The sequence below is a fragment of the Lactuca virosa genome, chromosome 7 (genome assembly GCF_052849685.1).
Source record: "Lactuca virosa cultivar CGN04683 chromosome 7, Lactuca_virosa_CGN04683_v6, whole genome shotgun sequence".
Taxonomy (NCBI): Eukaryota; Viridiplantae; Streptophyta; class Magnoliopsida; order Asterales; family Asteraceae; genus Lactuca; species Lactuca virosa.
The window spans coordinates 70,602,655-70,664,364 of NC_136432.1; the positions used below are offsets into that span (position 1 = coordinate 70,602,655).

Consider the following 61,710-nt stretch of genomic DNA (forward strand, 5'->3'; position numbering starts at 1 on the left):
ATTGGTGCCTTCGACCCTGTTAGTATAGTGAGGAAAACTCACCTCACAAGTAGTGCTGAATCAAGAAGATCAAACCCCAACTCTTAGCTCCAAACTCAACTGCCTGAAATTCCCATACGACTGATTCCATTAGAATCCCAAATTACCAAAATACCCCCAGAAGTCAAAATTGGTCAACCATGGTCAAAGTCAAAGTCAACGGTCAAGGTCAACAGTCCATGTTGACCCAACTCGTCGAGTGCAGCTTATTGACTCGTCGAGTTCCTTCAGAATTCAGAAACCATGAAAACTTGAGTCAACTCGCCAAGTTGCCATACAACTCGTCAAGTCCATGTGGTGTCTAGAAGATCGGGAAAACCTTAATCAACTCGTCGAGTTATCTCACCAACTCGCCGAGTTCACTCAAAATCCAGAAAGCGGGAAAACCCTTATCCAACTCGTCGAGTTGGCCAAGCAACTCGTCGAGTTGGCCAAGCAACTCGTCGAGTTTTCCTGTCTTAACGTGTTCAACCCTTTCCAGTCGACTCCAATGCCCCAAACTACAGATCTAGCCTCTTAGGACTAAGATACCACGTAAAGTTGCTAACTTTACGTGTATGCAAGGCATAAAAGGGATCAAAACACCATTACTAAGCTAAATAAGAGGTTTAGGGCATGGAAGTTGGCCAAAGCTTGAGTCTTTAAGCCTAAGGAGGCCTAAAAGGGTTTAGATCTAAAGCCATGTCCTCATGACAGCCCAAATCCGAGAATGACTCCAAGTAGCAAAAATGACCATTTTCTTTCATGAGAGGAGATCTAAGCAATGAAAGGTCAAGGTAGCAGCTTTATACCTCAAGATGGCTGCTAAAACAATGCAAAAGCCGGATCTACAACCCCTTCCTTCAGTTATGCACTCACAACTTCAAGCTTCTTGAAGAAATGCACCAAACACACACTCTTTTAGCATTACACACTCTCAAAATGGAAGGTTAGCTCGATTAGGGCTTTCTCTGGACTGTAAAGTTATAAGGGAGGCCAGAAAGGGGACTTAAGGTCATTTAAATAGGTGAAAACCCTAAAAATTAAGGTTTTCATGCGCAACCTCAAATCGTCGAGTTGGGTCCTCCAACTCGTCGAGTAGGTTCCATAAACCACACGAACTGATCAGTTTCTACACGACGAATTGGGGCCTCCGACTCGTCGAGTAGGTCTTAAATGATGTATAAATTTCTTGAAATTCATACCTGAGAGTTGGGATGTTACATGAGGTGTACCCGACGGCTACGAATGGAAAGTAATTGAAAATGACATTGCTGTCCTGAAACATGTCCCACTACACTGACCTGCTCTCCCATTATCTTGACTGGAAAATTGGAGCCTCCTGCTAAAAAAGGTCGATCAAGAATTCTAACAACTTCTTAATGAACAACAAATCATGATTCTTTATTTTCGGGTTTGTATGTATTTATAGAAAGATGATGTCTTTGTTATTTTCAAAGTTATTGTTCATGTTTTTTTTTCTGAATAACCATGTTTTTGAAAGCTATTAAACACAAATTTCATTGGCGGTGGCCACTATGTTTTATGTTGACTTAATTTAAATTAAGCTTCCACAAATTTCGCTATACTTATTTGAATCCGCGTCAATGGCACAAGGGGGGGGGGGGTACTAGTTCATTATTATTGTAAGGTTAGTAGTAATAATTATAATATTTTCTTAGGCTAGTGGGTGCGGCGTCACATTTGTCACAGTCCACGTAGGCGGCACATTACACTTGCCACATTCTTACCAAAATTTGTCATTTGGTAGGCCCGGGTTGCCACACTTGACATGTTATTTTTTTTAATATACAAAATAAATAATTTAAACATAGCATTTTAAAAAAAGAAACTTAAAATTCATTAAACTTAAAATAAAAATACAACACATCAAAAAAAACATAGAAACTCAAATTACAAACCTAGAAATTTAAAAAAACATAGAAATGTAAAAAAAACAAGACAATAAAATTAAAACACCTAAACTAGATGTTATATTTTTTTGCAAGCTCCTCTTTGGCTTTTAAAGCCATTTCTCGTTCGCGTCCGGATAGCTCGTTTGTGGGTCTCGGTAAAATGCACATGGCACGCGTTTTTTCTTTCTCTTGTGCAAAGTTCAAGTAGCGCTCCAAGGAAGACTTCAAACCGTCCATTTTTGTTGATAGTTTCTCGACGTCTTCGGAAGTAGTTGCCGCCATTTTTCCCTTTTGCTTGGCCTTGTCTCTTCCCATGGGACGAGTGACTCTTGGAACCTCAAAATGCTCCTCTTCATTGAGATCAATCCCGATATACGCATCAGACGATTGACTATGTGTCATTTCAGACATTTTGGTTCTTTTATACGAACCACCCGTAAAAGTTTCAGAAGATGCCACATCCAGCCATTTTTTTTAACAATTTTACAATGTTCCAAAAAATGTAAAAATTTGAATGGCGCCCCTTTTTGTTCTCGGTACATGTCAAGAGATTTTTGCAAAATGGTTTCGTCGTTTGCACAACTTTGTCATTGCCGTTTCACACTCGAAAACAACCCGTCGAACTTCGTCATCACGTTGTTAACATTTCGCCACTTAGAATAAATTTGGTCTTTTTTTCCGGTAATCACCAAGATTCATCTCGTTCAGAAACTGGCACGTGATTTTTCGGAAGAAAGTTGGACAATCTTGGTTGTTTCTGACCACCGGATCTTCAGAAACATCCACCCAAGCACGCACTTACGTCTTTTTTTCGGCGGATGTCCATTGCTTTGGAGGCGCCCTTCCACTTTTTTTTTGCTGTGATGGATTCTCTTTTGGCTCAAATTCTGTTTCCGGGACGACTTCGGGTTCCGCTTCAGCTTGAAATTCGGTTTGGTGGTTCATTGGGGAGTCGGGAAGATCATCAACTGGATTGAACTCATGCATCATTTGGGATGAGAAGTTCATTTGTGGTTGGTTTTGAAACTGGAGTTTTCTTTGAAATTGTGGTTGGTTTTGGAATTGAGGTTGATTTTGGTATTGTGCTTGATTTTGATATTGAGATTGATTTTGGGCTTGAAATGGGTAGTAAACACCACCAAAATGTAGATTTGGTGGAGAATAAATAGGCTGATCGTGTGGTTTGAATGAAACTTGGTGAAGAAGGTGAAACATTTGGGTTTTGAGTGTTTCGTTTGATATTTTGTTAGCTTTTTGGTTGGAAAGAGAAGTCATTTTTTTCAACAAAAAAACTGAATGGTTTGAGTGATAATTTGAAGGTGGTGAAGTGGGATAAAATATGAAAAAGAGTGACATTTACATAAAGGGGAGATTTTTTGATTTTTTTTTTTTTGAAAAAACGATAACAAAACCCCCCTAACATTCACCTTTCCGTAACCCAATGCACCCTCTCTCCTCGGTGAAATCTAGCCGAGTTACCAAGCCGAGCTCAGCAAGCCAAAGGATCGGCGCAGTGTTTGTCGAGTATGCCGAGGTGATTGCCGAGCTAGCCGAGTTCCATACCGTCCAGCCTTAGAAGGTAAAAAGGAACATTGCTATCATATTTTTTTTGTTAAATAAATCTTATTAAGGATTTATTTATTGGTCAGTATTTATTATGTTTGGTATAATATTTAAATGACTTTGAACGAATCAAAGCTTAAAACTGTTTATGAATTATTAAGCAATCTTACATTCTTCTTAACCATTAAGATGTTACATCTATTTTGTTTAAGATCCAACACGATTTACAATACAACCCCTAATATAAGTTTAAGTTAAGATCCAATGTACAATTCGATATACACAATCACCAAATAATATACCATAATGAATAATGATTGGTGAGCGATAAAAAATGAGTGTTTTTTGATTCAAACCGATAAATATTTGTATAGATTAACATTCAATTGATTTTGATTTGGTGCTTGATACATATCATGTAGATTTCATTGCAAAAATAAATAAATAAATAAATAAATAAATAAATAATAATAATAATAATAATAATAATAATAATAATAATAATAATAATAATAAATAAATAAATAAATAAATAAATAAATAAAAACTGTCATTTAAGCCATATAAACTAAATTGAAAATGAGATTGGGTCAACCACGTTATGCATTTTAAACGCTTCCCTCCTTGTTTTTCTCTGCACCTTTCTCTTCCTCGTTTTGATCCCATTTAAAACCCTCATTCTCTCTCTCATTTTTCTTCTCTTCCATAACATCTAACCAACATCAAATCGTGGTAAGTCTTCCAGTTCTTCATTTTTTACAATGCCGATTAATACCTATCCTTTTTGATTCATGATTTCATATCTATTCAACCAAAATGATTTCTTGTATGCATGTGTTATTCTTTTGTTTGTTTGATTGATTTGGCTTTTATTTTGCGTTCATGAGATTATCAATGCATTGATGATTATTTGTTCCTTCTCTTTTTAAGTGATAGATTCAGCATGACGATCGATCAAGCACATCACCCAAGTGTTCAACAGAAGCTAGCCGGGAGCCTTCTTCTTCGATCATGTGACGGTGGTTTCCGGCAGCCACATTATCCCTACTTGAGGCAATCTCAGTACAGAAAATTAACAAATGGGTCATTTCAGGCATCAACTGATCACCTGTCAATGGTTGTGCCGAAACTAGGGGCATCGCCGGCTATTTGTGTCCAAGCTCCGGCGGAGAAAGGTTTCTCGTCATTCGCGATTGATTTTCTTATGGGCGGAGTTTCTGCCGCCGTATCAAAAACCGCCGCTGCTCCAATTGAACGAGTGAAACTTTTGATCCAGAATCAAGATGAGATGCTTAAAGCTGGGAGGCTGTCTGAACCCTACAAAGGCATCGGCGACTGTTTTGGTCGAACCATTAAGGACGAAGGGTTTGGTTCCTTGTGGCGAGGAAACACTGCTAATGTCATCCGTTACTTTCCGACTCAGGTTCCTACTTTTTTTTTTCTCTTTAAATGCCAAAAAAATGCAATGCAGTTTCATTTCTTCATATATTATAGTATATTATTTTTATCACATTTTCTTTATAAAATTACACAAATGGTCCTTTGGTATGTAGAAAATACCATGCAAGTCTTTTTGAAGATTTTTAACATAATTGGTTTTTTAAGGTTTAAAAGGAACATGATCTGTCCATTTGATTAACATGGTTTCATTTTCATGTTTAAAACACAAAAGGTGGGTCCTTTTGTTTGTAGAAAATAACTCAGCATGTGTTTTAAACCATGTTAAAAAAATTTCAAAATGACTTGTAGTTCTATTTTCTACCAACGACAATGACCATTTGTATAACTTTGTCCATTTTTTAAAGGGATTTCAAGACATCATACCTTGAATAATATCTCTAGTTATTTTTTTATCCCGATGGTATTGATATATAGTTTGTAATTTTTTCAAAAATTATGTAATAGGAAGAAAGATCATCACGAATCAAAACATTATATTTATACTTTGTGCAAATGGTATATTATCTTCAACTCATAACATAATTAGTTTTAACACCAAAAAAGAATCTAGATGTATTTAATTAAGTGTACCCATTTTGTAACTTTTATAGATTTTGAAAAAAGTTGTTATATTTATTAACTTTTATAAATTCCATGCATGCAGGCACTGAACTTTGCATTCAAGGATTACTTTAAGAGGCTTTTCAACTTCAGAAAAGATAGAGATGGGTATTGGAAATGGTTCGCTGGCAACCTGGCATCTGGAGGTGCAGCCGGTGCTTCCTCCCTTTTCTTTGTTTATTCCCTTGACTACGCCAGAACCCGTTTGGCAAATGATGCTAAGGCGGCAAAGAAGGGTGGTGGAGGGCGGCAGTTTAACGGTTTGGTTGATGTCTATAAGAAGACAATGGCAACCGATGGTATTGCTGGACTCTACCGTGGATTCACCATTTCATGTGTTGGAATCATTGTGTATCGTGGTCTTTACTTTGGATTGTATGACTCTTTGAAGCCTGTCATCCTTACTGGAGACTTAGCGGTAAACCTACTTACTTTTAATCTTGGATGGGTTTTATATAAACGATAAAATATTGAAAAACACAACAGTACTTTGACCATTTTATCCATTTTTGCATATTATTATTATGATTATTATTAGGGTTAATGTCATAAAAGGGTAACAAAACACTATTGTTCTAAAAAAGTAACGGGTAACGAACTATTTGTTTTTATTCAGCAAAAATATCGTTGAAATAATGGTATTTCGTGTAACATAAAGTTCCAGTCGCTTACATGATGGCATTTTTTTAAACAATAGTGTAAGTGTTTTTTTTAAAGAAACAAATAGTTCATTACTCAAAAAGACATTAACCCTTATTATTATAATAATTGAGTTGATGTCATATGATGGCAACCAACTGTTCGCAAGTTGTTAAATCCCAATCATTTGATTGTATATAATACCAAAATAAACATCTAATGTGATTTCAATTATACTATTGGAGAAGATTCAAAAGTATGACATGGCATCCTACATGGTGCTTAGTTGGCAAAATTGTTCATATTGTCTCTGCATGGCACTAAATGGACGGCATCCTGTTTAGACTTTTTATTTAATTTTAACTTATTTAATAGATAAAAAAGAATAAATTAAAACGGTGAGAATACAATGTGTTTTTCTCTATTTGTTTTCATTGAGGTTGAGTTTCGGGTAAGTGAGAAAATTGATTTTTTTTTAATGGTAAAAAATGTAATAAGAGTTTAATCTTTTATATAAAATAGTTATGTTGCTAAAATGATGTGATGGTGAAACTACATTATTTTTTTTCTTCATTTTGCTCTTATCATTTTATGATAGATTTATGGAGTGAACTATTATATTTTTATGAATATTACGCTAATAGTTTAGGAGCTAAATCGATAAAATGGTGAAATTTACTTTGTAATCTTTTGATTTTACCCTTATACTAATGTGGATCGATTGAGACACATTTTTTTCAGGATAGTTTCTTTGCTAGCTTTGCACTTGGTTGGGTGATCACAAATGGAGCAGGACTTGCATCTTACCCAATTGACACTGTTCGTAGAAGAATGATGATGACATCAGGTGAGGCAGTGAAGTACAAGGGCTCCATGGATGCACTCTCTCAGATTCTAAAGAACGAAGGTGCCAAGTCTCTCTTCAAGGGTGCAGGTGCCAACATTCTTCGTGCCATTGCTGGTGCTGGTGTGCTTTCTGGTTATGACAAACTCCAGCTCATCATCTTTGGCAAGAAGTATGGATCTGGAGGTGCTTAATTATGATGTCATATCAGCTACATGAATGGTGATGAAAAGCTTTTATTTGCTGAAGTTTTGAATAAGAATTTAGTTTTGGAAAGGTGCTGGATGGTGTAATGATATACCAGGCATCCTTTGTAGATGGAAACCTTATTTGTAACACTCCTAAATTTTATTAGAACTTGAATACTAATTGCAATTTCAAATGCAATTACGATGCTTTAGGTGAATGATATGTTTTTGTCTCAAATATTTCTCATTCTTTGGCATTACTCCATGCACTAATCGTTGTTATCGGCTTCATCTTCTATCTCATCCTTTTCTTATAAGTCCATTTATTGTGGACCAAAACTCGTGTATTTATCGGTGATTTTAATGTCGTCGGAGATTTTATATGACTGGAAATTACACACAAGTGCTCAAGGGGATTTAGATTATGATCTCTTGCAAGTCATGTGGTGTTGCACTACAAGAATATCGGCCTTTAGCGGCGACACTATTACACACAAGTGCTCAAGGGGATTTAGATTATGATCTCTTGCATTACACACAAGTGCTCAAGGGGATTTAGATTATGATCTCTTGCAAGTCATGTGGTGTTGCACTACAAGAATATCGGCCTTTAGCGGCGACACTATTACACACAAGTGCTCAAGGGGATTTAGATTATGATCTCTTGCATTACACACAAGTGCTCAAGGGGATTTAGATTATGATCACTTGCAAGTCATGTGGTGTTGCACTACAAGAATATCGGCCTTTAGCAGCGACACTATTACCGCTACAGGGCCTTTTAGCGGCGACTCTAGCATTTGTAGCCGCTAAAGGCCTAAGTCGCCGATAATAGTGTCGCCGCTAAAGGCTTATCACCCGAATCCGTGTTTTCCCCCTCTGATAGATCTCATCCGTTCGATCAAGTATCTAATCCAACGGTTGGGGTCCCTTATCCGCACAAACCTAATACCGGCGACATTTGTGTCGCCGCTAAAAGTCTAAAAAGTCGCCGCTAATAGTTACCTAAAAAATGACGTGGTACCCTTCCCTCCAGATTGTCGCCGCTAGTGACTCGTGTCGCCGGTAAAGCCCTAACTGTCGCCGCTAATAGCGTCACCGCTAAAGGCTCACACAGCTAAAAAAACGCACGCAATTTGCTCATTTCTTCCCATTTTCACTTCTGTTTACTGCTGCTACGCTGCTGCTCTTCCAAGTTCCCCCGATTTTGTGTTCGATTCGTTGATTCCAACAACATATCTCCCCACATTGTGTGAGATTAGGGATCAAGGGTGGTTAGGGCTTTATGTGACCGATTTCTAGCTCCATCTATTGAAGAAATGTAAGTTGAAGTTCTTGTATCTCTTTGTCTTTGTATGTTAACTTCGATTTCTAGCTGCATTTGATGATTAAATTGCAAGAAATTGTTCAATTTTAGTGTTTTTGGTGGTGTTGTCTTTGGGTTTACGGGTGAGGGTATTTTCGGGTGAAGACCAATTTTTTCGGCGACATATCCGTTGATTTCCGCCACTACAGGTTCTATTATTTCAATTTTTTGTGAATTTGGTATTTGTATGTGAAAATTATATGAAAATTGTCATATGTGAAAATTGTGTGTATATTTGATATTTGTATGAATATATGTAAATTTGGTGTATATATGACAATGTATGTGTGTTTGATGTATATGTGGTATATGAGTAGTTTGTAGAAGTATATATATGATGTTATTATCTATATATATGTGAAATTATATGTGTTTGTTATAAGTATGATGTTCTTGTGTGTGTATGTGAATGTATGTATGTTTGTTGTAAATGTGGTATATGAATGTGAAATTTGTGTATTTGGTATAAATAGGATGTTATTATCTATATATGTGAAAGTATGTGTATTTGGTTTAAGTAGGATGTTATTATGTGTGTATGTGAATGTATTTGTATTTGGTGTATATGTGGTATATCTATGTGAAAGTATGTGAATTTCATGCTCTTATGTATTATGTAAAAGTATGTGGTTTTGGTATAAGTAGGATGTTATAATTGAAAAAAAAAATTAAAATAAATTATTGTTATAATTGGAAAAAAAACACAAAAAAAATGTTATAAAATTGTTTAAAAACTTATATACAAATACTAGAAAGTTTCTAGTTTCTTCCCAAGCTAACCCCAAATTAACCAACAAGTTCTATAGTTAACTTATAATCTTCAAATTAACTTATAATGTTATATTTCTATAGTTTCATATTTATATTTTCATGTCTTTTTTAGTTTTTAATTTTTTTTATTTGCAACATATTTATACTATGTTATAAATAAAAAATATATATTTTTTAATCTCGGCGATAAAAAAGACCAACACAACAACATAATATAATTGTTTAAAGTACAATGGTATAACTGAAAAAAAAAAACAAAAAATGTTATAAATAAAAAAAATATAAAAATGTACAATAGTAAGAAATGTTTTTTTATGGATATATCAAATTATTAATTTTTTCTTTAGTTAATATTTTATTCATTAAAAACTAATTGCTAAACATATTAAAAGAAACAAACAATTTTTTTTTTCAAAAATCATGACTATATTTGTACATCTAGTATAAATAAAACAAACGTGTGGAAAAAATTGATTTGTTGGATCTTTGACCCTTTTATTTAATACTTACAACTTTTGCCTATATAAATTACAAGTAATTGTAACTAAATTAAAAAAACGCATAAATAAAAAATTTTAATTTAATTTTTTTATTTTTTTAATTGTAAAAAAAATGTGGATTGAAAAAAAAAACAATGCTAATTCTGTATACTAAACTCTAAACCCAAAATTATGTTTCAGCAACATCATGTCTATTGATAAAAGCTGGACTACTAATCCATATCGAAACCATCCTGAGTGTCACAACTAGCATTTTAGCTAGGAAATTCTATTCTCGTGTAACGATTCAACTATTGTAAGACATATACTCTATGTAAATATCATCAAGTGCTCATTTGATTTCATCTCTCATGTTCAACAAAGAGTCTGAAAACCCTAAGAATCCCGGTTTAAGTCCATACTGGACTAGGATTTCCTTATTGGGCCTAATGGACCAATAAGCATTCAATTCAACTATTTTGGGCTTGGAAACCCTATTTGGATTCTAAATGGACCCAATTCACAAAATCTATAACATTTTGGTACATTTGGGCCTAGAATGATTCATTCTAACCCTAAAAGGCCTTATTGGGCCATAGCTAACCCAATTAACCTTAGTGAGCCATAAACCCATTCTTTTATCCTATTAGGGCCGTGAACTATCTAATGAGCCCATTGGGCCGAAAGGTAATCATTGGGCCTCATAATTTTGAGTAAAGGCAAGTCAAGGCCCAAACTACTCCACCCTTTCTCCTAGCCCAAAACTCTCGGCCCAACACATTAACAAAAAAAAATGAAAAATGAAATGGAGGGGGGGTTGACTTTGGAGGTGCCACCTCCATATTGTTCACCATGTAACAATGCATGGCCTCCCATATTTCCATGAAAAGTCACCTCACCTTTCTCTCCCCTCTCTTCTTGATATCTCGTCCGAGAGCAAAGACACACACACACATACTTCATTTTCAAGATACTCTCCAAACACTCTCAAAGATTATCCTCCTTCCTTCAAGATCTCGAAAATTGCTAGAGTTCTAAGGATCTTCATCAAGTCATTCCAATCTTTGGTAAGTTTTTGTCAAACACAAGTATCTTCTTCCATCTTAACATGAAAAACTCCTTCTTACATAGTTTTATTCCATGATCACACCTTAGAAGCTTCACAATCTCGAGATCCACTTCAAGGTGTTGCTAGGACCAAAAATCATTTCCATTCTTTCTTCAAAAACCGAAACATCAAAGCAAAGGTGAGTTCATACCCCCTTGTTTTCAGTTTTACATGATTTTTGGGGGAGAATGCAAGTAAAATGTGTAGATCTATGTGTTATATACATGTCTTGTGTGATTTCTTAGTTTATTTTGTAAAAATATGTTAGATCTTAGCAAATCACGACATCTTGAGTAATATTGAGTCAAGATCCATGAACTAAGACACCTTAAATATCATATTATCAAGTTAAAAGTGTTATATGCTCAAGATATAAAAATCTAAGGCAAAAACTTTGTTAAAGGCCAAAAATTGTCAAGAGAACAAAAGATAAGGGTAAAAAGCGACATTTAAGTTTTTATAAGGATCAAACAGGTTCTACTTGTACAAAAATGGATTTTTATGATAAACATGCTTTTCAAAGGGGCAAAAATGTAAATTTTAGCTTAATGGGCCAAACTTTTGGGCCTCACGGTTTTGGGCCCAAATTTGCGAAAAAGGGAAAGTTTTAGGATTAAAAATGTTATTTGAGCAAAATTTGAGTTATAAATGTAAATAAACCAAATTTAGGGGTGAAAATAACATTTATTTCCAAATTGGACCAAAAATGTAACTTTTAATAAAATTGGGCCGAAAGTGTAAATTTTTACAAACAATGGGCTGAAAATGCACTTTTCTGCAAAACTGGACCTTAAATGTCAAAATATATATTTTTGGACTAAAACCGTGAATTTCTAGACATTTGGGACAAAATTACAAAATTTTTATAAATTATGGACTAAAGTGTCATTTTACAAAACTTTAGGTCTTAATTGAAAATTTGAGGCTTATTGGCCAAGATCGTCGTTTTTACAAAAGAGAACTTTTATATTCAATTCGATAAGCCTCGAACTAAAACAATCAACGAAATACATCGATAACAATTTTATTGGGCCTAATATTCACGTTAGATAGCTAATGAGCCTTAAGGGCCCATCCAAGTGTATATTGAGCCCAATATTTTCCATGACATGTTTATTGGGCCTTGCGACCCATTTACATGTTAATTTGGGCCTGAGTTATGGGTCACATGTTTGTTGGGCCTTTGTGGTCCATTTACATGCCTATTGGGCCCAAATTATCCACTTACATGCTATTGGGCCTTTGTGATCCACTTACATGCTAGTTGGGTTTGGACTGAAATTCACATGCTTGCTAGATTGTAACTATACCTTTACATAACTATTGAACTTCATATACTTATACATGTACCTTTGGATTGATAACATACAACATGCATGTAAACATTAAACATAGTACGAAAGGTTGAGAATCTAGTGAGACGTGTCGGTTGGCACATTTGAGTGTACAATCGTAGCTTGTAGTTATAATCAGAGTCTCCTGGAGGGAGAGCGAGAGTTTGTGTATAGATCTATACGGGGTGACCCCCCACGCCTTAGTTGTTCGCTACAGCTAGACTAGGCCAGTCTAGGGCGACAAAACCTTGAGCAAATACCGGTATTTGGAAAAATGCCAAGACAGGCAACCTAGTCATTATCATGCATGGTTATAACGGCTCATATAGAGATTCTAATACCAATTTAACATTTCGAAGATTAACCCTTCGATTGTGTCAATACAAAACAACTTAGTTAACGATACAAGAACCTCGACATTATAACAAATCAGAAAATATCGGATTTTCTGGGGAAATACTAATATTCAATTATCACTTACTTACAATACAAAGAAATCTAAACTACATTAATATATGTTACTACTACGAAATTCACACATGCATTTATACTTGATTTTCACATCATTTTCAGACACTTTACAGAAAATATCGGATTTTCTAGGTTTTTACAAAGGATACAAAGACTTTTATTCAAACATACTTATGAACTCACCAACATTATATATGTTGACCGTTTTCAAAATAACTTGTATTCTCAGGTAATCGTTAAGCAGGAAGATTTTCAAGTATGCATGGTTTTATTTTATGTAACATCGCTCCTCGTACTATTAATACTTTGAACTTATGTAATTTATAACAATGTACTTGATGTGAACAATGTTGGTTGTAATATGAAATGTTGGTGATGAATGTGTTATGTTTCATGTGTATTCATTGTGATGATAATTCAATTGTTAGTCACACGAGCCCCCGGACGTTTCCGCCGTCTGGTTCGGGGGTGTGACACCGAGTTCCAAGCAGGACTCAAAGCTTTTATCGAGAAGTCCAAGACACACCTTGATAGTAATGGTAAAATCAGATGTGCGTGTGAAAATGTGATAACCGTTACTTCAAGTACCCGACTGCAGTTGAACGCCTTATATTTATAAATGGTTTCAGTAAGTCGTACAAAATTTGGATCTATCATGGTGAATCTTTTATTTCACCAGTCGTATTGCCAAGTAACGAAATGGCAGATTTAATCGACGATGTGATGTGGGAGTCGAGAGAAAATGATACCAACCTTGATGAAGGAACCTCGAATACAAGGGGTAGCGGTGTGGATGATGATTTTGCACAGTTGTTGGAAGAAGTGGAAACTAAATTATATCCTGGTTGCATCTTTTCTTCCCTTGAGTTTCTAGCAAAGTTAATGCATATCAAGGTGAACAACAAATGGACTGATAGTTCATTTGATCAACTCCTTGAGTTGTTGCAATTAGCATTTCCTAAAGGCAACAAGGTTCCCCTTTCACATTATCTAGCCAAAAAGAAACTGAAGTCTATTGGTCTGGGGTATGATTCGATACATGTGTGCAAAAACGATTGTTGTCTCTTTTGGAAAGAACACAATTCATTGCAAGTTTGTCCCATTTGTAAAGAGAGTTGATGGATCGATAAAAACACCAAGGGTAAGAAAGTACCTCATAAGGTGTTACGGTACTTTCCTGTGACCCCTAGACTACGACGTTTATATTGTTCGAGGCACACTGCTAAAAACATGATTTGGCATAGTACCGGACGTTCAGAAGATGGTATGATGCTTCATCCTGTTGATGGGGAACATTGGCAAGATTTTGATAAAAAATACCCCGACTTCTCGAGTGAACCCCGTAACGTATGCCTAGGTCTTTCAGCTAACGGTTTCAATCCATTTGGAAACATGTGTAATCCACATAGCACATGGTCGGTCATACTCACCACATACAATCAGCCACCCTGGCTTTGTATGAAAGAGTCATCATTCATGTTGACTTTGTTGATTCTCGGCCCGAAAGCTCCTGGTAAGGATATGGATGTTTTCCTTAGGCCGTTGGTAGAAGAGCTTACACATTTGTGGAACTCAGGCATACGTATTAAAGATGCGGCGACAAACACATTCTTCACGATGAGAGCTATGTTGTTGTGGACAATAAATGACTGGCCAGCTCGTAGTAGTCTATCAGGTTGGAGTGGGCAAGGGTATAGAGCATGTGCTACTTGCAATGAAGACACTCCTTCGTACCGTGCAACAAACAAAGTTGTATATATAGGTCATCGTCGTTTCCTAGATGCTAATGATCCGTTAAGAAAGAGGTTGGACTTTAACGGGATGGAAGAGACAAGACCCACTCCGAGACACTTTAGTAATGACGACATGATTATTCAACTGTACTATTTCGTTGCAAGTGGTTTGATACTCGAACAGGAGTTATTTCTAATGATAATTTCACCAGTATCGACACACGACGCGAAGCATACAAAGATGATCAACTCATATATGCTTCACAAGCCAAACAAGTGTTCTACATCAGAGAGCCAAACAATAACCATCGGTGTGTTGTCGAGCATGTTAATCATCGAAGTATTTGGGATCTACCATCGAACGATGATCGTGTCCAAAATGTTGACAATGGCTCACACGAAAATGTAGACAATGTCGATGTAATTCAAATTATCTCTTCATCCGATGCTCCACTTTTTATCGATTTCAGCATGTACTTTCAAAACATTCCTAGAGTCATTGTTGATGTAGAAAGTGCAACTGAAGTTCCTCCGCCAACTGGTAGAGTTAATGATGTTTCTGATTGCGAGACTGATTACGATGAGACCGATTCTGATTATGATACTGAAGAAGACACTGAAGGATATGAGGAAGATTCTGATTAGAATAGTTCTTATGTAATACGTGTTTGTAATATGAACTTTATTTGGATTTCTAGTTTAAATAGAAATGTTTATTCCTATGTAAATGTTTATTTCTATGTAATGTGTATTTGTAATAACAATTGTATTTGTATATCTTATAGTTTTTCAGGAAATGATGACAATATGGCTTTTCTTTATGTATACCATGGCTGCTGTTTTGGGTCGTGGACACGGGGGTGATGGAGCTGAGGACCCACCTCTCCCAGGTGGTAGAGGTGATGGTCATCACGAGCAGGACGGTAAGTCTTATTATGAATTTTTATTTACTATTTTTATTCAATTATTATAAATTAAATATTGTTTCTAATAATTTTTAATTACATTTGTAGTTGAGCAACGTGCACGTAGGAAAGTTCGAGGCAAAGCCAAAAATATAAAGCTTGAAAAAGCGATCTTACGGAATCAGGGAAAACCGATTAGCATGGAATATGATAGGGATATCACATTTGATCCCGTAGGAGAGCCGAAAGACATGTTTTCACGAGAAATTGGGAAAACAATGTGGCAAATGGTCCCTTTTGATAAATGGACTTGGAAAAAAAATTTCCCCTGCAATAAAGGACAGTATATTACAACATTTAGTGGTAATTATCTATTTAAAAATATTTTATATGGTTAACTATAACTGGTTTTTACTTGGTTAACTTTTTTTTTTGTAGACAAAGTTTGATTTGGATCAGATGTATCAAGATGAACAAGCTAATATGTTGACAGAGAGTTTTCAAGCAGTTTTGTTAAAAGGTTATGGAGAACGTAAAGCTGACGCAAAAGAATATTTTAAGTTAGTAGGAGGGTATGAAGATATCCCGGGAGCATTAGCCAACCCTCCAAAGGGTATGGAAATTGATAACTGGAAAAAAGCAGTTGAGTATTTCCAAACGGACGAACACATAATTGCTTAGAAAGGAACAAAAAAGTCCGTGAAATGCAAACAAATATGAATCGTGGGGGGTCGAGCTCGTATAGCAGTACTTGCTATAAGAAGGTAACGTACGATACATGTAATTATTTATTTAAAATATAATCTAATTTTCAAAGTTAAACAAAACCTTAAGAGAGTGGAAACGTTTCACAAAGCTCATACCGATAAGAATGGTGTGTTTGTTACTGCTGAGGCGGAACAACAATATGTAAGTATTTAATTATAATTTTAACATATAATTCAATGTTTATTTATACTTAATTGTTACTCACTTTTGGGAGTTACAGAATCAGTTAGTTGAAGAGCTGTTAGAACAAACTCAAGGTGAAAGTGAGTTAACACCCGCTCAAGAAAGAGCTGTGTTTGAGAAAGTATTAGGAGAGCGACGTGGCCATATTAGAGGCATTGGCCGTAAACCTTCTGCTCTCCCACCGATTCCACAGCCTTGGCAACCATCACCACAACCATCACAACCATCACAGGTAAAACAATCTACCTTGGTTTTTTGTGGTGATTATTTGCTAAAAACTTTGGTAATTAGGTTTTTGTCCCAAGTGCAAGAAATAGCAACGTACTTTGGTTTTTGTCTTAGTTTAAAAATAGCAATCTACTTTAGAATCATAAAATGCATGTTGATTTGGTAATTTTTGTTTGTGGTGATTATTTGCTAAAAACTTTGGTAATTGGGTTTTTGTCACAAGTGCAAGAAATAGCAACGTACTTTGGTTTTTTGTCTTACTTTAAAAATAGCAATCTACTTTAGCATCAAAAAATGCATATTGATTTGGTAATTTTGGTTTGTGGTGATTATTTGCTAAAAATTTTGGTAATTGGGTTTTTGTCCCAAGTGCAAGAAATAGCAATGTACTTTGGCTTTTTGTCTTAATTTAAAAATAGTAATGTACTTTAGCATCATAAAATGCATGTTGTTTTGGTAATTTTGGTTTGTGGTGATTATTTGCTAAAAACTTTGGTAATTGGGTTTTTGTCCCATGTGCAAGAAATAGCAATGTACTTTGGCTTTTTGTCTTAATTTAAAAATATCAATGTACTTTGGTAGTTTTTGTTTATGTTTGATAATTTAACTTATAAGTTTATATATGTTGTTATTAATTATGTAGTTGAAAAATCTTCGTGCAATGCTCAACGACCCGACATGTAGGGATGAGCGTTATTCGTTTTTTCAATCCCAAAATAATCGAGGAAACGATGGGAATGAAGATGATGATATGTAGGGATGAGTTTTATTTGCATATTACACTTGTTGTCAAGCTTTGCTACAATTGTTAGATTGTAAAATTTTTGGTTGTTTTCTGTAATTACCGGCGACACTATTACCGGCGACATTATTACATTTTATATGTAATCGGATGTTATGTAATTACCGGACGATATTATTACCGGCGACATTATTACTTTTTATATTTAATCGGATGTTTGTTTTGTAATTAGCGTCGACACTATTATTTTTTATATTTAATTGAATGTTGTTATGTAATTACCGACGACATTATTACCGACAACCAAAATCGTTGATTAAAACAAAATTAAAAGTAAAAAATAAAAATTGTAATTACCGGCGACATCATCATTACCGGCGACATGGTCATTAGCGGCGACGGGACCTTTTAGCTGCGACGTACTCATTAGCGGCGACAATTCTCATTACCGGCGACATATTGATTAATAGCGACGAAGCAGTAGCGACGACTTATTACCGGCGACACATCATCGCTATTACTATTACCGGCGACAACTTGACCTTTTAGCGGCGGCTTTTGTCACCGCTAATGATCTTTTTCCTTGTAGTGTTGGAAATTTAAGGGAAAGGTGGAAGGTTGGAAACTTTTCCTTGTCTCACACAAGTGGGTGTAAAAAACTTTTACGGGTTTATAAGCTTCTTTCCCACCGTCATATTAGACAAAATTATGTGTTTGCTTGTCGTGCGTTGTGCGGAAGCAATGTATTTGGTGAATGACAAGTTACATGTGTGAAACATATACAAAGTATTTAGCGAACATATATCAACTTGAAGGAAAGTTACATAGAACAAATCTATAAAAGAATTGAAGTTCTATGTGGCTAAGCTACACAAGACAAACATATAACAAACACACTTACCTTACTTATTTACATGAGCTCTTCTGTTGTTTTGTTTACATAATTTTTTTGCAAAAGCTAACTTCTTCTTCAACATCCAATATGGTTCCCATATAGCTATCATTTCTTTCCTTGTTTTTCTTCATCTCCGGTGTATAGGGTAAAGGAATTGTAAGTGTTTACTGCATGCACCATCTATAATATTGATTATTTGGTAGACCAACATACCATACTTCAATATATGGAAAAAAATGGGTGGGACGGACCTAAAGTAATTAAGAATATTTTTTGTTAAAAACTAATTTGGTAACAATAAATTTTTTTAAAAAGTTGAGTGATTTTTTGGATTTCATGAAAAACTATTAAAACATGGGTTAAAATTTTGTGAAAATGAAAAGTTCGATGTGTAAAGTTTGAAGAAATTATGAAAAATATTTTTGGACCTGTAGGATACCTGTGGGCTAGATCCGGTTGAGTTGACATTTTATATGGCAAATTGGACTCGGTTTACACCATATGAATGCACGTGGCATCAACATGTATTAATATTCAATTTTAGTTTTATTATTCTTTAAAACTAATTTATATATATTTACTAGGTGTAAAACTCATATATGACATGGGTTGATTCAAAAGAAAAATTAAATATGAAATTCTAAAGATTTAAAAAGTTTGAATTTATAATAAAGAAAATTAATAAAGTTTAGATAAATAAACAAAGGAAATTAATAAAGTTTTAATTTAGAAATTATAAAATTAGAAGGAAAGTCATTTAATGAAATTGATATTTATTTATTATTACATTTAAATATTATGTGAAATTTGATAAAATGAAAAAAACCACAAACTGCCATGTGAAAAAGATTTAATTGAAAATAACCACAAAATAACATGTAGTGAAATCAATGAAAATGTGACACGTGGTAAAAAGAATTTCATTTATTAGAATAGATGTTTTATATTAGTATTAATCTCACATTTTCCAAAAAAAGAATTCAAGTTTTAATCATTTAACTTTTTTTTTTATATGGTTGTATATTGCAAACCGTGTAAAACAAAAAGAACCACACACAAATGTGTTTTGTGTCTGCCTTGGAGGAACTAGCCGAAAGAATCATTGACCAATAAGATCATCGCAAAAGAAAAAAAAAATAGTGCAGATGTAAACCAGATGGGAAAGACAGGAACCGTTGGCGATGATTGATTTTGATTTTGTTTAATTTGTGATTTTATAGATTTGTAGTGGTTTTGATTTTCCTTTCCCAATCAGTGGTGGTTTCAATTTTTTTCTCAATCTGTGGTCGTTTTGATACTTTTCATCTTGTTGCTTATTTTGCGATTGACCTGGAACGATTGTGTGACTTTTTGTGTGTTTAAATGCGAGGGATCAAGAATAGATCTGAGATCGATTCACCACACATCTAGTTCATTTTATGAAGGCTTAATATATTCTTGTTTGAATATTCATCGTTTTTTAATGTTTTTGATCCATCCCAGCTACGTATCTACATATCTGGGTTCATTTCGTAAGGTTCTTCTGTTTTGTTGTCCATCTTTTTGAAGATGGAAGGATCATACAAGTTTATGAAGATTTGAGACCTGCAAAATCGATTTTTAATTTTTGTTTTATTTTGATCAGAGTTTCCAAATACTGCACTCGTTTTAATTGTTTGTTCTTGCCTAAGATTTCTGGTTCACCAGAAGGGTCGATGTTAGTGGTGAATGGTGGTAGGTGTTGATTGAACATAGAGAAGTATTTTTAAAATTAAAGAAAAATTTTAATTAAAAAATAATAGAAAAATTCACATAAATGTCATGTCAGCGTTATGTGGACAACTTTATTTGACTAAAATGCAGTGGACTCTAGCTCGCCTAGGCGACAAGATGATCCATTTATTTTAGGGATTTAACTTATAATTTTAAAGTTGAAGGATCTACTCTACATAAATAAAATATAAGTGACAAATTAAAATAAATGAGAAAAAGTTTGTGGTATTAGATTTTTATTTTCTCGAAAATATTTGGAATAAGTTATCAATAAGCTTTGATTGTTTTTGCACACATGTTTTCAAAACAAAATACATTTATATGCTAATTTTTCAACTATATATCTAAACATTTTCTTTATTTTTATATTTTTTTAATGTAAAATGCTATTAGTTTATCAATTTATCAATACCAACATACATCTAAGCCAGCATTTCTAATGTGGGCTTTTTTTTATAACTTATTACTATTAATTTTTTTATAAATGATCATTTATTTCCATTGGAGCACATCACTTTTTTTGCTTATTTTTATTGACCACTCAATATATATTGAGTGGTCAATATATTTTAACCTTTTGTATATTTTATCCCCTCATCTTCTAATTATATTCTAATTTACCCCTTTATTATATTTTAGTTTTCAATTTATTTATTTAGTAGTTAATTTGATTTGTCACTTTATTTAATTTATCTATCAAATATTTTGTGACATCTTACGAACTTTTAGAGGTATTATAAAAATTTGTATAATACAATGTGTGTTTAAAAATGACTAACTAAATGGAGGGAGTTATATTGAACATTTTAAATAGATAAGGATAAATTAGTTAAATTTAAAGAAAAAGCTAGTGGAAGATGTTAACGATTGGAGAGACCATTTATTTAGAGGTTAAAGTTAATGGAATGATGAGGTAGCAATAATTTCAAGTTATAGCATAGTTCAACCATTGGAGATGCTCTAAGGTAGAGATAAACGATCTCATCTTTTTCGAACCGACTCATAATCGTGCATACTTTTTTCGAACTAGTCACGACCGGTATTTTTTCGAACCGGTCACGATCCGGTCTTTTTTTCGGTCCTTTTCGATTCGGTGTTTTTGGGATCATTTTTTGACCTTTTTCAGTCCGATCTCACGGTCTTTGCATGCATCTTTTTCGGTTCAGTTTCGGGTTTTTTGGATTAGTTTTTGTGTTTTTCGGTTTCAAGTTTTTTCGTTAACAATTGTGTAATTAACACCACAATGATAGATTAAGACATGTTTCGCGTCGTTCTTGGAACAATCTTGTACTTTTTGGAACTAGTTTCAAAACGATGTGTATTTTTTGAACCGGTCACAGACGGTCTCCGAACAATCCTATATATTTTTGGTTTGATCTTGATTTGTTTGGAACTTACAAATCAATCTTTCATTCATGTATAGGTTCGTAAAAATTATGTATATTGTAGCCTAACTTGGCTCCATTTAGGGGTGATAATTTTCGACCCAACTCATAATCTGATACAAAAATAAACGGGTTTGAGTTGAGATTTCTGATCCACCAATTCGTTTATTTCATGTTTTGGGTTAGGTTACTTGTTTGGGTTCGTGAGTCAACCCGCTAACCCATATATATATATATATATATATATATATATATATATATATATATATATATATATATATATATATAATTTTATTTAAGAATTAATAAAATATAGTTAATATACTTCGTTAAAAACCTTTTTTTTTCAAATATGCTACTTATTAACTTATTATGTTATATTTGTATTTGGTTGTTCATTTCATTATTGTAAAATGTAAAATGCTAACTATTAATTAATTTAAAAATGTCTGCAACTTATATAGAAAAGTTATGCGAAAACAACTCATCACGTGTCTACAACTTTTTTTGACATCCCTGACCCAATCTCATCCTCCATTTCACATTTTACATTTTCACGTGTCCACCGAGAGCCAATAATCTCATTTTCCGAGGATACACAACGAACCCTGGTCTATACATTTTTCCGACCATCAGATCACAACTCTCTACGCATCCAACGGTGACAAACATACCATCTCGGATCTCAAACAAGCATCAAAATCAAAATCATCACTAAATCATGTCATCCTCACTCCTACTCTCACTCTTCTTCTCCTGAAAACTTGAGCCTCACTGGAGGCCGGCTCAAAACCCAACATCACTCGAAAAAGCTCAAAACATTGAGCTAAAAATTTTCACGAAAAATCATGGGATTTACAATGGGTTTGAATCTACTCCTTCTAGTAGCCATGGTTGCCACCAATATCCTCTCCCTCTACCACCTCTCCACCACCATGATCTCCACTAAACCAACCACAAATCTTAACCCTCCTGTTCCTGATCACCTCCTCCGTCAACTTCAGACCATACGCGCCACCATCAACCATCTCACGCGCCTCCAACCTAATCCCTCTGTTCAGACCACCGCCTCCAACATCCCATCTGACCTCCTACTCTATACTCAGCTCTCACCCATTGCATCTGCCTGCCGCCACCACCCTGATCTTCTTCATCAGTACATGAATTACACCCCTTTCTCCGTTTGTCCCCAGCTGTCTTCCGCCGCCGCCGAACCCTTGATCCTTCGTGGGTGCCATCCTCTCCCACGGCGGCGCTGCTTCTCTCCTACTCCTAGTAAACTACCTTCCTCCCTTCCCACAAACCCCTTCTCTCCGGTGCCGGAGAATGCCATTTTGTGGAGCAATTACAAGTGTAAAACCTTCGATTGTCTTAACCCAGATCTGGGTTTTGATTTGAAGAAAGAGAAATTAAAGTTTCTGAGCTACAAAACCGATCTCGATCTCCCGATTTCTCAACTAACCGACATCGTAAAGAAATCAAAAAATGTTCTCCGGATAGCTCTAGACATAGGCGGTGGTACAGGTACATTCGCTGCGCAAATGAAGCAAGAAAATGTGACGGTTATCACGACCACCATGAGCATCGGTGCACCCTATAACGAAGCCGCTGCCCTCCGGGGATTGATCCCGTTACATGTGCCATTGCAGCAGAGGTTACCGGTGTTCGATGGGGTTCTGGATCTGGTGCGGTGTGGCCGCGCCGTGAACAGGTGGATTCCGGCGCAATCATTGGAGTTTCTACTTTATGATGTGGATCGAGTGTTGAGAGGTGGTGGGTATCTTTGGATTGATCATTTTTTTAGTAAAAGTATCGATCTTGATAAGATTTTCAGCCCATTGATCGGAAAATTGGGGTATAAGAAGGTGAAATGGGCAGTGGGGAAGAAGATGGATACAAGTGGTGTGAAGAATGGAGAAGCTTATTTGACTGCTCTTTTACAAAAGCCAGTTTCAAGATGATGATGATATTGCTTCCTTTCTTTTTCGTTCTTCAGGTACCAATTTTGAAATCTATTGTTGTAATATTGTGAAATTGGGGCATATTGGAATTATAATTATATGATATTTGATGCAATTAGGTAAGAATTAAAGAGTAAAAAAGGAAATTAGGAGTTCAAATTCAGGTTTTTCGTGATCTTTTCTAGATAATATGGAACTGGTAACTTGTAATTGAGTCCAAATTTCCTTGTTACAATTTGTAGAGCTTATATCTTAATGATGAACACCAATGTTCTCATGTACCTTTTGTTTTACTATAGATTTGTATCCTTGTTGTGTTTCTTTTTTTGGTAAATATTTTACCAATACTTAGCTTTAGTGTATTCTCTTGTATTTGTGGTCAACAATTAGGATGCAAGTTATGGAAATGATCAATACTGTGTTCAACAATTAGGATGCAAGTTATGGATTCTACAGACTTTACCCAGGCAAGGTCCAGTGCTGTTTTTTGACCAAATCTGCAACACTTGTAGCCTTTAAAGTTTAAACAAGTGTTCCATGGGTTGCTCAGTATGGGTTGTATACGCCATGGAGGTGACCTCCCTCCACGCTGTTGTCCATGCCACAACACCGCCCCAGCTTAACACGTCGTGGCACTTTGTGGAGAATGCAACGCGATGGGGAGAGAAGAATTAACCATTGATTGTCGATTTTTTTTTTTTAAATAATTCATGGTGTGGTGTGTGGTGATCATTTCCTATTAAAAATGGTGTGGTGTGGAGAATGATATGACATGTGGTGTCCACAAAAAAATGATGTGGAAGGTGTGAACCATACCCACCAGCCTTATAACCATTATAAGGTGTCATGGTGAGTTTGGGATTTGGCAAATTCTATAATTAACTAGAGTTTAATAATAATAATAATAATTACGACAAACAAGACCTTAAGGTTCAAGTATGTGGGATATGAACCCCAATCAACTTTTTTTGGGAGTGTTTCATGTCAAGTGATCACCAGTACGCCACCTTGGTGGTGGCTGATTATTTTCCCTAGTTATGTGATCTGATAGGTATTATAGTATGTTATGTTGTATGAACATATTATAATAATCAGTAATTGTGTTTTGTTTTGAACTCTTTCGGCTAGTGACGATCTAAGCAGTTATCGCGGTCAAAAATATAATAGCGGTCACCGCCCGCTATTTGAAATCGCGGTTTTCGTGGCGGTATAGCGGTGATATAGCGTTTTTTATATTATTTAGAATTTATATATATTAGAGTATTAATCAGTGAATCATACTTTAAAGTTCAACCCAATCCAATTGATTAGTTAATCAGTAAATCATAATTCACATATCATATTTAGTTAATCATACTTCACATATCATAATTAGTTAATCATACTTCACAGATCGGTTACCAATGCCCTAGTTAATCATACTTTAATACAATTAACAAAAAAACATATGAAATACTTACTATTTTATCATACTTTAACACAATTACAGTTATTAAATAAAATGATTAAGCAATTCGATAGTTAATCATAATGTAGTACTTTAAGTTTTCAACACAATTAGCAACACAACACATACATGGTTTTAATGGAAGTCATGACAGTCACAAAATTACAATTTTATTCAATGGAATGACACAAAAGTTTTAGTTAGGGGCTAAGAAAAAACAAATTTATTCAATGGAATGACACAAAAAAATGTTTTTTTTATGTAAAATAGCCCAAAATTGGAATTTTATTCAAATAGCGGTTATAGCGCCGCTATAGCGGTGACCGTAATCGCGGTAAATAGTGGTAAATCGCGGCGCTAATAGCGTCACCGCTATTCTAAACCGAAATTTCGAAATAGCGTTTCCTTACATCCGCTAACCGCTATAGCGCCGTTATAGCACCGCTATTGACTACATAGGCGACGATTGCATTAATGAAAAACACAAACCCTAATCGAGACTTGAAGTTGTTGTAGTCAATTTTGAAGCTTGTGTATGTGTAAGATCTTACACGTAGTTCCTCGTAAACACCTAATATATTATAAACATATATTTACTTCATTTAAGTACTACAAAATTGTTTTTGCCTTCATCCAATGAGTGTCATGTGGATTATCATGGGATTTAAGTCGGGTCGGCCAAAACCAAATTGAGACTCGAGGCAAATACAAAAAAAATGTGGCCCTTAAAATTTAGAAAATTAGTCTTTTATATATTAAAAGGCTAGCTTAGAGCTAGCAAATACAAAGAAAAAAAAAAGAGAATTATCTTTATAAAGTAAAAGATAAAATGTTAGAGAAAACATCTAAACTCTACGGATATCAATAAACTTTAGGCTCTAAAATCTTATTATCAAGGTATTAAAAAAGAATACTAGACATATTACTAGTTTAAGAGGTTTGACAGGTTCTGAATTTTAATATTTGAATTTTTAAGAGGTTGACAGGATCTAAATTTTAATATTTGAATTTTTAAGAGGTTGGAGAGGACAACCGGAGGAAAAAAGGAGGCGGTTGTGTGACATAAAAAGAGAATAGTGCAGAAAAATTATGATACTTTTGGAACATGTTTTTTTTTATTCAAATACAACTCATTCTCTTGAAAATTAAGAGGCTGCTGAGTTTAAAGACAAAAATTAAGAAACTATCAAACATTTTGCATTTGAAAAATAAAAATTCTACCTTTTAATTGAAAATTTAAAAGGCTATCAAACACCCCCTCTTAACCCGGTGATTGAGATCCATATTTTAATTTTTAGACAGAAGGTCCAATGTTTAAACATTGATACGCCAAAACTAATAATAGTGTTTCGTGATTAACCTTCCATGTTGTCCTAAGAACGGGATTAACATGAGCCGCTTTCATATAGGTACTCATATATTCAAGCATGTGTACATAATTTCTAAATTTATCTTTTAGGGGATTAAAACCATACCACCAATTTAATCAAATATAATTATATCTACTAAGATTCAAAGAACGATAAGCTATGAAAAAAATGTGACTAGTAATATCCAGTATAATTCTTTTCAAAGAATTCTCTCCTTTTCTTATTATTGATGGGTGAAAGCCCATTCTTTTTATAACCCATTAATGAAGCTGAAACTAATATAGTAATATACCAGTTTCACCAACAATGTACAAATGAAAGTATAATGAATATAGATTCTCGACAAGTTATCTATATGAAAACACGATTGTAGTAGTATTAGATAACATACACAACCAACTTTTGGCGAAATGCAATTGTAAACACAATGCTTCTCGTCTCAATCTTCCTCACACAAGTTAACACTATCACAGTACCAACAATTCTAATGACAGTTGCTCTCCTATTTTCTGTTGGGAGAAACATGGTAGTTATACTTCAACCATAATTCACCCGGGAGCTTTGGAATTGCCAATCATTTGTATGCAGAATCATCTGTTTCGTGTTTTTAAGATTATTTTGCAGGTTCTACACTTATCATATATACGCCTTCAATATTCCATACAAGGTCAAAAACATCCATAGTATCAACATCCCCAATAACAGTTAGTCTCCCATCATTTGTATCAAAATCAATTGTTCGCACGCCCTTAACCTCAGATAACGCCTTCATCACCTTCTCTCTTTGACTTTCACTGCATAAGTTGACTCCCAGCACAATTTTCTGAAACGTACACTATAGCTATCAAAGAATAATACAAGACAGGTAAAGATTTTTAAAGTAATCTTTCTTCTTGATGATTCACAGTGTACAAACCCATCATACAATGTTCAACAAACATGTGGAGATTGATCACCACTTCATCAAAGAAAAATTGGAAGCTCAAATCTTAGGAGCGTCTTACATTCCTTCATATTTTCATACTGCTGACATTCTCACCATGGATTTTCTCCAGTTTTGGAGTTTTCCACATGTTCAAATTTTCTCTATTATTTTCATTGGGAGGGTTGTAGGTGATGGGTAGAAGTAGCAAAAAAGGGAATTCTATTTGTAAGATTCATCAAATGTCCTTTTCACATCTATAACTTTGGTCCACCCTCTATCTAATAAGCTTTTAAAGTCAAATTACCTTGATCTGGCCACTAACGGCATCAGAAACAAATGCTTTAGACATGAAGCTCCGTAGACTAGGAATCACACCAAATTCCTAAATAAATCACAAGAGCCACAATAGCAAAATTATTTTCTTAATATAAGGCGTTAAAAACAGTTAAGTTTAGAGGAAAACATGTTATAAAGTGAAAGGTTTCTGCTTTTCCGTCATTTTCTCCAAAAAAAAAAAAAAAAAAAAAAGCAAATCTACCTGTCATGCCATGTCAGCAAAACAAACGGGGAGGTAACATATTGATTTGGTAAGACTATTTCTTTTTCCAAAGAGTTCTTGTAGTTTGAGAAGATATTGCATTGCAATTTGCAAAGTGAAAGCTGGTCATTTTTTTATGTAATTTTTTGTGTGAAAAGATAAAAAAGTTGATCAGCATTCTTATGTCGTGTTTGTGAATTGAGGAAAAAGCCATACTTGTCTGTGATGAAAAATTAAACTCCTCATATTTATCTTTCAAGCATAATAGTACTGAATCACCTTTACTCTAAGTTTCTTTCGTGGAACCAAGAAAGGTGGAGATGAACTCGATGCAAGGTCCAGAAATTGATCATCAATATCTTCAGACATGTCCTCAGCCTGTTGGTTGTAAAATTGTGTTAATTTTTTTTTTCTTTTATCCACTAAACATAATATTCAATTACCTTTATTGCTTTATCACTAGTTTTAGATGACGTGACAGATTCCATTGTCTCCCCAAGCATGCTTGATGTGAACTCCAAAGTTTCATCTACAAAAGACGATTTTGACATCTCTGCGATCTTGTAAATTTCCTCCTATTTGTTTTTCATAATTAAACACCAAAGCCAGATTAGCAAAACCTTAATATAACCCTAACTATAATCAAATTAGAATCTAGTAACAAACGATTAAACTAGATTATAATAGTTTTATTGATCTTGTCACTTATTTGAACTCGTATTATGACAAAATTAAAAGAAATTTAATTGACTGAACAAAGTTACCGATTGAGGACCATGGATGATTCATCGAACAGTTTTCAATTCTGTAAAAGATGGATTCAAATGCTTAGGTCGACCTGTCTTTCTCCATCCTCGTACCTCTGCAACAATCAATGTGTCATGTCATAAGATGAACTTTCTCTATTCTATTTGCAGCATAAAATGCCTAGAATTAGTTTCATAAGAGAGACATATATATATATATATATATATATATATATATATATATATATATATATATATATTAATTATTATATACCTGTATAGTCAATGGTATCGCCAACTAAAATTCTAAACCAACCAGGTGTCAGTCTACCAACCTCCATTAACTCAAAGAAATCACGTCGACAAAGATAGTAAGCTCCTGTGCTTAGTTGAAATCCAGACAAATCTCCTCCAAGAATTTCTATGTTATTTTCCAAAGTTTCATCAGTAGCATAAACAAGGCTCACACCACATTCGTGACCTCTAATCCACTCATCACAGCAATAGAGACATTAACTTTATCTCCAGTGTCCAATAAGTTTCCAATTGGCCAATAGCTTAACCATATACCAACTTTACCAAATTCGGGTTTGCCAAAAACTTTAGGGTTGTACATCAAATCAACACCATTATTCGTAGTAATTTTACAAAACCATGCACAATCGTCACCAAATATTACATATTTGAATGTTACATTAAGTCCTATGAGCTTTCTATTATCAGGACATGAAGGCACGTCAAAGGACAAAGACGATAATTCTGATGCGTACTTTGGTGTCATGTTTGGATCCTTTATGTCTGGGAGAGATGTGCTCATTATATCAAATTCATACAACATCTGTAACACATAAGCATTAGAATTCAGTCGGATATATTTTGTAGGTGTTTTTATGCGAGTGTTTGAGAGAGAAACAACGAACCTGGACACACGAGCTTCTGCCTTTAGTGAGCTCATCATCACCAACAAGGGACACCTCATGATTTTGATATTGTTTTAGCCATTTCATGTGTCCCAAATCGTTTTCTTCAAGTTTGGCTAGAGGCACCAATTTAAAAAAGCCTTCAATTTCAGACAAACTAATACAGCCTTCATAACCAAACTCTTGTAAAGTGAATCGATAAGATTGGAAACTTATTTTCTCCAATGAGTTACAGTAGTATATATACAATTCTGCAAGTGTACTTGGGAGACATAGAAGCCATTTAAGCCTTGAGCACAAACACAAGTCAAGGACCCGAAGATTTTTAAGATGATCATAACAAGGCAGAAACTCAAATAGACTATTGCCTAAGTTCAAGTACTGCAAATTTATTTGAAGACTGAAACTCAGAGGAAAAGAATCAGTACTACATTCAAGATTGCAGTCTTGGAGGAATAACCTGTGTAATGAAAGTGGGAAGGAAAATGCAACACCTCCACTAGAACTAGAAGCTTCTAATCCTACTAAAACATTTGTTTGCTCCCTCTTGCATAGGTTTGCACACCCTGTCATGTTCAGCAGTGTAAGACTTGTTAGGTCTCCAATAGTTTCACAAACATGAACCAGACTGTAACAGTTCCAAAGAATCAAAGTCTCAAGATGAGGGATCATGGACATATTGCGGATTTCAAATAGATTGTGAGAGTCTTTAAGGTTTAGAATCTGTAGTGATTGAAGAACCTGTTGCAAAAGTAACAAAATTGATGTAGTATATACTTAAGATGTAGCATTCAATGTATGCATAAAAACTATTAAGATTTGAAAAAACTAAATGGATAATTGATAAAAAGGAGGATGTGAAATTCCCTACCATGGGAGGTTCAAAGACTTCCAGGTTGCTATAGCTCATATCTATGGCCACCAAGTTTCCCATGAACAATTCGAAGGGTATGGTTCTTAAATGGAATCCAAGCCAGCTCAGCCACCTTAAATCTTCTGAAAAATTCTCGTAAGACCCAATGAGTTGCACAAAATTTAGTTGGAGCAGTTTTAGTTTATCCATCTTTTTAAGTGCATCTGTCTTGAGGTTTGATGACTGAAATTTTAGCATGAAGAGGGATGGTAAGTAAGCTTGAACCTAACGGATGATATTTGTCACCAATATTATTACCTTGAATGCAAAATAGATTATTAATTTCAAGATATAATTACATCTCAAAACCTCAAAATTCAATATTTACTTCTTTTGTTTTACCTTGAATGCAATCTTCTCTGCCCTTAGCATTGGCATGTCCATTGCTAAACCTTCCATTGTTTCTGAACCCTAAAAGGAAAACAAAGATAAACTTTAGAATTTAAATGAAATAGGAAGGTGTGAAAGTAAAATTAGGCTTAAATTAAACATACATATAAGAAGCATCTAATTACCTCTCCTTTGCTTAATATCTTATAAGAATCGCTACTAAGCCAAACTCTACTACGTTTTGTAGGAAATTTTGATGATTCTTGACGAACTATGTGTTTCCCCATCTCTTGAAGCAATCGATGCATCATCAGTTTTTTATTTGGTGAAACAGAAAGAAGACATCTATTGTATAGGGTTTTAATACCAGATAATGCACAATAATCATGCTCCAATATCTTCACCACATAATCCTCATCTTTCCCAACAAAGAAACAAGCAATATGCAAAAACAACTCTTTCTCTAGGATAGATGGCAATGACTCGTAGCTTGTTATCAGTACACTTTGAATCCGAGAATCAAAATCTTTATCCAAAAAATTCAATCGACTTTTCCAATATAAGATGGTATTGTCATCGGATAGAGAAGATGCCAACATTACAAGAGCTAAAGGATTTCCTTCACAATATCTTACTGCTTGTAATGCAAGCTCCTCAAAACCTCCCATGGGAACCTTAGAACCAAATGCATGACGACTTAAAAGCTCTAAAGATTCATCATCATCTAATAATTTCATTTTATAAACTTGACACCTCCTATACGGAAGCTTAAACCAATTATCTGTATTTTCCGTGGTTGTTGTTATTATAATCTTGCTTTGTGTATTAATTTTCCCGGATCCAAGTAAAGCGATTAACTCACTACGTCTAGCAATGTCATCAAGAACAATAAGTGTCTTTTTTGTTTGCAAGGCCTCCTCAATCTTACATGTACCTTGAGAAACACCAGGTATTTTTCTCTTCTTGCCACCTAAAATATCGTTTAGAAGTTGTTCTTGTAGTTGAAGCAAATCATCGGATTCTTTACATCTGCGACTAATGTCTTCAACAAAACTCATGCTTTCAAAATTCTTCCAATTTGAATCATAAATATACTTGGCCAATGTTGTCTTGCCACTTCCACCCATGCCACAAATTGCTAAAAATTCAGCATTGGATCGATTTAACCAGGAATTGATATCTTCATATCGAGTGGCTAACCCTGTTAGATTGAGTGGAAGATGAACTTCTTTTCGATCCAGTTTATTGTAAATGGTGTCAACGATTTCCTTTATAAACTCTGTTTCAGGCCTGGAACAACATGAGGGAAATGAACAAGTTAATGGGATGATATTTGGAGATTCTTTGATCAGTACTTAACTTTGAAAACGTAGTGTGCTACTAAAATATGTTTAGATCGGATTACCATATTTGGTGTAAAGTTACTCCAACCCAAACACCATTTCTTACACCAAATATGTGTTATACTCTTCATTAACACCAAAGTTTCAAGCGTCACGTGTGCAATTTTGGTCCTTCAAGTTTGATTTTATACATTTCTAGTTTATTTTAACTGTTTCAAGTTAGAGTTTATATATTTTTAGTAAATTTAATTGTATAGTCATATTTCAATAATGACTAATTTACAGGAAGAGACATACCCGGACAGAACCATGCCGGCCAAATCAGCAACCTCTGTAAGAGCTCTTTTCCACAAGTTCACGTTGTGATCTGTCCACCTTTGATTGCCTTTGACTTGGATTGCAAAAGTTTTATTCTGTTTTCTCACATCAGAAGGATCAACATGATAAAAAACAGGTAGAACAAAATGATTACACTCTTTCCTTTGCTTCAGAATCGACAATAGCTCATCAAGGCACCAAGTGGAAGTGGCATAGTTTGGTGACAATACAACTATTGAAGCCCTAGATTCTTTAACTGCTCTCCCGATCTCTGGATTCAGTTTTTCACCTCTGTCAATTTCTTCGTTATCCCTAAAAGTATTAATTCCTGCTCTGTTTAATGCATGGTAAAGATGATCCGTAAAAGAATCACGAGTATCTTCGCCTCTAAAACTTAGAAAAACATCATAGCTGGCATGAGGACTAGTAGAAGCCATACTACTGGAGGAAGAACTGGAAGCCATTGAAATTGGATCTGTGAGGATGGAAAATGAAGTCGTCGTCGTCGTCGTCCCCAATAGTACAACCCAATCAAGTGGGTGTGGTCAAAACGATTCCCCACCTGCCGCTCAAAAACATTTAAAACAAAGATAAAACAAAACAAATATCTAAAATAGAAATCAACAGATAGATAGAAGGGTAAATTATAGATTTGACCTATGTGCATTGTTGTTTTGAATATGGTTTAAAAATGAACATTGAAGTTTTTTTTTTTTTTTTTTCTTTTTCTTAATTTTATTTTTAACTATTATAAATACAAATACTAATATGTCCCAACAGTTGGAGCAAGAGAAGGATGAGTGCTCAAATTGTATCCGAAGTCAATTGGCATGGAAGACCTATGGTGAATATGTCCACATATTGGAAGGTCGAAGGGATGTGTAAACCCTGAATGTGTCCGATAGCTACCTTTTCAACGGCAAAGTGATCAATGTCTATTTTGATATGATTCGTTCATTGGTGTTACACATGATTGCCTGACAACAGTCAACAAGTATGTTATCACAATACACAAGTATAGATTGATAGATTGGTGTATGTAGCTCAAGAAGAAGATTTTATAGCAAAATGATTCAACAACGACATTGGCAACTCCATGGTACTCTGTTTTGGCATTGGAATATGATGTAGTCGGGGGCATTTGAGGGACTAGGAGATCAAGTTTTTGCCTAGGAAAACATACTAACCGGAAGTAGATTGACAGGTGTTCGGGCACCCGCCTAATTGGCATCGGTGTATGCAATAAATTAGAATAGTTTAGATGGGTAAAAATATAGTTAGAGATCAAGAGTGCCTTTAAAGTATCGAATGATATGCTTGGTAGGGCTATAAACGAACTGAACGAACACGAACAAGGGTTTGTTCATGTTCGTTTGTTTAAGTTATTTGAACAAACGAACGAACACGAACAGATAACCAACAAGTTTTCTTGTTTATGTTCATGAACAAATTACTTTGTTTATGTCCGTTTAAGGTATTGAGAGCACTAATGAGATTGTGGTAAGTAGACGGATGGCCATATGGTTGTCGGAAGTGGCACTTAAAATAACAACTTAGAATTGATGTATATCAGGGTTGCTTTGGGTTTTACAGTGTTCCATGTTTGCTTGTTTAGAATGGTTTCGACATATATTTGTTGAGATAGAAACATGTTGTGAGATGTGCGTTTGATCGAGATGTAACAACGTAAAATAGAAGACATCAGCTTGGGCTCCTAATGAATTTAAGAGTATCATTGAGCTTTTGGAACTTTGAACCCATGAGTTGTTTACACCAAAAAAATAATCTAAGCCCAACTATTATTAAAAATGAAGATTTAAATACAAGGTTTTAAGAATTTTAATATTATCTTAGCTTTAAAGATAAATACATTTTTGGTATCTAAATACCATTTTTGGATTTATTAAAAAAAGGTTTTCATTTAAATAAAAAAAATTATTTTTGTCTAAACCTCGTCCATTTTCACTATGGGACATAAATCGAAGATATTTGCTAACCCTAGTTTGAAATTGATGAATGAGAATTGGAAATTAGTTGATACATGTTAAAATTGGTATTAGATTGATATTATTTACATCATAGAAAGTTCAAATGTTTCATGGTGATTGATTGCACATATGGAATTGTTAAAGAGAACCTAAGAGTGACTTTTTACTTTGGTTAAAATTGTGTATGTGATGAAACTTGCATGAGTATGCTTTAAAATTTAAAAAGATAACGTAATTATGTTATTAGTAAGTAGTTATGTAATGATATGTTGAATTATGCTAGTACTAGACAAATTAAGATAATTTTGCAAGGAATGACCAACAATTTGGTAAAGAGAAAAGTGTTATTACTTATTAAATATAAGTGTAAGTATGGAGTATAGTCAAAATGTATGCAATGTTGAAATTGAAGTTAGCTAATAAAAGATGAATTGTAGCTTGAATGCAATAGATAATGGAATGTTGCTTATTAGTATAAGTTATATGCAAAGAAAGAGTATAATTGGTAAATATCCAAATAAGATGTTATTCTTGAAATATGAAGAACACTTGAACGGGTAACAACATGAAATGAAAGTGGTAACAACATGCGCTGTAAAATGAAAGTGGAAGTAATCACTTGAAAATACTGAAAGAATGCTTGGAAATTGTTTTTTTATAAGAAATTATAAAAAAAAAAGGTAAAGTCATTTTAGACATAAAAGTGAAAGAGTTGGAATTGACCTAAAACTTGAATACGTTGATGTTTTATTATGTAAACATGCAATAATTAATGTGATATGAAGGCTGTACGAGAAAAGTGACAAAACACTTAAAGTTTAAAAATGACCAAATTAGACGTAAGCAAACTAAAAATGTCTTTACAAAATCTTATAATTTTAGTACTTATGAATGCATATGAGTATGTAATGAAGTTGTCATAATATCTATATAATATTGGAAGTATTTTGGCAACAAAACATGTGAAAATGTATGATTCAAAATAGTTTATAGTCTTGAAAACTTTAAATGGTCAAAATGGGAAAGATGGTATTTCGGATCATAATGTGATAAGTAAAGGTCTTGAGCTTCAAAGGAAGAGGTTAGAACCTATAAGATATTGATATTGTTGTTTAAGTGATTAAAGTCCTCGATTTGAGCTTTGAAGCAAATGGTAAAATGGGAAAGGTGGTATTCCGGGCTTCTTGCATGAATTAATGATTTTAGTTTGTATGGAGTATAGCCAAAATGTATGCAATGTTGAAATTGAAGTTAGCTAATAAAAGATGAATTCTATCTTGAATGTAATAGACAATGGAATGTTGCTTATTAGTATAAGTTATATGCAAAGAAAGAGTATAACTGGTAAATATCCAAATAAGATGTTATTCTTGAAATATGAAGAACACTTGAACGGGTAACAACATGAAATGAAAGTGGTAACAACATGCGCTGTAAAATGAAAGTGGAAGTAATCACTTGAAAATACTGAAAGAATGCTTGGAAATTGTTTTTTTATAAGAAATTATAAAAAAAAAAGGTAAAGTCATTTTAGACATAAAAGTGAAAGAGTTGGAATTGACCTAAAACTTGAATACGTTGATGTTTTATTATGTAAACATGCAATAATTAATGTGATATGAAGGCTGTACGAGAAAAGTGACAAAACACTTAAAGTTTAAAAATGACCAAATTAGACGTAAGCAAACTAAAAATGTCTTTACAAAATCTTATAATTTTAGTACTTATGAATGCATATGAGTATGTAATGAAGTTGTCATAATATCTATATAATATTGGAAGTATTTTGGCAACAAAACATGTGAAAATGTATTATTCAAAATAGTTTATAGTCTTGAAAACTTTAACGGGTCAAAATGGGAAAGATGGTATTTCGGATCATAATGTGATCAAGTAAAGGTCTTGAGCTTCAAAGGAAGAGGTTAGAACCTATAAGTTATTGATATTGTTGTTTAAGTGATTAAAGCCCTCGATTTGTGCTTTGAAGCAAATGGTAAAATAGGAAAGGTGGTGTTCCGGGCTTCTTGCATGAATTAATGATTTTAGTTTGATATGTTTTTAGTCAAAAGTAATTAGATAGAATTGTGGACTCGTCAATACCTTCGTGTGCATATACACATCGCCGAAAACAGAATTGAAACGAAGAAGTTATGATTGTTTGAAGTTGTAATGGATTTAGGTGAAAACTCGTCTTCACGGAGTGGAGAGTTGTTTTACATGGCGTGGTAATCGTCACAGAGTAGAGAATTGTATTCCACGGCGTGGTAATCCCCACAGACCGGAGAACTATCTTCTACGGAGTGGACGCTAGGCAGGCCCAAACCCATGAATTTTTAGGGTTTTCAGCGTATTTAAATGTAAGGATTCATATTTTAGGGGATTTTCTCAGCCTCCATCACATATAGAACTCCTTGAGAGCAACCCTAGCCTCCTTCCTCACGATTTGAGCTCCTCCTCTTTCCTTGAACCTCTTTTGGTTGCTTTTCGTGATGATTTTATGAAGCTTGAAGATCAAGATAGTTCTTTTGATTGCAAGTAAGGTTCTTTCAAGTTTGGATCTATCAAAGTCACTTTATTTCTGGACTATTATGAGTATAAAGTTCATATCTTGCTCTTTAGCTCTTTAGATCTTGTCATTTGTGGTTTTTGACACTTTTGGTCCATTTTATGGGTGAGTTTGGAGTTGAGTGAACTTCAACACGAAACATCCCAAAAATTATAAGGTAAAATTTTCATTTTTAGTTCAACCATAACATCATTTAACTATTTAAATCATTCAAAAGTAATCAGAGTAAATAGTTATCAGAGTACAATTCCCAAAATCATAAAGTATGGAAACATGGGTGGATGTGTTGCGATCAAGGCAGGCTCTTCCCTCGCAAATCGGGAGTACCTGAAGTCATAACCATCAAACCTTAAGCACAAAGCTTAGTGAGTTCCCAAAAATACCCCATACCACATATATCATGCATACACATATACCTCGGACCCCGCCCGACATCGGGTCCTGCCCGGTACATTCATCAGGCCCCGCCTGCCATCGGGCCCTGCCCGGCTTACATACAAAACTAGACCTCACATGTAAGAATCACAGAGACAACTAGCACCATACATAACATACAATGGCCTTGCCTGACAATCGTCAAACCCCGCCCGGAATATATCTATCAATAACATGTGATGGGCCCTACCCAACACACCCATCAGGCCCCGCCCAGTATACATACAAACACATACAAAACATGTGAGAGTCATAAAGACAACTAGCATACTATAACATAATACAATGGGCCGACATTGGTGTCTTCGACCTGCAAATACAATGACAGCTAACATACTAACACACTCATCATACCCCGCCCGATATACATACAGTACATACCATACATACAATAGTCACAAAGACAACTAACATATCATCTCCTAGTGGACCGGCATTGGTGCCTTCGACCCACGGGTACAGTGATGAGACTCACCTCGAACTGTTGAATATCAGATAAAAGCTCGGATTACTGATCCGGAAAAATCCTCGCGCTAATCAATCAAACAAAACCCCAATTAATAATTGGGCAATAATCCATGACGAGGGCACTAATTCATTTTTCCAACTCCCAGGGTAAAAGACCATTTTACCGTTTCCTCAGTTGGTGTAACACCCCAAAATCCAAGCCAATTTAAAAAATTTCAAAACATTTAAAAACCAACAGTTATTACAGATTTGTTTTCAAAATAGTCTATATCAGAGTTTTCTCAGAAACATAAACAAAACATGAGGAGCTGTACGATCATGCCTTCGTCTTGCCGCGATCCCCTGATGTACCTGAAACAATAAACTAAAACTATAAGCCTGAGAGCTTAGTGAGTTTCCCCCAAAATACCATTACACATACAATCCACATAACGATATCAGTAATATCATAAAATAACAAACTGAACAACATACAATGGGTCCACAGCTTACAGGCTGGATTACCCCCTTGGCCCACAGTGTGAGTCTGGATTGCCTTCCAGGCTCACAGCTCACATCTGGATTGCCACCGAGCCCACAATACGAGTCTCCCTCAGCTCGTATCTGGAATGCTCACAGGTTTGTTGGTTACCGCACGGAGCAGTATTACCTCAACCCATCTCACATACTATGTCGACATATAACACATATAATGCACATACAGAAAATCACATGATACTACAGGTAGTCCTACAGATCTACCTAACTGACATAGCTACTAACATGCAACACTAACTCATACTCAACATACTACCAACTGTTAGGAAATCATATCCAGTGGGCCGGCATTGGTGCCTTAGATCCCTTAGTATAGTGAGGGTAACTCACCTCACACTGCCGACTCGATGATAACTCAAACTCTCAGATCATCGGCACAACTCCACCACCTATAACCACCATAGAACCATGCTTGTAAATTTCAAATTCTCAAAATGTCCCCAGAAGTCAACTGGTCAACCCTTGGTCAAAGTCAAAGTCAACGGTCAAGGTCAACAATCCATGTTGACCTCAACTCATCGAGTACCCTTAGCTACTCGCCGAGTTCCTTGCATAACTAGTCAACTCGCCGAGTCACTAGAGTGACTCGTCGAGTTCCTACGGTTTGCGGTCGTAACCTCTTTGGCCAGCTCGACGAGTTCCTCTTGCAACTCGCCAAGTCCACGCGTCCAAAGGTTGGGAAAACCCTAGCCGAATCGCCGAGTCACTCATCTGACTCGCCGAGCCCACGGTAATCTTCATCGGACTTGCCGAATCGATCATGCGACTCGCCGAGTCCCTTCAGTCCTTCATCCATACAGAGGCTTTTTAAGCCATGCAAAGGCTCCAAATTGTAGATCCAGCTTCCCAAGGCATGTTTATCACGTAAAGTTGCAAACTTTACGTGCATGCAAAGCTCCAAAGTCTTAAAATGACAAAACTAAGCTTGTAAGGAAGTCTCACACTTGAGGGAAGTTCCATGCTAGCCAAAGCTGGAAACTTTATGGACTTAGAGACCAAGGAGAGTCCAAATCTGAAGTTACAACTTCAGATCTCGGCTTATACCCAAGAATGGCTTCTTATTATGCTAGAAAAGCCCTAAAATCCACCCAAAAGAGATCTAGAATGAAATAGGGGTTAAGATAACAGCTTAATACCTTCCAAAAGATGCCAACTGAAGTAGATCTTGACTCCCACGAGTTCCTTGCTTCAATCCACTTGTTTCCCCAAGATTTTCTCACCAAAAATCCTTCCTCAAAGCTTAAATACACCAAAGAAGCATACACACACGAATTAGGGTTTTGAAATGTCAAGGGGCTGTGAAGGGGAGGCTGGGGGAGGCCAATGATCCTTTAAAGAGGGTGCAAAACCCCGAAATTTAGGGTTTCATGTAACACATGTATCGAGTTTGTAGGGTGTTGGTGCATGAACTCGGCGAGTTGGGAGCCCAACTCGCCGAGTAGAGTCGTGATAGATGGAACGCGGGACGGGACCGACTCGGCGAGTCGAAGGTTCGACTCGGCGAGTCCGAGCTGTTTAAAGAAAACTCTAAATTTTGGGGTTTGCCCCCTATATAAACGATATTATACGCCTTTGAAGCCTCCCTTAGCATCATAAGAGATCGTTTACGGCCGCAAACACTTGGGTGTGTGAAGTAAGAGCTTTGGGAGCTTAAACGTTGGGATTGTGGAAGGAATTCCAAGTTTGAAGAAGAAGTATCAGGGGGGAAACACTAGATCTAGCATCTAGTTCGTCTTGGGCATTGAATTAAGGTATGAATCTATTACCTTAAGCCTAGATTCTATTTGAGAGTTACGACCAACTTTGAGGAAATGGAAGAAAGCTTAGATTTGGACCTATCAGAAGGATATGGTTCCAGATCTGGACCTTCTTAGGTCCCAAATGTCATAAAGTTGCACCTTTTATTAAGTTCATTCCCTTTCCATGCATGAAAACCTTGTTGAAGGTTAGTTTTGGTGTTGTGGCTATGTGAGGCCTTGCATGCACGTAAAGTTTTCAACTTTACGTGTTATCCACACTAGTAAAGGATAGATCTAAAGTTTGGGACCTTGAGTCCCACTGGAAAAGGCCGTAAACATAATGGACTAAGGGGACTCGGCGAGTCGTGCAAGAGACTCGGCGAGTCGAGGGGCTTTCTCATTCACGACCAAGGGTTTACAGCCAAAGGTTTACGGTCAAGGGTGTTTAGTTGGTGGTTTACGACCGTGAACATCAAGGGACTCGACGAGTCCCTCTGGTGACTCGGCGATTCGATGAGTTAAGCAGGGACCCGGCGAGTGACTGATTGTACTCGTCGAGTCAAGGTCAATATGGACTGTTGACCTTGACTATAGACCTTGGCTTTGACCAGGGTTGACCCTGGGGTATTGATGGGATTATGTTGAGTTATTTACTCAATGATTATAGGCAGTTTGGGAGGAGCAGCGTGGGATATATCTGACTTCAGTTTGCTAGATCCGCCTTGGAGAGGTGAGTCTTCTCACCATATCAATGGGTCTAAGGCACCAAGGTCGGCCCATTTTATGAGATACAGTTTATTGATTGAATATGCGATGTGATAGTATGTTATTTCCATGGGAGACCACGTGGGGCTTTCTGTGGCATTTGGCATAGGACCTTGGAGGGTTTCCATGGCATCCTAAAACATTTGCTTGTATAGTTTGCATTATGTCTTGTTGGGTAGGAAGACCTTGTGGGGGTTCCCAAGGCAGAAAGACCTTGTGGGGGTTCCCAAGGCAGGAAGACCATGTGGGGATTCCCATGGCAGATAAATACCACGTGGGGGTTCCCGTGGCATTTGGTATAAGACCCGGGAGGGTTTCCAGGGCTTCCTTATTTGTTGAATGCATGACTTATGTGATATATGTAGCGTATGGCTAATTCGATATGTGTTATGCGGTTTGTGTGTGAGATATGCCTTGGGGGACTCACTAAGCATTCTCTTACAGTTTGTGGATTCGTTTCAGGTTCATCTGAGTCCAAGGGCAAAGGCAAAGCTTGATGGTGCGGCGTGCACCCTCTCTCAGGCGACTTATGGGACAATCTGATATTTGAAAATAAAGTTGTAATGAATATGGATTTGAAACAATTGTTTTGGAATTTCTTGATTTATGGGAATGCGTTTGGTTAATTAAAAATGAAAAATTTCTTTGTAAAAATTGGGTTGTTACAAGTTGGTATCATAGTCTTGGTTTGAGGGATTCGGGCACACTCTTAGGTGTGTCAGGTCTCAAACTAAGGAAATGATAAACTGTTTTCAAAATAAAAGTTAAAAACTTTCAAGAAATGAAAAGAAGAGAGTGCAACGCGTGCGATTGGCCGAGCCAAGTAAGTAGTTCCCGATGTGTTATCCATGTTATACTGATATTTGAGTTGGATGATCGTATGAGATTTGCTATGTGTATGCTTTTAAAATTGTATACGGTTAGGAGCTTATAGCCTCAGAATGATTGATTTGGCATTATTTCCTGTTCCTTGTTTGGTTGTGGTCCTAGGGTAGAATCTTTTATTCGAAAGTCTATTTGATCCTTTTCTGTGTATAATTTGTATGCATAAAGGCAACCTGTTATGTGTGGTCTGATTGATATGGGCATAGCAAATCTTAGGACAGCCTAGGATTTGGGTTATGCGGTGGTTTGTAGTATATGATTTGTTTTGGGACGAATTGGAGCTATCAGGTAGAGCTTTGGGGAAAGGCACAGGTAGGTGTGGAAGGTAGTATTGGGCTCGTACTACTGAAAGCACAGGACATGTGCCCGAGCCAATGATAGATCTGATCACTCTATGGAGGACCGATGTGGGAAGATCCCCTTTATAGATGTCCTGACTTATGACATTTCAGTTCAGCATGGTGGTGACACGATTAGGGACAGGGGGATCAGGTAGCGGTACCGAGCCTATTGATCAGAGACCGCGCGATATCATTGCAGCCGAGGTTACAAAGGGCATCCTTAACGCTACCCCAGTCATCTTTGGGACGGTCAAGGAGGGCATTATGGAGATCATGGAGGAGAGACTCAGATCATTTAGGGCTGAGATTACTTCGGGCCAGATTGGGGCCCGGACTCCCTCGTTCCAGGAGTTCAAGGCATGTGGGGTGCCAGAGTTTTTCGGGGACAGGGACCCCATTGTCAGCCGACGCTGGTTGGCGGATATCGAAAACACCCAGCGCACGAGTTCTTGCCCGGATGTGGCAAAGGTTGGGTTTGCTTCTTGCATGCTGAGAGACAGAGCCCGGGATTGGTGGGGCGAGGTTACTAAACAGGTGGGACCAGCCGGGGTGGCTGAGATGACATGGGCCGAGTTTGTTCGGCTATTTGATTTGGAGTTTTCACCACCCATTGAGGTGCAATGACTAGTGCGAGAGTTTCATGATTTGCAGCAGACCACCGAGACTGTGGCGGAGATCACCGCCAAGTTTCGGGAACGAGCTTTGTTGATCCCTCAGTATGCTACCGATGAGGAGATGAGACGGACCCGATATCATTCCATGTTGAGAGATGATATCTGGGAGTTTGTGAGCTTTACGGGGTGCAAAACCCTGAATGAGATGGTGGAGAAGGCCCATGAGAGGGAGATGGAGTTGGATTATCGCACGAAGCGGAAAACTGAGCAGGTGCAGGCAGCAGGGGGTCAGGCTAAGAAGCCTAAGACCTCGGATACATCTAGTAAGGGCCAGCAGGGCCGTGGCCGGTGTGCCAAGTGTGGAAGATCCCATGGGGGAGCTTGCCGGGGGTCGAACCCGGTGTGTTATACGTGTGGTCAGTCGGGCCACGTAAGCAGGGACTGCCCCAAGAAGGGCCTGATATGTTTCCACTGCAACCAGACTAGCCATAAAAAGGCCGATTGTCCGAGGTTGCAGGGAGGAGAGGGAGTAGTGGCGGCGCCTGCGCCCGCCACAATGAGGATTACCGATGGTCGCCCTGGTAAGGCGGAAGCTCCAGCAGTGAAGAGTCGTGCATTTCAGCTGGCTACCGAAGAGGCACGCGCAGCGCCAGACGTTGTGGCTGGTACGTAATTATTCTTCCCTGCTCTATGTATATGGTTTGCTTATGTATATTATATATTTGTATAGGGACCTTTTTGTTCAATGGTATGCCTGCTTATTTCTTGTTTGATTCGGGTGCTACCCGATCGTTCGTATCTCTTGCGCTTAGCAAGAAGTTCTGGGACGCACCGGGAACTTTGGATTCCCCGCTCGAGGTAGAGATTGCAGATGACCGCACCGTTAGTGCTACGAGGGTGTATCAGGACTGTGTCCTGAACATGCTTGGTGAGAGATTTCGTGTCGACCTAGTCCCGATACCGTTGCGAGGGCTGAAAGTGATTATCAGAATGGATTGGTTGGGGGCCAACGGGGCCATGATCGACTGCGAGCATTAGTTGGTGAGGGTTCGGACCCCAAGTGGGGGAGAACTGGCGATATATGGTCATAGGGCATCGCAAGGGCCGACCCTCTGCTCGACTGCGAGGGCTAGGAGATTTCTGCAGCAAAGATGTATGGGATTTTTGGCTTATATCTCAGATACGAAGGTTGAGACCCCAACGGATATAGGCAGCGTGCCGGTTGTCCAGGACTTTCGGGATGTTTTCCCCGAAAAGTTACCAGGAGTGCCTCCGAAAAGGAATGTGGAGTTTCGCATCGATTTGGTTCCGGTTGCCGCTCCGACAGCAAAGGCACCATATCGGTTGGCACCACCCGAAATGCAGGAGTTATCTACACAGCTTCAGGAGCTGTTAGACCGAGGATTCATTCGTCCGAGCAGTTCCCCGTGGGGAGCACCAATTCTTTTCGTGAAAAAGAAGGATGGATCCCACAGGATGTGTATCGATTATAGGGAACTAAACAAGCTAACGGTGAAGGATCGATGATTTGTTCGATCAGCTGCAGGGTGCGTCTTGGTTTTCCAAGATTGATCTTCGGTCGGGATACCATCGGATGAGAATTCGGGATGAGGATATACCGAAGACGGCTTTCAGGACTCGATATGGGCATTACGAGTTTGTAGTGATGTCGTTTGGGCTCACTAATGCCCCAGCAGCGTTCATGGATCTTATGAACATGGTGTGTAGACCGATGTTGGATTGGTCGGTGATCGTTTTCATTGATGATATCCTGGTCTATTCTAAGACCAGGGAGCAGCACGAACAACACTTAAGGGAGGTGCTGGAGACCTTAAGGGCGGAGAAGTTGTATGCCAAGTTCTCTAAGTGTGATTTCTGGCTGCGAGAGGTACAATTCTTGGGGCATATCATCAACTAGGAGGGTATTTCGGTTGATCCAGCCAAGGTTGAGGTTGTAATGTGGTGGGAAGTACCGAAGAATGCATCAGAGATTCGTAGCTTCTTGGGCCTAGCGGGTTATTACCGAAGATTTATCCAGGATTTCTCCAAGATTGTTGTGTCATTGACCCGTCTGACCAAGAAGAATGTGACGTTTCGGTGGGGTACGGATCAGCAGTTAGCCTTCGACCTTGAGGCGGATATTGTGTAAGGCTCCGATCCTTGTACTACCTGAGGGATTAGATGATCTGGTAGTGTTTTGTGACTCATCAATTCCAGGGTTAGGTGCGGTACTGATGCAGAGAGGGTATATGATAGCATATGCCTCACGACAGTTGAAGCCGCATGAGGTGAATTACCCCACTCACGATCTGGAATTGGGGGCAGTGGTATTTGCCCTCAAGATTTGGAGGCATTATTTGTACGGAGTACGGTGTACCATTTACACCGACCACAAGAGTCTGAAGTATCTGATGGACCAGTAGAACCTCAACATGCGACAGAGGAGGTGGTTAGACGTGCTGAAGGATTATGACTGTGAGATCCTTTACCATCCAGGGAAGGCCAACGTAGTGGCTGACGCTTTGAGTCGTAAGACGGCGGGTTCCCCGATTGGGAATGTGTGTTTGAGGATGACGGTGATCTCTCCATTGTTGGAGATGATCAAAGAGGCTTAGGTTGAGGGTGTGCAGAAAGAGAATTGGAAGGTAGAAAGAATCCGAGGGCAATATTCTTTGTTTGTTAAGGATAGTCGTGGTCTTTTGACCCAATGTGGCCGGGTGTGGGTACCGGTGACCGAGGGAGTAAGGCAAAAGATATTAGAGGAAGCGCATAAGTCCAAGTTCTCTATAGATCCAGGAGCTACGAAAATGTATAGGGACTTGAGGCTGAGTTATTGGTGGCCCTGCATGAAGCGGGAAATTGCTTGGTTTGTAGAGCGATGCTTGACCTGCAGGAGGGTCAAGGCCGAGCATCAGCGGCCTCATGGTAAGGTCCAGCCGCTACCCATTCCCATGTGGAAGTGGGAGGAGATCACGATGGACTTCATTACGAAGTTGCCAAGGACGGCGAGGGGTGTGGATGCCATATGGGTGATTGTGGATAGACTGACGAAGAGTGTCCATTTCATTCCGATATCCGAAATTATATCCGCAGAGAAGTTGGCAGATATTTACGTGCATGAGGTGGTGGCTAGACACGGGGTACCTGTGTCGATAGTTTCTGACCGCGATGTTCGGTTTACATCTAGGTTCTGGAAGAAATTCCACGAGGAGTTGGGCACTCGACTACATTTTAGCACGGCGTACCACCCCCAGACTGACGGTCAGAGTGAGAGAACGATCCAGACACTGGAGGATATGCTACGGGCATGCGTGTTGGATTTTGGAGGGAGTTGGGATGCGTATCTCCCACTGGCAGAGTTTTCATACAATAACAGTTACCATGTCAGTATCGACCGAGCTCCATTCGAGATGTTATATGGTCGGATGTGTCAAACCCCGATTTATTGGGATGAGGTTGGACACCGGGTCATGGGAAGCACTGAAGTGGTGCTCAAGACTACTGGGTTGATTCAGCAGGTGCGCGACCGGTTGCGGGTCGCGCAAAGCCGTCAGAAAAGCTATGTTGACCGACGACGATCAGACCTTGAGTTTCAGGTAGGGGATTTCGTGTTGCTGAAGGTGTCACCCTGGAAAGGGACCATCGGGTTTCGGAAGAGGGGCAAGCTGGGGCCTCGGTATATAGCCCCGCTCAGGATCACGACCCAGGTGGGCAAAGTGGCATATCGCTTGGATTTGCCAGAGGAGCTTAGCCAGATTCACAACACATTTCATGTGTCGCAACTTCGGAAGTGTGTCACGGACGAGGTTGCAGTTGTCTCATTGGGTGATATCCAGGTGGATGAGAGCTTGAACTACATCGAGAAACTCGTTGCCATCTTGGATAGGAAGACGAAGGTTCTTCGAAATACGGAAGTAAGGCTGGTGAAAGTGCAATGGCAGCATCGGAAGGGTTCCGAGTGGACTTGAAAACCGGAAGAGGAGATGCGAGAGCATTACCCCGATTTATTTGGGTACGCAGACTTCGAGGACAAAGTCTAATTCAAGTGGGGGAGACTTGTAACACCTGTTTCGAGTTTGTAGGGTGTTGGTGCATGAACTCGACGATTTAGGAGCCCAACTCGTCGAGTAGAGTCGTGATAGATGGAACGCGGGACGGGACCGACTCGGCGAGTCGAAGGGTCGACTCGACGAGTCCGAGCTGTTTAAGAAAACCCTAAATTTTGGGGTTTGCCCCCTATATAAATGACATTATATGCCTTTGAAGCCTCCCTTAGCATCATAAGAGATCGCTTACAGTTTGTGGATTCGTTTCAGGTTCACCTGAGTCCAAGGGCAAGGGAAAAGCTTGATGGCGCGGCGTGCACCCTCTCTCAGGCGACTTATGGGACACTCTGATATTTGAAAATAAAGTTGTAATGAATATGGATTTGAAACAATTGTTTTGGAATTTCTTGATTTATGGGAATGCGTTTGGTTAATTAAAAATGAAAAATTTCTTTGTAAAAATTGGGTTGTTACAAGTTGGTATCATAGTCTTGGTTTGAGGGATTCGGGCACACTCTTAGGTGTGTCAGGACTCAAACTAAGGAAATGATAAACTGTTTTCAATATGGCCCAAATTCCCTAATAACACCCAAAGCACTTTATGGGCCCAAATCCATGAAGGACCAAAGCCTAACAATGTCGCAAAGTCAGAAAGACTAATGGCCCAACAAGACCCAAAACCCCATTAGTCCAAATAAGGCCCAAATCGCAAAAGTCAACAAAAGTCAAAGCTGCTGAGTACGCCCAACATACTCCGATTTGGCCAGTACGCTTTGCGTACGAGCTGAGTATACCCAGTGTACTTCGCGTTGGCCCAAAACTTGCATTAAGTGCTTAATTGATTAATCCACTTTGTCTAATCTCAGATATGATCCTAAATGATGTCTTAACACGTAAAGTTGGTAACTTTACTCCGTTGGATGTCTTAATGGGACCCAATACTCAATAAAACCCATAATAAGAACCCTAAATCATGCATGGTCCAATATAACACACCAAGATTGCATTTTTATGAATAAGGGACCCCAAAATGCCAAGATCTATCATCCTTAGCTTCTGGAGTAGCTCATACTCCCAAGCATGGCTTAAAGGACCGTAAAAAGCTTAAAAACAAACCCTAACTAGATCTAACCAAGTGATCCATCAGGTTAAGAGCTTTATACCTCCAAAATCTTTCCATGTTGGTGATGTTTCTAGATCCACAAGATCTAGCCACAACAATGCCACTTCCAAGAGTTCCTCCTCCTTCAAAATCACCAAAATCACCTCCAAAGCTCACTTCTAATCTCAAAACACTCAAATGGCCATTAGGGTTTCATTCATAGTGTTTGGAGAGGTGGAGGTTGGTCATAAGAAGGTCTATGAGTGACTTAAGGTGATTAAATAGGGCACAAACCCTAAAACTTAGGGTTTTCCCCTGCTGGTCGTACGTCTCGCGTAACTATACATACATCCCGCATACGTTGAAGCATCCGCGATCCTGATGTCAAGCTAGTACGCCCGGCGTACTCATAGTGTACGCCCAACATACTCGGCTAGGGTCTAGAACCACCAATCTTCCAAAGTCCTATTTTAACGTTCTTTATATCCACGGAAAGTTAATGAGAAGCTCTACAATTCTATCAACTCTCCTTTACCTTACAACTTCCCGAGCTTAAATCCAGAATTCATAAAAGGCCCGAACTATCACTTTACCGCTATACCCTTGGGCTTCAAAATGCAAACCGAACACTCGGTACCTATAACCTACATTATCCACCATCCAAATGGTCCTAAACCTCTCCTTCGCAAGGCTCGAAGCCTTATGATACTTGATCTTCGGGTCACGTCCCTGAATTACGGAATGACCCGGAACATGGTATTACACAATATCTTTTGATCAGTTTGGAACGCTTCTTGGACTTCATGGACTAGGAAAGTTATGATCTTTTGCCAACCTGTAACGACCCAAAAATCAGGGGTAACAATTTTCATTTTTAATATAACCCAAACATAATCATTTATTCCAATCATTCCAAAACTTTGTGAAATTAAAACATTTATCAGATTTCATCCCAAAATCATTTATTGCGGAAAACATGGGTATGTGTGTTGCGATCAAGCTGAGCCCTTCCTTTCCAAAACAAAGATACCTGAAACCATAAACAAAACTGTAAGCACGAAGCTTAGTGAGTTCCCCAGCGCATACCCCACATAATCCACATAGTCACATAATCCATATTAGCTGTAACAGCTATATAAACCTTATCAATCACACAAGACATGCATACTAACATATAAGGATGCTCTGGAAACCCTCCAGGGTCTTACTCCAGGTGTCATGGGAACCCCCACATGGTCTTAGCCCACTGTCATACCAACCATACATATAAGGATGCCCTGGAAACCCTCCAGGGTCTTACTCCGGGTGCCATGGGAACCCCCACATGGTCTTAGCCCAATGTCATGGAAACCCTCACATGGTCTTGACTAAGGATGTCATGGAAACCCTCCAAGGTCTTACACCCTAGTGCCTTGGGAACCCCCCGAGGTCTTCCATGCAAGCATCACAAAGACAACTAGCATATCACATACCACATATTCAACTAGCATACCACATAACACGAAATCAGCTAGCATACCACATAACACGAAATCAACTAGCATATCACATAATGCATAATGGGCCAGCCTTGGTGCCTTAGACCCATTCTCACCTCGAATGCAGAAGCTTCCCAAAAGAAATCCTTAGTTGATGCCCTGTCCACTTCCCGAGTTATCAATACCAATCAATATACCCAATTAGCAATTGGGTCCCATACCATAATCCTTAATCCATGCATGGGGTAAAATTACCATTCTACCCATGGCCCAGTATGATCCAAAACTAAGGCCCAAACCAAAGCAAAAGCCCAACACAATAATGTCCATAAAACCATCAATGGTCCAATTTTCCAAATTGGGCCTAGACCTTTCTAATGGGCCTCATCCTAAAGCCCAATATTCTCCTTAGTCCATAACCTTGTCCCCAATTGGCCCACGAAGGCCCACAGCAACCTAGTCCAAGAATTGGCCCAAACCGAGGCCCACAAATGTGAAGTCCATTTCTATATTGGGCCACAAGGCCTAATAGGCCCAACGTTCCTAATATTGGCCCAAAGATCCGAAGTCCACTAAGGCCCAAGTCTTCCTGAGATCGTACGCCCAGCGTACCTTTTCTGTACGCTTAGCGTACTGGGCAAATGGACTATACGTGCAACGTACTTTATAGTACGCCCAGCGTACAAACAGCTCATGCATAAAATCCATTAAGTGCTTAATGCTTCAAACCAAGGGACCAAATTACAGATCTGATCTCTACCTAACGTCTTAATCCATAAAGTCATTGACTTTGTGACTTTGCATGCCCCAAACAAACCCAAACTTCAAAAATGGCATTCTACTTCCATAAAAGGGACCCTAACTCATGCATGAACCCATTAAGACCTTCAAGATGGCAACTTTCTGTTTTAGGGACTCAAATAGCATCAAGGGTGGCAACCCCAAGCTTCATCATTGGGACCAAAAAGGAACCAAAACCCATAAATGGTAGATCTAAGAGATGAATGATCAAGTTCCAAGCTTTTTACCTTTATCAAGCTGAGAATAAGTCCCAAAAGCCAGATCCATAAGCTCTTCCTTGATTCCCATCTTTGCAACAAGCTCCATCTTCTTGAATATAGACCAAACATCCCAAAAATGGACTCCATAAGCTCAAAAATGCCACCATGGATGATATATGACGATTTCTAGGGTTTAGAGGGGTGGAGGCTGAAGATATTAGGGTTAGGTTATGAGATAAGGAGCTTAAATAGGGTCCAAGACCCTAAAATAGGGTTCTGATCTGACTGCGTACGCCCAACGTGCTCTGAAGAACATCCGCGACCATCCTGGTCAGTACGCCCAACGTACTTCCTTCTTCACTAGTACGCCCCGCGTACTCTTTGTGTATGCCCCGTGTACTCGGCTAAGCCTGAAAACCATGAAACTTCTGAAGGCCATAACTTCTTCGTTATAAGCCCGATTCCGACGATCCTTATATCCACGGAAAGGTGACGAGAAGTCCTACACTTCTATCAACTAAAACCTTTCTTAAGACCTTCCGAACAAAAATCCATGTTTCCACAAAAGCCCGAACTGCCACTTTACCGAAATACCCCTAGGCTCCAAAACACGAACCGCACACCCGGATCACTTCTAATACATCACCCACACCCAAATGGGCCTAGATCTTACCTTCCCAAAGCCATAATACTTATAATGACCGACCTTCGAGCCACAGCCTCATACTAGGAGTCAATTCGGAACAGAGCGTTACACATCCCTTTAAGTCATGCGAGTTATCTTGGTCCTTTAGGTCATTGTGGTCCAACTTTATCCATCTAAACATCATGTTGATTCAGATCTGAAAGTTGGAGACTTTCTGACATCCCCATTTTCACGGCCAGAAAAGACCGATTTTGTTTATGCTTTATAAAAATCAGAGTACTTCTTTTAATAAAAATCTTGCGGAATTTGTTCCCAGAAAAACATGATAAATACATTATCAAAGCATTTCCAAAGAAATGTATTTTTATTCATTTTAAAACATTTGGGATGTCATCATCAATACAGAAACATAAGCATAAACAGAACTTACATTCATTTACACTAGTGATCTACATCTCTTTTAAATCTCTCAGTGTAAAGTAACTTCATATCGACACCTGTGATACAAATAAACTGAGTGGGTCAGGTTGGGAAACCTGGTGAGTACATAGGGTTTTCAACCCACAATAATATAATTATTATGTTTAAACATCAAACAATCAACCCAATTACCCATCCCCATTATCTTCTTTACTCTTAAGGATCTACCCTAAGAATCAACTATTCCTAGTTCATTCATTCCTAAGGATCATCCTAAGGAATCGGCACAAAGTCCATCGTCACCGGGGTTTAGGCACTAAGTCTGCATAGTCGCCAAGATTTATACAACAGGCACTAAGTCCGCATAGTCGCCAGGGTTTAGGCACTAAGACTGCATAGTCGCCAGGGTTTATACAACAGGCATTAAGTCTGCATAGTCGCCAGGGTTTTGGCACCAAGTATGTATGATCGCCAAGGTTTAGGCACCAAGTCTGCATGATCGCCAGGGTTTAGAGTACACCAGGTGAACACATTGTTCACAACACCTACAGGTTGCGAGCCTGCTAGTGTACCACTAGACTGTCTAGAATAGTCTGTGGTTGTCATCCATACTCTACTAGATGACGGGGCCATCATTTGGGAAAGGCTTCTCACATCGTCCACCTCTCACACTCACCTCGTGGTCTATAACACCTCTCAACTCATCATCCAACTTATATTCCATCCATTACATCTACCCATGTTTTACCCAACATGTTATCGTAGATATATATATATATATATATATATATATATATATATATACAGTTTAAATTATTTAAAATATGTATAAAATCGTTCATCCAGCATAGACAGCAAGTACTCAGATAATATGCACACATAGCACGTAGTTTATATAAAATACTTCATATCTATGTGTAAGATGAAAGTAACTATGCACTCACTTGATAAGGTGGTGACTCGGTACTCGGACAGCGCTTCATTTACTTTAAAATAATTTCCTTCGACGAAACCTAGTATTATTACCACTAGATTTTAGTCTAATATTTACCGTGACTAATTATTAGTCTTATTATTATTATTATTATTATTATTATTATTATTATATAAACGTTTAAACAATACTTTCCAACCACTATGTACAGACAGGGGCCAGACATAAACCACCGGAGGGCAGGACCATTTTGGCATATAGCACTTCTGAAATCCAACAACCCTATGCGGCCCTTTAAACCAGATTCCCCGTACCGCGAGTAGTTAAAAAGATATTATAACGACACTTATATAAGTCATAATAATAGCTCAAATATTTATTATAAGTTCATAATAACAATACTAATTTTAAATATAAGCTATATTAAAATAGGTAAGCATAACTTACTTATAAGGGGGTTTTAGCTAGGAGTCGGGCTCTGCAGGGGCAGAACTTCGTCGCTGAATCTTTCTAAGAAAGATTCGTGCAGCACTTCAGCGCTCACCTTACTATACTAAAACTACAGAAATAAAAGTCGAATCACGAGGGACCGAAATGCTCGAGGGATAAGAAGAGAAAGACTCTTGAATCAAGAGAATGGTGCAAGAAATATGAGAGTCCAAGCCTCTTATTTATAGTAATTGAATTTACAAAAACTACCCTCCATAATTACTTAATGACCTTATAGTTATATAAACGACTAAACACCCCTTCATAATACTATTTTAAATAGATTTAACGATATTTGTACTAAACTAATGTCGAAAGTACTCAACACTAGTCTTATAATAACCGCATCGTCGATACCTTTCTAATGATATATACATTTGTATATATATGTGTACGTATATATGATTTATACTTTATTTTAATACGTAAATATGCTATTATAATTTGTAACTCGTTCATACGAACTCCATTTTTGACGTTCTTTATATCCACGTGTTGGTATTTACGAGTACTACAACTTTCATTTAGACGTCGTCAGCTAATTCTCATTCTATCTCAAATTTACAAAACTGTATCGAATTTATCGCGCTCGAAGAGTAGGGACCAAGTTTCGTCCATATCTTTAACATACGAGCTCTACTCTCGACATTCCTTATATCCACACATAGATAAAAACAAGATCTAAAACTTTCATTTAGACTCCGTCGGCTAATTCTCGACCGCTCTTAAATTTAACAGTAGGAGGAGATTAGACTGTTAAATGACCGCGAAGAATTCGTAACTCCTTCATACGGACTCCGTTTTCGTCTGTCTTTTTACCATTGAGTTCCTATTAATGAGATCTTCAACTCTCATTTAGGTCGCGTAAGCCAAAAACCGCTCGAACTAAAATTCGAGTTTTGGGTCGTGCACTGCTATGCCAAATCTTAGAAAATTCATAACTTTCTCATACAAAGTCAGATTTGGGCGTTCTTTTTTTTGTATGTTCTCAGTTTAACGTATACTACAAATTTTGTTTAGATCACTAAGGCTAAAAAGTCTTCTACCGTAAATTCACTATTTACATCTCCCGGTGTCGTGCCGGTTTTGCCGTTAAACTTCGACGGGCCATAACTTCTTCGTTATAACTCGGATTTCGGCGTTCTTTATATGTACAGAACCCTTGTAACATATACTATGACTTGGTTAAGATTATTCATTCTAAATAATCTTATATTAAAAAGTCATTTTTGACGCTTATCGTCTCTAAATTGACTAGCCCGAATCTACGGGCGTTACAGACTTGGACTTAATAGATTAAGTTGAGAAATATGCATTCTTGGTTGCTTTGAGACCTAAATTTTAGATCTTGGTTATTTGGACCATCCTAACGGATAAATTAGTTGGAAACTTTATCCATTATGAAGCTAATAGGTACCAGATCTTGGTTATTTGGACCATCCTAACGGATAAATTAGTTGGAAACTTTTTATATACAGCAGAAAATATAGGATTTTCTGAAACTTAACCAATCATTTTCTTAAAAACTAGAACAACCATAACTAATACTTATGAACTCACCAGCTTAAATGTTGATCCTCTTTTTCAAAATAACTTGTATTCTCAGGAATCCAGTAGACAGGTACACTCCCAAAGCTTTTGAGAAGACAGCATAGTACCGTGCTGCGTCTTTCGTCTTTTGCTATATCTACTTTTGATGTTTAAACATGTAATGTTTAGACACTTATGTAAAAACTTATACATTATTAATGCAATGGTTGATTGTACTTTTATTACTATAATGCATGTGTTGTGATACTTGACATGACGTCCTCTGCCCCTGAACGTTTCCGCCGTTCTGGTTTGGGGGTGTGACACGTGTGGTTTTTTGGCATGTCTAAAATAACAATATACTTTCAATCTTCCCGTAATTCTTAACTGTGAAAGTACATTGCCTTTTGGATATGTTATTTTGTATAGATGTCATTTGGATATGTTATTTATATTTTATATATTGTCTTTGTTCTCTTATGTGATTATGTGACTTGCTAATCATTGACATTGGCTTTTGCAGTGCTCAAACCTTCAACAAGTTACTTTGACTTTGGAAGCTGAAGTAAAGTAGCATGATACAGATGAAATAGAGGAGCATAAAGAGGACACATGTTTGGAAGCTGAAGTAGAGTAGCATGAAGAAGAGCATGTTACAGTCTTACAGATGAAAGAGAGGAACATGAAGAGGACAATTTTACTAGTTCATAATTTATATAACCTGATATAACAATCATTTTGTAATGATAGTTTAGGGCATTGTACTTTACAGTTTGTCTGTGTCCTCAGTTCGAATATTTACTATACTATTTGGCACTTTGGAAGTGTTTTTGACAATTTTACCCCTAGTATGAGATTACTCAGAAATTAGATTTTTATATGGTATTAGTGTAATGGTAGTTTAAGGCTATGTACTTTATAGTTTTTTCCCTTGATTGTAATCTTTACAGTTTGTTTTAATCTTTATTTTAATGCATCTGTGTAATCTTTACAGTTTGTTTGTGTCCTATGTTCGGGTATTTACCCGTAGTTACAATACTATTTGGCACTTTGGAAATGTTTTGTCAATTTTACCCTTGGTATGAGATTGCTTATTTTCAAATGTTCAGGTTTTCACTGTGTCATTCGAACCATAATACCCCCTCTACACTTGAAAGATTAATGCTTTTAAAAGTTTAAATGACAGAATACCCTTCATGCTTTTTAAGTTGATAGTATTGGCAGTTCTACAGTTGGTGCTTTTCAACCCTGGTAGTATTGACAATTTTAACAAAATCTAAGTTTGATGCTATTCAAGGTTAAATTTTTCCAGCATTGTTACTATACCCTTGACAAAAATGATAGTTCATATAAGGCAAAAAAGACAGTTTTGTCCCTTGATAAACATGACGGTTCTACCCTTCACAGTTTTGTCCCTTGGATTTTAATTGTAAGTGGAATTAGTCATTCCATTCTAGTCGCACAACAAGGAAAAGGTCTTGCCTTTCTTACATAAAGATTGGTTCCATAACTACAAATTTCCAAAATAAATACTTATACCCATTCCATTTCAAAAATATTACTTTATTACATCATACCATTAAAAGCTTAACACATAAGTACATTTCCATGCCCCGGTTGACGGTTTATGGACCATTTTGCCCCTGTTGTTATTATTTAAAAAAATACATTGATATTTCCTTGCATGCCTCTCCACATTATTATGGCTTGATGATAGTTGATGGACTATTTTACCCCTGCTGTTACATGAACAATATAACTAAAGATTTATACTTTTGCATCCCTTCATACCATTATACCATCAAAGCTCTAAAGTCTAATCTACCCTCTATTAATATGATCCCAGGATCATCTTCTGGAGTGTTGCGATTTTTGCCAAACGCCAATTCAGAAATTGAATCTAAAAGAACATATTAACAGAAATTGAAGAAGAAGAATACAAATGTAGAATAGAAAGTAATGATGAAAATCGTTTAATTGCTGTAATGTGAAATTGGAAGTTCTCTAAATGAGGTCGAATAGGAATTGAGGAGTCGCATTCGTCTTTTGCTAAGAGTCGCTAAATTCATTCCAAAGCAAAAGTGGCGACTGATACGCAATTTATAATCAATTGGAATAAAACAAAATTGATCTGGAACATCAAATTCGTAGCGATTGGAACGATTGGAATTACAATTGGAAACGCTCTGAGAATTGAGTCGCGACCCAGGTAACTATGCACAGGACCCCAAGAAGACGACGATGCAGGAGAAGAAAAGCAGGATAAGAAAAAATAAGTCGTTCCCTTTCTTTTCTTTGTAGCCCTAATTCGATTTAAAGAAGAGAAAAACACACATAAATGCCATGTCACCCCCTCGTATAATAAGTTCAAACTCTGAAAGTTTGAGGGAGAGTTAAAACGATCTAGGTTTACTCATGTCTTCTGTTGTTAAACTTGATAATTTGATATCCACCATTAATTTTATAAATAATACACTTAAAAATCTTGCTTCTTTTCTACACAACCTAAACTACAAATCGGTTCAATTTAATAGCAAATCAAAACCACAATAAATTTACAAAATCTAACATGGGAACTGACCTAATTATGAAGGAAAACATGAGGTCCATTGCTTAATGCTTGAGCTCAATCTATCAGGAAGACCAACACTCCACATGCTCAAATCCGGTAAAGGACCCGTGAATGCAAGGTAATTCTCACCATCACTTTTTGGCATCTTTTTCCAATTTACCTGTTGTAAGTAATTAATAATAATGCTACATTGTTAAAAAAAAAAAAAAAAAAAAAGCATAAAAATTGCATATATGAAATCATCAGTTTGTAATAGCTTTCTTACTTGTCCTGGAAATGCTTTGCACATGGCATTAATGGTGGAATTTTTCTCCCATATAGCATCACTACTGCCACCACAATTCACCATGAGCCGACCATTTGGCATCAATTTTTTATTAATTTCCAACCAGGTTTCCACCTGTCAACAGAAAGTACTAAATAAAATCTATTGGCTGTGTGTTTGTAAGTGTGTTTAACTGTTTATACTTTATACCTCTTGCAACTGAGCCAAAACCTCTCCACCAGAAAACAAGTCAATAACAATACCTGAAAAGAATTCTCAAATGAAACGACAATGAAAATATATAGATGAAATTTAATTGATTGACAAATATGAAATTACCAGCATACCCCCCGGGAATGTTACTTGATGTAGAAAGTGCATCACCAATATGGACATGAAGAACACCACCATCTTCTGTGTGCTTTTCAAGATCAGATAATCCAAGATGTTCTCTTGCTTTATCAATCAACTGAAATATATAAGAAAAAGATATAGTCAATAATCCAAATTTTCACTTTAACACCATGTTTAATACATTCTCATTTTTCTTAAACACCCGATTAGAAGCTATGATTCATTACAATTTCATCAATCTCCCATCCATGAAGCTGCAGTGAAGGCCATAAGGTAAGCATCAAATGTGCAGCTGTTCCACCACCCTGCAATTTAACATATATATTTCCACTGTGAATTTTGGTTGATCAATAAAGATAATTATTTAAATACATAACAGAACACAATTAACTTTACCAAGCCAAAAATTGCAATTGGACCTTCTGGAATAATAGCTGGTAAGGTAGCAAATTCATCCTGTAGTGTACAATTTGTTGAAATATCACACAATCACAATGAGTATGATGAAATATCTTTATACTCTACATTTATAGTACAAAAATTGCACCAATAGAACAACATTAAACCATTTTGTTTAACACTTTACAACCAAGAATTGGTACAATAAACCGAGCATACCCAATATGAACCAGTCCATGTCTGTCCTTTCATAAAGATGCTGTGAACATTGTCTGCAGTATCATCAACAGCAACTTAGGAAAGGAGCTAGATTTGAAACTTGAAAGCATATTATACTTTGTAATAAGCATTTGAGTTTTAACACAATGCTAGTGGTAAATTGGTAACAAAAACTGGAAGTACATTATAAGAGATTTGAATCATTGTCACCATCTTCCCAACAGGCGCCTGAAACGAAAGTTGAATTCGAGATAGTCGTAAACAATACGACCTAAATGATCTTAGATCAATCAGATGAAACTATTGCATTATCGACAGATAAATATACGGAAACACACACACACACACAGAGATAAAAAGAGCATACGAGTAGAGTCAAGGAGGAGCATTCGTGATTCAGCTGTATCTACGATGACGATGTCGTTGTATATACTGTTGATGGCAGTTAACACTTGAAATTCAACTTCTGTATTGCCTTCTTCAGTTGATACCAAGGCCGAAGAGAAGAAGGGCTTTTGGTTTTTTGTAACAATGGGTAGCGGATTCGAAGAAAATGGCCGGGGAACGCGTAGGAGGTGATGGTAATGCCGGCCAAATCTACTCAAATGACTAGGAATCGAGGGAATCGTTGAAATTGTTGGGACTGAAACTGATAAACTGTTGAATAGTAACATTTTCAGTTTTCGTTGAAATTCCCTGAAACTACTAGTGGTTTGAGGATATCTATAAGGATAAGAAACTATGTTCGATAACTTGGTATGATGGTTTGGTTTTTGCAGGGATGATTGGTTTTTTTTTTTTTTTTTTTTGATTTAGAGGTTGTTTGGAAATTTAGTTGAAATCAATTGAGGACTAACATGCTCGAAGCTCGATCATTCATTTTATTTTATAAACACTATGTATTACATAGATTTATTTAAAAGAAAATTAAGTACTTAACAATTTAAAAAGTTTGAATTTATAAGAAAAATAAGAAAAAAAATAAATTAGTAAAATTAATAAAGCTTTAATACATTGAATACATTACATATATAAATCATTTCTAATAAATACCTTACATATATATTACTTTACATATTAAATGTGGAATTTTAATTTAATAAAATAAAAAATACAATAAAATGACAAATGGAAAATAGAAAATTCTAAAAAATATCATGTTTCCAAATGAAGGAGAAAACGACATGTGGCAAAAAAAAACTTTATTTATTAAGGAGGATTAGTCGTAAACCCACTGTAGTATATTGGTTTATTTGAAAAAAAAAGTATTATAACGAAAATAAAAATAAAAAGTATTAAATTATTGAAATTAAAGTTGTCATATATATTTTAAATTTAAATAAATAAAATAATAAGACTCTAATTTAAAAAATTTAAACGTAAAAAGAAAAGTTGTATTAATTAAATTGATAGTCATTTATTATTATATTTAGTATAATTATTATATTTAAATAGTACGTGGAATTTAATAAAATAAAAAAACATAAAATAAGATGTAGAAAAAAAATAATTTAAAATAACCACAAAAAGACACGTAGCAAAATGAATGAGAGTATGTCATGTTGCAAAAAAATATTTATTAGAGTATAATAAGTCATTTCTGTCATATTTGTCATACCTGAGTCGGTCTATTTAATATCATGATGGGATGCCTTTTACTCGACTATGGAGTCATATTCAGTCCTTGCAAAATGATCGTTGACTGAGAACTAAACAACTCATTTCCTAATTTGCACCTCTCTTTCTATTTTCCCAAACGCCTTCTTATTTTCATTGCCCCGACTTCCAGTAACGCTCCTCCCTTCTCCATATCCTATATTTGCACCGATCCGCCCTCATCCAACCTACGCCTTTGTTGTCGTCGTCCTTCATCGTCGCTCCTCCTATAACAATGGGTTTGGAAACTAAAATGGAAATCAACAGTATGGAAATTGGTTGCAGAATAGAAGTCGGCAAGTCAAGTCGGTTAAAAAGCAACATATCACCTTCGGCACTGCCTTCCTCGGGTGCCCCCTCCGACGACGACCCCCACCTCAGTAACAATCAACCGAGAATTGGTTCATTATGTAAGTATCTTACCCTCACTTCCTATTCATCAAAATTTCCATTACCCTATGCATGCTCTTTTTTGGTTCATTGAAATCATTAACATATGTATCATTGGTGTTCCTATGATCTATGTGTGAAAAATATTAGGATATGTTATTTGTACATCATGAAAACCTAAATATGAGAAAGCCCCTAACTATGAAACTTCGTTTTATATGTGGGAAACTGGTAATTTCAAAATTATCACTATCACTAAAGAAGTTTAGGATCACATTGATAGACTGTACATCCAGTCTAATTTTTATTAACAATACCAGATAGAAACAAATATTTTGAGGCCTCTAACAAAATATTATGTGCGTTCGGGATTTTTATGTTGCTATGTCTTATTTTTTTTTATCAATTGGCGCTTACAAGATTTGTCAAGTTTAAGGCGTTTCAACCTTACATTACAAGGAGAAAAAAACATTTGATTCATTTCTTGATGGCATTACGTTCTAACTTTGAAGAATTACACAGGACAATCCTCAATCGTACTCTGCTTCCCACAGTTGGTTATGTTGTTCGTGAACTGATTGTAGAGGAGATTTGTCTCAAGTCTCAAGTATATAAAGGGCCTAAAACATCTACTACTCATGTTGTTTTTGTTGCTCCATAATGACTTCATGCTACAAACTAATTTAGACCAACTCCTAAATTGCTTTTGATAAACATGCTTTTTGCAAACATAAAAACATTGGAAGTCTCAGTGCCCACTGTTACTTAACTAGGCAAAACAACAACAACGATATTCATAATAAACAGACCATCTAAAACATTTCAGCAATATCCTTATGGTCCTACCTCATGGGCATCTAGCCTATCGTAGTTTACTAATGTTGTTGCGCCTTCGGTAGATACAGATCTTCATGGTAGTCACACTACCATATGCTTTGGATCTTTAGGTTTTTTAGCAGTTCAAGTAGTTTATTGCCTTTAATCATGTTGTCATGTCAACATCTATGTCTCATTTAGGTATTTCTTCATCCAGTACTTTAGGTATTCCTCTATCCTTATGTATCTTTAATTCTGGTGTATATCATCGTAAGTCACCCTATTTTTCATCATCTGTGTTCTTTGTCCCTTGGTTCACCCATTTTTATTATGTTTATTATTGTTATATACATGCTAGTAAAAAGTGTTGGTTGTATTGTTACTCCTCACATATATTTCATTGATGTCTATTAGATTCCTAAACTTTCTTTAAACCTTGCTTCGGTCAATCAACTATGCAAATTTGGTAATCGAGGTTTCTTTTCTGATTCTTTTTATTGTACACATTATCCACATTCTCAAAGGTGATCGGGATCAGTTGTGGGCCAAAGGAACTCTTTGTTGTGGATCAACTCAAAGGTGATTGGGATCAGTTGTGAGCCAAAGGAACTCATTTGTCTTATGACTTTTTTCTTTGGCGTTCTCGTTTAGGACATGTATTAGCATCATAATTACAGTTTTTAGTCTCTACGTGTACTTTAGGTCATTTGAAAAGTTATGATACTTTTTATTGTAGTTGTTGTAAACTAGCAAAATTTTCTAATTTTTTGTTTAATAAAATGTCTCTTGTTCTTTTTCTCGTATTGATCGTGTGCATTTTGATATGCAGGGCCCACCCGGATGTCTTTATAAGGGGTTCCACATCCTATATCTCATTTGTAAATGTTTACACTCA

General features: G+C 36.9%; 4 protein-coding genes across 12 annotated transcripts; 2 read left to right on the forward strand and 2 right to left on the reverse strand.

The window, feature by feature from the left end:
- The first annotated feature begins 4,146 nt into the window (after positions 1-4,146).
- LOC145124772 (ADP/ATP translocase 1, mitochondrial-like) lies at positions 4,147-7,439 on the forward strand. Of its 2 annotated transcripts, none has more exons than XM_079060232.1 (4): positions 4,147-4,229; positions 4,428-4,920; positions 5,602-5,976; positions 6,939-7,439. In XM_079060232.1, the coding sequence occupies exons 2-4, from the start codon at positions 4,441-4,443 to the stop codon at positions 7,233-7,235; spliced, it is 1,152 nt and encodes a 383-aa protein (XP_078916358.1). In that variant the 5' UTR covers positions 4,147-4,229; positions 4,428-4,440; the 3' UTR covers positions 7,236-7,439. The 2 variants fall into 2 exon arrangements, with proteins under 2 accessions (XP_078916358.1, XP_078916359.1); XM_079060233.1 differs by having other exon boundaries at positions 4,203-4,229; positions 4,434-4,920.
- Positions 7,440-21,860: 14,421 nt separating this feature from the next.
- On the forward strand, positions 21,861-24,425 carry LOC145124745 (S-adenosyl-L-methionine-dependent methyltransferases superfamily protein). 2 transcript variants are annotated; one of them, XM_079060202.1, is made up of 2 exons: positions 21,861-23,345; positions 23,701-24,425. In XM_079060202.1, the coding sequence occupies exon 1, from the start codon at positions 22,198-22,200 to the stop codon at positions 23,308-23,310; it is 1,113 nt and encodes a 370-aa protein (XP_078916328.1). In that variant the 5' UTR covers positions 21,861-22,197; the 3' UTR covers positions 23,311-23,345; positions 23,701-24,425. The 2 variants fall into 2 exon arrangements, with proteins under 2 accessions (XP_078916328.1, XP_078916329.1); XM_079060203.1 differs by having other exon boundaries at positions 23,744-24,425.
- Positions 24,426-26,391: 1,966 nt separating this feature from the next.
- LOC145124442 (disease resistance protein RPV1-like) lies at positions 26,392-32,710 on the reverse strand. The gene is made up of 11 exons (XM_079059762.1): positions 32,140-32,710; positions 30,685-31,789; positions 30,512-30,580; positions 30,128-30,352; positions 29,257-29,997; positions 28,611-29,174; positions 28,355-28,452; positions 28,034-28,165; positions 27,870-27,968; positions 27,357-27,434; positions 26,392-26,950 (listed from the first exon to the last, which is right to left on the reverse strand). The coding sequence occupies exons 1-6, from the start codon at positions 32,622-32,624 to the stop codon at positions 28,800-28,802; spliced, it is 3,000 nt and encodes a 999-aa protein (XP_078915888.1). The 5' UTR covers positions 32,625-32,710; the 3' UTR covers positions 26,392-26,950; positions 27,357-27,434; positions 27,870-27,968; positions 28,034-28,165; positions 28,355-28,452; positions 28,611-28,799.
- A 5,111-nt stretch (positions 32,711-37,821) lies between these two features.
- On the reverse strand, positions 37,822-58,766 carry LOC145127877 (uncharacterized). 7 transcript variants are annotated; one of them, XR_013716505.1, is made up of 10 exons: positions 58,321-58,766; positions 57,954-58,006; positions 57,732-57,791; positions 57,563-57,640; positions 57,321-57,450; positions 57,192-57,244; positions 56,982-57,116; positions 56,726-56,876; positions 51,202-51,268; positions 37,822-37,968 (listed from the first exon to the last, which is right to left on the reverse strand). XR_013716505.1 is itself a non-coding variant. In XM_079062998.1 (9 exons), the coding sequence occupies exons 1-8, from the start codon at positions 58,625-58,627 to the stop codon at positions 56,730-56,732; spliced, it is 963 nt and encodes a 320-aa protein (XP_078919124.1). In that variant the 5' UTR covers positions 58,628-58,766; the 3' UTR covers positions 37,822-37,968; positions 56,726-56,729. The 7 variants fall into 7 exon arrangements, 6 of the variants coding, with proteins under 6 accessions (XP_078919124.1, XP_078919123.1, XP_078919127.1 ...); XM_079062998.1 differs by lacking the exon at positions 51,202-51,268; XM_079062997.1 differs by lacking the exon at positions 37,822-37,968 and having other exon boundaries at positions 51,194-51,268.
- Between the last annotated feature and the right edge of the window lie 2,944 nt (positions 58,767-61,710).

Bases quoted from the DNA above. Each gene is read 5' to 3' on its own strand.
- LOC145124772 (XM_079060232.1), top strand. From the start codon at position 4,441: ATGACGATCGATCAAGCACATCACCCAAGTGTTCAACAGAAGCTAGCC. The intron at 4,921-5,601 runs GTTCCTACTTTT...CCATGCATGCAG, and splicing joins TCCGTTACTTTCCGACTCAG to GCACTGAACTTTGCATTCAA. The intron at 5,977-6,938 runs GTAAACCTACTT...CATTTTTTTCAG, and splicing joins TCCTTACTGGAGACTTAGCG to GATAGTTTCTTTGCTAGCTT.
- LOC145124745 (XM_079060202.1), top strand. From the start codon at position 22,198: ATGGGATTTACAATGGGTTTGAATCTACTCCTTCTAGTAGCCATGGTT.
- LOC145124442 (XM_079059762.1), bottom strand. From the start codon at position 32,624: ATGGCTTCCAGTTCTTCCTCCAGTAGTATGGCTTCTACTAGTCCTCAT. The intron at 31,790-32,139 runs GTATGTCTCTTC...ATGTTGTTCCAG, and splicing joins GCCGGCATGGTTCTGTCCGG to GCCTGAAACAGAGTTTATAA. The intron at 29,175-29,256 runs GTTCGTTGTTTC...TATGTGTTACAG, and splicing joins GCAGAAGCTCGTGTGTCCAG to ATGTTGTATGAATTTGATAT.
- LOC145127877 (XM_079062998.1), bottom strand. From the start codon at position 58,627: ATGTTACTATTCAACAGTTTATCAGTTTCAGTCCCAACAATTTCAACG. The intron at 57,792-57,953 runs GTATGCTCGGTT...TGTACACTACAG, and splicing joins CATGGACTGGTTCATATTGG to GATGAATTTGCTACCTTACC. The intron at 56,877-56,981 runs GTAAGAAAGCTA...TACTTACAACAG, and splicing joins GCAAAGCATTTCCAGGACAA to GTAAATTGGAAAAAGATGCC.